Raw genomic sequence first — 71,806 nt, forward strand, 5'->3', positions numbered from 1 at the left:
AAGATGATGTCATTAAAGAAGCTTTTAATGATATGGGAAATTAATTGTATAATAATATGTAACATTAACTGGAAAACAGATGTAAAATGTTTTATGTAGGTATATCGCAACGATGTTTGTTTTCATTTTTAAAGTTTATTGATTTATTTTGAGAGAGAGACAGAGAGACAGAGTGGGTGAGGGGCAAAGAGAGAGAAAGAGAGAGAGAGAGAGAGAGAGAGAGAGAGAGAGAGAATCCCAAGCAGGCTCTGAGCTGTCAGTGCAGAGCCCCATGCGGGGCTTGAACTCACAAACTGTGAGATCATGACCCGGGCTGAAATCAAGAGTTGGACACTTACCTGACTGAGGCACCCAGGCACCCTGATCTCAACTATGCTAAAATAAAGAAGTAAAAACTATTAACACTAGTCATACACACATGCATACTAGTTACACATATATTTGCCTTTTGCTATTTTCTGTGGTTACTTTAATAATCCAGCAAAAAGTTTACAATTAAAATACAAACGAATAAGCTCTTTACTCAGATTCTCGAAATGTGACCCGAATCTGTTCTGGAATTTCCCTCACACATCTATTCTTGGTTCTCAATTCCCAACCTCCTGCCCTGCATACATGAGGGTATTTGAAACATTTGCAATCAAGGGCTTCTTAGACGACCCCTCTCCAGTTAGCCCTTGGCTGAGGCCTCCCCGCAGACCCTTGGAAGAGCCCCCCCAACTGTCTTCAGGATGTGTGAAGCCCAGGATGGCTGTTTCTCCCAGTCGTGGAAGATGATGAGACTCCAGGTCTGCAGTTATAGGGCCAAGTGGGATCTGGTTTATAAAAACGTGGGAGAAGCGAGTGGCACCAGACTTTAAAAGTGCTTTGAGATCTCCAAGAGGAAGCTTGTCTCCAGCAACCCTGGCTGGGGAGGCCATTTCTGAGGACCCTGTCCTGCAAGGGGTCTGTCAGTGGGACATGGGGCAGGGGAGGGCCAGTAGGGACAGAGGCGGCCACAGCTGGCAGGAACTTCAGGAACCACCAAGGTAAGCACCACTGCTTTACAGATAATGCCAGCCACTACTTGGTTCCAGTACCTCCTGCACGCTAGGTGTGCACGCAGTTGAGATGTAGTAGGTGCTGTGCACCTGAAATTTCATATACCTTTCACAATAGCCCGGTGAAGCAGATTTTATCATCTTCATTTTGCTAACCCTCCAACAAAGTGTGGAAGCCAGCTTAGGGGGATTAAAGTGATATTCAAGGGTAACTGATGACGGTCCAGGACTCAAAACCACCCCTCCTTTTTATTTTTAACTCCGGTGGTAATAATCAGGTAACAGTTGTGTATTAGGTCTTTCCTACGTGCCAGGCCCTGTGTGGAATGCTTTTCCTACTTTATCTCTCTCTTTTTAAAATTGTTTTATTTATATATTTTGAGAGAGAGAGAGAGAGCAAGGGAAGGGCACACAAAGAGGGAGAGAGAGAGAATCCCAAGCAGGCTCTGTGCTGAGAGCACAGAGCCCAATGTGGGGCTCCAGCTCATGAACCTTGAGATCATGACCTGAGCTGAAACCAGGAGTCAGACGCTTAACTGAGCCACCAATGCTCACAGCAGCTCAATGACATAGATCCTATCAATATTTCCATTTCATGCTGAAGAACTGAGGTTTAGAGGAACTTGCTGATGGTCACAAAGGGAGTGACAGAGACAGCCTTGGAACCCAGGTTGGTCTGAGGCCAGGTCAGAATTCTTACTATGACTTCAATGATTTCCTCTAGGTGGGGGACAGAATAGGGTATCCAGGGCAGGTCCCTGGAGCCCAGTACTCCACCCAAACACCAAGTACAGAACCAAAACCCCAGCATGACTCTGGAGTCTGGATCATTTCAGTCCTGCTAGTCAATGAATGGATCAATCAATGCATGCATGCATGCAGGCTTCCATCCCTCCCTCCCTCCCTCCATCCATCCCTGCATCCATCCATCCATCCCTGCATCCATCCATCCATCCATCCATCCATCCACCCATCCCTGCATCCATTCATCCATCCATCCATCCCTGCATCCACCCATCCCTGCATCCATCCATCCCTGCATCCATCCATCCATCCATCCAACCATCCATCCATCCCTGCATTCATCCATCCATCCCTGCATCCATCCATCCCTGCATCCATCCATCCATCCCTGCATCCATCCATCCATTCCTGCATCCATCCATCCATCCCTGCATCCATCCATCCATCCATCCATCCATCCACCCATCCCTGCATCCATTCATCCATCCATCCATCCCTGCATCCACCCATCCCTGCATCCATCCATCCCTGCATCCATCCATCCATCCAACCATCCATCCATCCCTGCATTCATCCATCCATCCCTGCATCAATCCATCCCTGCATCTATCCATTCATCCCTGCATCCATCCATCCATCCCTGCATCCATCCATCTGTCCATCCATCCATCCATCCATCCATCCCTGCATCCATCCCTGCATCCCTGCATCCCTGCACCCATCCATCCATCCCCATATCTAGTCTGGAGTGGGGAAATGGGAGACTTGGTGGTATCCAGGACCTCTCTCAGCTCAGCGATTTAAAAATTTTGCTGAGCTTTTGCCTTAAGTCCAGTTCTTTGCTAAAAACTGTGGAGCGAGGGCTGGAGGAAGCCTATGCCTTTGGCTTGCCTTCATGGAGTTTCAGGACAGAGTTAGGGGGATGTAATGTATGGCTGCCACACATAAAACATTTATACAATAATGGAGTAGACACTGTGGCACAGAGTTTAAATTCCGAAATCAGTGTGTGTGGAGCAGTTGGAAAAGGATTCTCTACGTGTGTATGTGTGATTATGTGTGAGTGAGGGAGTGTGTGCATGTGTGTGTAAGCGAATGAGTGTGTATATGTGAGTGAGCCTGGGAGCATAAGTGTGCATGTGTGAGTGTCTGGGCGTGTGTGACAGTAAGTAACTAAGCATAGGGGGTCCTGTGCTATCCTGTGCTAGAGAAGAGCATGAGGACCTCCCTGGTCTCCCCTGAAAGGAGAAGAGGAAGGACAGGAATAGAGAGAGAGGGAAAGAGAGAGAGAGAGAGAGAGAGAGAGAGAGAGAGAGAGAAAGAGAAAGAGAGAGAGAGAGAATGGCACCCAGGAAACCCCAAACTTAGAGTAGCAGAGGAGTTGAGGAACGGCTCAGACTCTGGCTGAGATACAAGGTGAGGGTGCTCACTCTGGAGGTAACAGGGAAGGAAGAGAACTGAGTGTGCACAAGTGTGGAGGGCGTTTGCCTCCATGGTTTCCTCTGACATAGTGCCCAGGGAGGCTGGTGGCCAGTTTTCAGCAGGCAACCAGACTTATGGGTCTGAGGGCTAAGCGCCTCCATCAGATGAGTCTGGGCCTAGAGGCAGATTGTATTCCACACCTTGCTCTGCAGGTGAGGTCTGAGGCCACCCTGATGGAAGCCAAGAGGCCACTGTTGGAATGGTGCCACCATGAGGCCCATTAACCTCCTGTTAGCCATTGGAGGGACCATGGTTTCTGGACCACAAACTAGGGCCCCTTCCTGTGACAGGACTTTCTGATTTACTCCACACGTGCAAATAAATTCCATATAGCTATATATTTCATTAATTGTTTTCATTAAAAAAGAATTACATTAGACACCACTGAAAGAATTTCAGTTCGTATGGTCACTGAACCAAGGGAGTATTTACTGGGATCTTTATGGTAGATCCTTTTTGCAGTCTGGGGGTCTCTGTGAAGGACCCGGGAGAGGTCTCACTAGCAGGTGCCCACCAAAAAGCCCTATTCAAGACCCTAATCCCATAGAACCTCTTGGAACAACTGAATAAAACCTCGCACCGCTAGAGAGGTGGACTGACCTCCCAGCCAAGGATTCCTTAATGTCAGGAGGCTGGTCCTGCACATTTTGGTTTGGTTGGGATGGACATAGCTACAAAGTTAACATTGTTCTTCCCTGCAGTGCACTGGGGCTCTAGTCTTCTGTCCTTGGGCCAGGAAACTGGATCTCCTGATTTCTTCACTTCCTGTCCCACCCACTCGCTGGACCTGCGTCCATAACATCTGTAATCACTTGCAAAATACAAGTTCCCAGGCCTGATGTCGGCCCTGTTTTCTTTCCTGCACACATGCAAAGACCTTTGAGTCGGCAGCTCTGTTTTATAAGGTTGCTACTTCCTGCCCTTGCTTTATTACATCTGTTCTTTGGGGCATGGTGTTATAAATTGGGTATGTGATGATGTGTAATCACTAACTGAAAAGCCAATACATTTTCACTGTACCGGCAGCAAGACAAATAAAAGGCAAAATGAAAGGCTTGTGCTCTTTTGACAAAGGAAAAAGCACACAACGCACATATTAAAGAAAAAAAAATCAGATTGCAAATTGAAAATGTTGTCATCTTAGGGGAGTTGTTTTCTTGGGGGCAATCCGGCTTGTGTTTGCCTCCTGGGAGTGGGGTGCCTAGTGGCTGGGAGGCGGGGAGGGTGGAGGATGATGTTTTATTCCTCTTGGGAACCACATTATTATGAGACTTTGTAAACCTCAGGCTATTGCCCCAGGCACTTATGAGATATGACCCGGCAGCCTTTCGTCGGGAGCAACTGGTCTGTGGTCAGAGGACAAGGGACAGAAAGAGACAGTACAGAGAGACAGAGAGACAGAGAAGCGTACATATTCCTATTACTACGGGTGTGCATAGCAGAGTGATTTCCTCTTCGTAGAGGGTCAGGAAACCGTCCTGCTCGATACTGATGTCTGTTGAACAGTATGCTCCGTACAACAAAGGCTTACTGTGTGTGTCCTGATTCGGTGCTTTCACACAGTAGGGATCGAAGACGCCGGGTTTGACAGCTTTTAGGAAAGAAGTCCTCCTGCCCATTCCTAGTCAGTAAATATGAATATTCATTCGTATTCAACTCCACGACCCTGCAGAAACACAGTCTGCAGGGCCACGGAGTTCTGTTTTGCTTCGCTTTTTTCCTCTTCAAAGCCCTGAGGAAAATACAATAGAAATAGAGCTTGGGGGATAGTTTTTTTGAAACTGATTAAAGCAAAAGATAATAGGAATAATATATATTGTCAGTCTGTGAAAGGTTTTGAAGAAAAAAAAAGAGAGAAAATCTTTAGGCTTGGTAACTAATTATGTTCATGAAGTTAAGATGAATGTGAATGGAGATAAGGGTTTCTCCTTTGTAAAGAGAAGTCAACCATACGAGCATCCTAGAAATTTGGACTTCAGTTCTTTCTGTCGTAATAACAGATCTACTAAAAATAATAGTGCCGCTCCAGTACAGTATTATGGACTGCCTGTATACATTCCTGACTAAAGGTAAGAATCCAGTGCAATGACTGGGGCCCAGTAAGCTACAGGGGCTGGGGCCTAGGTTGCATATCAGTAAAAATGCTGCCCTCTCTGGCAGCCCTCAATTTTTTTCCCCTGGGGTGAAACCAGCTGTCAGCAGGTGAATTAAAAAAAAAAAATCTCATAATTTGTCTTATTTGGTTATCTCTTTTAAAAAAATGTTTATTTTTTTATTTTGAGAGAGAGAGAGAGAGAGAGAGATTGAGAGAGTGAGCAGGGGAGGGGCAGAGAGAGAGAGAGAGAGAGGGAGAAAGAGAATCCCAAGCAGGCTCTGCACTGTCAGAGCAGAGTCTGACGCAGGGCTTGATCCCACGAACTGGGAGACCATGACCTGAGCCAAAATCAAGAGTCGGATGCTTAACCGACTGAGCCACCCGGGTGCCCCTTATTTGGTTCTCTTAAGAATTCCATTGGCGGGCTTGGAAAGGCATTCCTGTCATAGGTGCCTGGCTTATCCAGGGCCCCAGTGGCACAGCCAGGACATGACCAAGGCCTTGCGAGGCCTGCTTATGGCTTCTTCTGGCCACACTGGAAGGGGCTGTGAAAGAGATAACAATGCCAGCCATGATAGTTCATCTGTGTGTACCGATTTCAGTCTGGGAGCATATATGCTTTGACCACACTGGCACCTTAAGGAACCCAAGATGTGACAGCACGGGGTTCCTGATGGGTTGGTAAGCAATACGACTCCTGTGAGGTTGACCTGACCCAGCAGTAAAGCAAAAATAAACATCCCCTCCTGCTGTCGGTGAATTCTCTCTCATACAGGGCGAAAACAACACTTCTCTTTGGGATGCTATTTTGCATCATCCTCTGAGATGAGACGCTGGCTTCTTAAGTTATTTAATGTAGACCTTCCTTGATTTCATTAAAACGTCACAATTTATGTATCAATATGCCATTTACATTTTTATTTTAATTTTTTTAATTTTTATTTTTTTAATGTTTATTTATTTTTGAGAGAGGGGCAGCGTTAGAGGGCAAGGGGCAGAGAGAGAGGGAGATGCAGAATCCGAAGCAGGCTCCAGGCTCCGAGCTAGCAGCACAGATCCCGACGTGGGGCTTGAACTCACGAACCACAGGATCGTGACCTGAGCTGAACTCGGATGCTTAACCAACTGAGTCACTCAGGTGCCCCACATTTAATTTTTACTGTGTCTCTACTGTCTATTCCTCAGTCTGAATAGAAGATCTGTGAAGCCAGGGTTTTTTTTCCCTTCTTAATTGAAGTATAGTTGACATATTATATTAGTTTCAACACAGCATACAACACAGCGATTTGATAATTATATACATTACGATACACTTGCCACAATAAGTGTGGTTACCATCAGTCACCACACGAAGTTATTACACTATTATCAACTGTATTCCCTGTGCTGTACTTTTCATCCCCATGACTTATTTTACAACTGGAAGTTTATAACCTCTTAATCCCCTTCACTTCTTTTACCCATCCCCCCACCAGCTCCCATCTGGCAGCCACTAGTTTCTTCTCTATTTATGAGTCTGTTTGTCTTTTTGTTGTGGTTTGTTTTGCTGTCTAGATTCCACATGAAAGCAAAATCCTATGGCGTTGGTCTTTTTCTGATTTATTTCATTTAGCTTAATCCCCTCTAGGTCCATCTATGTTGTCGCAAATAGCAAGATTTCATTCGTTTTTATGGCTGAGTAATATTCCACTGTGTATATATACAGCATCTTCTTTATCCATTCATCTATGGATGGACACTTGGGTTGTTTCCACATCTTGGCTACTGTGAACTATGCTGCAATAAACGTAGGGGTGCATATATCTTTTTGAATTAGTTTTTTCTCTTGGGTCAATACCCAGAAGTGGAGTTACCAGATCACAGGGTGGTTCTAGTTTTAATTTTTTGAGGAGCCTCCATACTGGTTTCCATAGTGGCTGTACCAGTTTGCATTCCCACCAACAGTGCATGGGGTTCCCTTTTCTCCACATCCTTGGCAACACTGACTATTTCTTGTCTTTTTGATACTAGTCATTCTGACAGGTGTGAGGTGGTATCTCATTTGGTTTTGCTTTGCATTTCCCTGGTGATGAGTGATATACAGCATTTTTTCATGTGTCCGTTGGCTGTCTGTATGTCTTTGTTGGAAAAATGTTTACCCAGGTCCTCTGCCCATTCATTGTTAATCAGACTGGGTTTTTTTGTGTGTTGATTTTTTTTCATGTTTTACTATTCATTTATTTATTACTCAAGTATAGTTAACATACAATGTTATATTAATTTCAGATGTACAGTATTGTGATTCAACAATTCAATACAATACTCAGTGCTCATCGTGATCAAGTATATGAGTTCTTTATATATTTTATTTATTTATTTTTTTATTTATTATTTAAAAAAATTTTTTTTAACATTTTATTTATTTTTGAGACAGAGAGAGAGAGAGAGAGAGAGCATGAACAGGGAAGGGTCAGAGAAAGAGGGAGACACAGAATCCGAAACAGGCTCCAGGCTCTGAGCTATCAGCACAGAGCCCGACGCGGGGCTGGAACCCACCGACCGCGAGATCATGACCTGAGCCGAAGTCGGTCGCTCAACCGACTGAGCCACCCAGGCGCCCCTATATATTTTAGATGTTAACCTCGTATCAGATATATCATTTGCAAATATCTTCTCCAAGCAGGATTCTTTGGGTCTGTGCTCAAAACACAGTGCCTGACGATTCCAAGTGCTCAAAACAGTACCTGACATTTGTAAGTGCTCAGTAATTGTTTTTTGTTTGAATGACTGATTGGTAAAATAAAGAGAAAATAGCAGAGGCTAACAATTTTAAATAATATGTTCATGTCCAATGAAGGTGCAAGGATGTCCAGTTGGTAGTTCAAATAAAGAAAAGAAGTGGGAGAAATGAGGGGCGCCTGGGTGGCGCAGTCGGTTAAGCGTCCGACTTCAGCCAGGTCACGATCTTGCGGTCCGTGAGTTTGAGCCCCGCATCAGGCTCTGGGCTGATGGCTCAGAGCCTGGAGCCTGTTTCCGATTCTGTGTCTCCCTCTCTCTCTGCCCCTCCCCCGTTCATGCTCTGTCTCTCTCTGTCCCAAAAATAAATAAATGTTGAAAAAAAAAATTAAAAAAAAAAAAAAAAAAAAGAAGTGGGAGAAATGAGCTCCCACATGGCCAAGGGACTTATAGGAACACAGAACCCAAAGGTACCCACACCCACGTTGAGAAGATGTATTGTTCAGACCTTGCCTTTTTTCGTGTCAATTCTTTAGCGGTGATTGAGTAGTAAACAGGCAAGAAATATTTTCTGTTAACTTTTTTTCAAGGTTGAAATTTTGGAGTGAATTATTGAATTGCCTGGCCCATAAAAATTATAAATCAATAGTTAAGAGTGAAATTTGTTGTTAAAAGGCAAAAGGCCAAATGATGACATAATAAAGATGATGAATGAAATCAGGAGTCAGCAAACTATGGCCCTCGGGCCAAATCCTGCCTGGCACCCGTTTTCGTAAATAAAGTTTTATTGGAACACAGCCAGGCTCATCCATTACCACTGTCTATGGCTGATTTCATGCTACAGCCATAGAGTTGAGTAGCTTGTGACAGAGCCCATATGGTCCGCAAAGCTGAAAATATTTACAATTTGGCCTTTTACAGAAAATGTTTGCTGCCCTCTGGATTAAATGATGGTCCATCATGTCAAAGTCCAAAGAACTGGGCTGACAATGATGTGAAAGGTAAAACAATGATATCTTTCTGTTGGGAAGCCTAACCCCAGACACTGACCTTCTGCAAAGCATTGTTATTCATCGTAGTAAATTAATGTGTTAATTTGAATTTTATTGGTTTGGTATTTTAAATTGTATTTATTTTATAAGTTTGCTTTTCTCTTATGTTTGCATGAGAGCTGGAAGCATACGGATATATACCTAGGTTAGTGTTTGTATGTATAGCTTTACCATAAAATAACTTAGATCTACTCCATGGGGATTGTGAGATCCTCCCCCACCCCACCTTTAAATGTGTTTCAGTCCTTCACTTACTTCAGTTTGAAAATTACTGGTTTAGGGGCGCCTGGGTGGCACAGTCGGTTAAGCGTCCAACTTCAGCCAGGTCACCATCTTGCGGTCCGTGAGTTTGAGCCCTGAGTCAGGCTCTGGGCTGATGGCTCAGAGCCTGGAGCCTGTTTCCGATTCTGTGTCTCCCTCTCTCTCTGCCCCTCCCCCATTCATGCTCTGTCTCTCTCTGTCCCAAAAATAAATAAACGTTGAAAAAAAAATTAAAAAAAAAAAAAGAAAATTACTGGTTTAAAGGCATCTGGTGGGAGCTTGTATCTAGGTTTTGCTAATTTATGCTACAGTCACTGTTTTTTTTTTCAAGTTTATTTATTTATTTTGAGAGAGAGCGAGAGAGAGCATGAGCAAGCAGGGGAGGGGCAGAGAGAGAGGGAGAGAGAGAGCATAGCAGGGGAGAGGCAGAGAGAGAGGGAGAGAGAGAATCCCAGGCAGGCTCTGCATTGTCAGCATAGAGCCTGACATGGGGCTCACACCCACGAACTGTGAGATCTTGACCTGAGCAGAAACCAAGAGTCCAACACTTAACTGACTGAGCCACCCAGGCTCCCCTCTGCTACAGTTACTGTTAATTGCCCTCCTTTAAACTTGTTTGGGGTCAGGAAAGCGACATTTCTAGAAATTCTCCTCCTTTCTAGTGTGATTCATTAAGTGTTTGCCTTATAACTTGGAGAATTCGAGACAGAAAAAACTAATCAGGAGGGACATGACCTGAGCCCTGCTTTTTTTGTCCTTTTATAATTTGGGGGGGCGGTGACTGGATTCTGGTCACTGCCCCATTTTTTCTCATCTCTGAAAATGTGGGGCAGATTATGATGGTGTGGCTCCACTGGTATGTCTTCTGCCCTGAGCCAGCCTCCTGGAGCCCGGCAGGCTGGTGTTTGGGGGAGTTTTGGGGTCCAGAAGGCCTTTCCTGTTACTTGTTTTCTGGAGCTGAACTGACTGTAATTTCCCAGAGCTTGAATCTGACAAGCATTCACTGTCTGATATAAATGCATGTCACTTATAGAAACTCTGTATGCCATAGAGGCGTAATATTTTAGAGCTGATGCAAAGATTGAAGTTCAAAGGAGCCAAGCCTTATGCCCAAGGTCACAAAGCTAGCAAGAGGCAGACCTGGGACTGTACTCGCTGCATTGAGGAAGCAAAAGACAAAACACAACAAAACAAACCAGAAAAACAACCTTGACAAAAACCCCCGAGCAGCTAAAGTTATCTTAGCCCTGGAGTTAGAAGAGTAAGAACACACAGCAGTATAGAGCTAAAGATTTTGTTTATGGTGTTAACTCCGAAACATCATCTGTTTTTATTTTCAGAAACTGTGTTTGATTTTGTCCTGAGTTGATTTTTATGGCTTACTTTATAGAACATGTTCTATCTGCTCTTTGTTCTCGAAGTCTACAGCAGGCTTTGATGGTGAGCAATAGAATTCTGACCTCTGGTTTGCAGAATGCAAATATTCCTCTAAGGATACAAGGCCTGCAAGCTGGAAACACGCCCAGCCTCTGTGCTCCAAACGGTCCCTGAATCGGTGCTAGAGCGAGCTTTTAAAACACAAATCTTGGGGTGCCTGGCCGGCTCCGTCGGTTGAGCGTTCCACTCTTGGTTTCGGCTCAGGTCGTGATCTCACTGTTCGTGAGTTCAAGCCCCGAATTGTGCTCAGTGCTGTCAGCTCTGTCTCTTTCTCAAAAGAGAGAGAAAAAAAAAGAAACCAAGCCAAATCTGACCACGTCCCCTTGCTTGGTCCTCGTAATGGCTTTCCATAGCTTTTCGATGACACTCCGGTCTCTCTGGCCTCCTCTGACAACTGCTTCTCTGACCTCCTCTCCCACTCCAGCCACACTGGCTGCCTCCAGGCCCCGGTCCCCATTGTACAGTTGTCCTTTTCCCTGGATGGCAGCACCTCCTCCTTGAGCTCTTGTTCTGTTGTTACTTCCTCAGTGAAGCCTCCTCTGCTTCCCTTGATGCAGGCAGCTTTCCCTTGGGGTGGGACAGTGTCACACATGTCCCCGCGAAGCCTTGAATCACTATTGCAATTTTTCATTCGTTTGTGTCCAACACTGCACTTGATGGTGAGCTCCATGAGGCAGCAATAGTGTCTTATTCTCTACTGTATCCCCGCCCCAGGGCCTGGCACTTAATAGATGCTCAATAAATAGTGGCTGAACCCTGAATGAGTGAGTGAGTGAGTGAGTGAGGTTCTGGCCCAGGGCTGGGGGAAGGATCTTAGCAACATTAGCAGAACGTGTTGGGAAGAGAATCTAGCATTTTATTTATTTATTTATTTGTTTATTTATTTTGCGAGAAAGAGAATGCGCGTGGGCTCGGGAGGGGCAGAGAGAGGGAGAGAGAGAATCCCAAGCAGGCTCCACGGGCAGTGCAGAGCCCCACGCAGGGCTCGAACTCACCAACTGTGGGATCTTGACCTGAACCGAAACCAAGAGTCAGACACTTAACTGACTGAGTCACCCAGGTGCTCTGAGAATCCAGTTTAAAGTCACTAAGACCTTTACTCAGACCTCTGGGTAAGTCGACCTCTCTGAGGCTCAATTGACACACTGAAAAGGGGAGCAAGTAGTGACACCCAGCACGCGGGTAACTGCCAAGGTTAAGGCGACCGGTGAACACAGGGCTTTTCTCCCTTCCTCTCAGACACAGCCAGCGAGGCCTCTTTCCATTTCAGAAAGGAACGTGGTCAACTTCAGAGTGTCGGCTGCCCCTGGGCTTACCCAGCCCTTTGCAAGCTGCTGACCCACCTAGGTGGGACCCACGGGCCAGAGCCAGGCCTCAGCCCGGCTTCACGAGGCAGGCTCTGTGTCCCCGGGCTCAAAGAGCAGCTGCGGGACCCTATGAGGAGCCGAGCTAGACCTGGGAGGGCAGGGGTTAAGCAGGAGCCACTTATGATGGGCCCATGCAGGGGTCTATCCGTTCATCATGATAAGTGTCATAGTAAAATCAATTCTCTGTGTACTTTTGGGAATTACAACTATCATTTTGGCGTGATTTATTTGGTGTATAACACGAACGTGGCCATTTATTTTATCATTCTGAAAGTTCATCTAAAATTGCTTTGAGTTTCTGGTTTTCGGGAGTGACACATCCAATTGTTATGGTCTCTCCTGTGAAATATGGATCCAGGGACACACCGCTCCCTGCCTTGTTTCCTCCCTGGTTACCTGCTGGTGGTGGCAGGGGAAGTTTTATTGCTTTGATTTCCCTTCTCCTCTCCCTGCCCTGCCTTCCTGTCTCCGGAATCTGTCTTCACACCCACACAGGGTTAAAGCCTGGGGCTTTCCATCCTGCAGGCCCTTGGGAACTTCTCTCTCCTTCGAAGACGGGAAGATGACGTCTGAGGCATATTGGACTTTCCACCCCACCCTGCAGCCCTCACCGGTGGTTAATCTTCCTCCCCGCAGGCCCCAGACCTGCTCCGGGCCTTGGAGCCCATCGGGTGGGGTGGTTTGGGGTCCGAATGGAAGGGTTTGAGAGTTGTCCGCATCGCTTCACTGGTTGCGTGACTTTGCACCATTCCTTCAATCTCTGTTTTCTCACCTATCAGATCGAGGTTATGATAAGGTGAGGGTTCCATGAGCCCCCTTAGCATGTATCTGGCACAAAGCTAGGAGCAACAAACTCTACCTATGACCCTAGCGCTGCCCCTGGTTTCTGCTTGGAGCTAAGCGGTGTGACTGGGGTCTTAGTTTTCCCCAACTGGGAAGGGGCCTCGTGCGGCAAGTTGGAGGTCTGTGAGAAGATGGCAATGTCATATGCAGGGGGAGTGATAAAACTGCCCTAGCGGGAGACAAAGGGTCTATTTAAACTCTGGGTGTTGCTGCCTTCCTGTTTCTCCTTCTCGGTCTTGCTGACAGAAGCACATGTGTCTGGGCCCTTTGGGGCAGGCTTCAGGAGAATCCTGGGACACAGGGTGCAAGTGAGGTCAAAATTCTGCCAGTCTTCCCATCTGGCCGTGGCATCTGTGGGGAGGCCTGTGGTTTATTCCTGACATCTTTTTGCAATAATAACACCACCCACTACGTATCACATGCACAGACCCCTAAAAAATCAGCGTCGGGATTTTTTTTTTTTTTTTCCCTGGGACACCTGTTCCATTTTCTTGAAATGGAGCAGCTATCTTTGGATAAATTCTGCCTGACTTTTAGGTCAACGCCTGGCCCATCCAGGACGTGCAGTCATCAGGAACACTCTGTCATACCTTCCCTCTGCATAGACCTTGTGTGCTTTCTTCTTTCCGAGGGGAATGTGCTGTCCCCATTGCCTCACCTCTGAATCTTTTCATTTTTTAAGATTCAAATGCCACCCCCTCCGAGAAGCACTCCCTCGCTTTCCCCATAGGTTATGGCCTCTCCCTTCCTTTTGCTCCCACGACACTTTACTGCACCTCTGTTTCGGCATCTTTCACTTTTTCTTTTGCAGCTGGGATCCTTAAGCCTTATCCTCCCCCCCACCCCCCAACTATAGCTTAGTTCCCTTTTGGGGGGTGCTGTGTCTTTTGCCTCCCGACTAGCTCAGTGTCTGGCACAAAACAGACCCGTCGCACATTTTCCTCGACTGTTAAATGACTAGAAGGAAGGTGATCCTGGCTCGTCGTTCGTGAAGGATGTGTGGAACCTGGCATTTACAGGCACTACTGCTGTTGGGAGCTTCCTCCCACTCGCGAGTCTCAGACCCACCTTGGGTGATGATTTCTGCTGTGCGTGGAGGTGGGGGGCTCTGGTTCAAATCCCTCCTGTTTCCAAAAGCGACGAGCTACCGCCTGGTGGAGCCGCAGGATGGAGACAGGTGGGCTCTGTGTGGGTGGCAAGGGCAGGATGCAGCGCAGGTTTAAGGGCTCGAGATTGAGCGAGGAGAGCCCAGGGGGAGACGGTTTGCCTGAGCGAACGGCGAGGGGGCGGGTCGTGGGAGGCGAACAAAGAGAATGGTGAGTTTGACCTCATGCGGTGATTCTGGGCTTAGTTCACAGTTAATGGAAGGAGAACACTTCCAGGAGTTACGGTGCTGGCATCACCTCCCCTGCTTGCCCCCCCTCCCCGCCCCTGGCACAGAGAGAGCGCACCGCCCCAGCAGCAAATCAGCAGGGGCTGCTTAAGACAAATGTGTCCTCTGCTCCCTCCTCTTCCTTCTGCTCCAGGGTGAGGGGGGGGAAATCCCCTCAGTTACTCCAATTACATGGATGGCTGGGGACAGCTTTAGCACAAGTAATAGAACCACCTGCTTGGACTGAAGGGTGACTAGTCCCCCTCCCCCCTTCCCTCAGGCTGCTTAAACCAGCACCACTGACCTTCGAAAGGCACGCCACTAATGCAGGTGTTAACCTGAATGCCGCTCACTTGGGCCTGTCATTAGCACTCGGGCCTGTGACAGGTGTTTGTTGTGGCCCTGGCAGGAAGGTCAGCACCTTGGAGCTGCTGAGTTCCCCAACCTAAAGGCGACACTTGAGGGCTGGCAAATGGCCAGGCTCAAGTTGGCTGCCACGTGGCCTCAGGGGAGGGCGGGGTGGGATGGGGTCAGAGCGGTGCTGGGAGCGCTGGGAGTGGGGGGGGGGGGGGGAGGGTTTAACGCCAGCCAGCCAGCCAGCCAGCCAGCCAGCCGAGGCTCCTCTCGCGCGTCCCTGAGAGATTCTTTCCTCTCCCCACTCCCCCACCTAAGCCCTCCCCCCTGGCAGGTCACTGAGGTGACCTGGGCCTCCTGGGCCTCCTGGCCGGGGGACAGAACTCAGACGAGCCCAGGATGGGACTGGATGCTCTGGCTGCCAGCCTCAGCCTGGGTTGTTGGTCCCCTGCCCAGCAGTTCTGCTCTTTGCAGATGGACTTGGGGCAGGCGGGGAGGTCCCCAGGGGCAGGGTGGCTGTGATTTGGGCCCTGACAGGGACCATCCCCCTGTGGTGCTGCCCCAGGCCCTCGCCCTGCCTGCCTTCCCCTGGGGGTCTTGAGTGGACAAGCCACGGGAACAAGCCCAGCTAGCCCTGTGGGTCTTCAGGTTGTCTACAGGCCGGGGAAGAGCTGTTTTTTCTGTACCTCGGGGGGAGGGGGTTCTGGGAGAGGCTACTCGAGAATTAGAGATAAGAGACTCTGGGGTTCATTTGATTTACTATTTCTCAAAATTTTGCTACCTATTCCTTATCCTAAGTCATTTCTGTCATAGCAGTTGTGGCTTGAATTCTCTGAACCTTCTTTGTCCTTCACTCTCAGGATTCCTAGGAACAATAATAAAACAACGATGCCTCCACTGCCAATGGCATGTCTTATGTGTCCATCACATGCCAGGCACTTTGCACCCAGTATGTCACTTAATTATTGTTACAACAGTACTGTGAGGTCGGTGTGGGCGCCTCAGTTTACTGATGAGCAAACTCATGCCCAGAGAGGCTGTGGGACTTACTCAAGGCAGAGCCAGGGTTCGAACCCAGGTCTGGATGGCTCCCACTGGTGTGGTTCGTCACGCCCCTTCGCTACCACCGTTGAGGAGTCGTATGTCAATCCACTCTGTGTCCTGGGTCAGGAGACACTGCCGACCTCCAGCAGCTCAGAGAACTGAGGCCCAGAGACGCGAATCGGCTCACCTGAAGTCACACAGCTAGCTTGTGACTCATCTCTGCCTCGCCAACAAGTGACTCGTGTGTGTCCAGCCGTGTCCAAATAGAAGGTGTTGCATACTCCATGAACTACCATTTACTGTGTTCATAGGTAACATTTATTGGGCTTTCACTCTGTGTCAGGCAAGAGTTTTACATTTGGCTCTTGTGACTATGACATGTGTTCTGTCATTATCCCCCTTTTATAGCAAGGGGAGTGGGGCCCCGAGAGGTTAAGCAGCGTATCCAGAACCACACAGCTAGGATGGGGGAGATGTGACTCAAGCCCGTGTCTGGCTGACTACAGAGACCTTGTACTCATTCTTCAAACACAGAGAAAACAACTGGAGAACCACGGAGGCCAAGCTTTGAGGATGCAATCAACGATGGGACATCAGAGAAAAGGGAAAGATGTGTGGGCAGGGTAATGGTGGGAGGAAGGTCCTCAGAGGAGACAGCACGTGAGCTGGGCTTTGATTTCGACTGGACTGGCGAGAGTCTGGGATGGTGGCCTGGGTGGAAAGAATGTCCCAGATAAAGGCTGGGAATTAAGAAGGGTAGATTAAGAGAATGTGTGTGCCCGCTCGATGGTGGAGGGACCCTTCTTTACTTGACTCTCAGCATCCTTGTCCGTGGCTGGTCTCACCTGATGGATTGATTCCGAGCCTTCTTTTGGAAAGCCAAGAAATATCAATTTGCCGTTTAGGAAATTGGAGTGTTTATACATGCGTGGCAGAGTAGAAAAGCATACAGCTTGGAACTGAGTTTAAGTCTAACGCGGTCATTTACTAATCGTACGTGTTCGGGAGACTCTGAGCCACGCTGAGCTCGGTTTTATCGTCTGTAAGATGTGGATAATAACAATTAGCTTATCTACCTCGCGATGTAATTTTTGATAATCAAACGAGATAGGTTCAGGTGGAAGAGCACTTTGTAAGATGTGAATTGCCCTAAGTTATGATTATTAATTAAATGTGAGTGTGAGTAACCAAGTTGTGTGTGTTGATGTGGATTTAAGGGGTTATAATTAGGGTTATGTCTTTAACTTTGCATGTGAATACTGACACTTAGGCATATGGTATGTGTGTGTGTGTGTGTGCGTGTGCGTGTGTGTGTGTGTGTGTGTGTGTGTGTGTCTTTTGGTCTTAGGAATAGCACCTGGGAGGCATTTCCCAGCATCAGACCCTGGTAGAGACCACTCTTTACTGTGTGAATCCATATGTCAGGCACGGGGGCTCCCACTTAATGTCTCATGGCCTCGCTGTAACCCTGTAAGTCCATTTCCATGATCGTGGGTTTGAACTGAGGTGTGCTGACTCTGAAGCAGCCGCTGCTCTTTCCAGAAACCAGAAGGGACCCCTCCCAATGTGGTAGAGGCAGCTGGTGTTCTGGAGAAGCCCCTGCCCTGCAGATGGACACCCTCTTCCTTAGGGTTACCCCAACCCCCTATTGCATTATCACCTTCCCACTGGCCAGTTTTGCGGGGACCTCACTTTGCTTCTCCTGGGATACTGTGGGTACCTCTTGGCTCATGCCCTCAGCTGAGCCCACCTAGGCTCCTGACTCTTTGGACAGAGGTCTCCTGGCCTCTTCGAGTCTCTTGTAGGCGTTGTCCTCTGAACCCTGCCCCTGTTCTCAAGGACATGGAGTTAGAGGAGTAGCTTGTTTCTTCCCAGCCATTTTCTCTGGGACTTTCCCTCTGGCCGACACCCAGATAACCGGGAAGCTATCCTAATGCAGCCTGGCAGGGGTTTGGCGGGACACTTAGAGGCCCAGTGGGAGACCCTAAAGCCATCTATTGTAGGGGCTACAAGAGGATCCATTCCGTATTTGTCCATGGGGTGCTTGGTTCTAGGTCCTGCTTGCTGGTCTTTGGTTCTACCCTCTGCTGCAGGGAGAGACCTGGAATTCCTGGTGAAAATTCTACTTGGAAAGTCTACCCTCAGGCTCAGAATGGAACCTGGTTGACCTCAGGCTGCCGGCCACCTCTTGAGGAGCTATGAGCCCGGGAGGCTTGCAGAGGGCCGATTGTCATTTCCTAAGTGCGACGGACACCCTGAAGGCCATGCACTTCACACTGATGAATGTGTCTACAGATAATGTCTGATAGTCTATGCACACACATGCACACTCAAAGAGAGCACTGTACATGTATTGATGCAAAATTTGGAGGTCTAACTTTACTTTGATCACGGAAATAATGTACACGTATCGTAAGAAATTTTAAAAATACACACACGTGCAAAGGACAAATAAAAATAATCCAAGGGGCGCCTGGGTGGCTCAGTCGGTTAAGTGTCCTACCCTTGGTTTTGGCTGAGGTCATGATCTTGTGGTTTCATGAGTTCGAATCCCACATGGGGCTCTGTGCATAGTGAGGAGCCGGCCTGGGATTCTCTCTCTCCCTCTCTCTCTCTGCCTCTCCCTGGCTCATGCTCTCTCTCTCTCAAAGATAAATACATAAACTTAAAAAAAAAATAACTCACAGCCTTCTACTGAAAGATAGCCGTCGTTATCATTTTGTTGAATTTCCTGACATTCTCTCTCTAATATGCACATATGACATATATGTCCGTGTGTATAATATGTATGTGCACAGTTGGCCCTTGAACTACATGGGTTTGAACTGCATTTATATGCAAATGTTTTTTAATTATACCACACAGTAGGGTAAATATATTTGTTCTTCCTAATGATTTTCTTAATGGAATTTTTTTTCTCCAGTGAAGTTTATTGTCAGAAGACAATATATAATACGTATAACATACAAAATATGGGTTAATCGACTGTTTACGTGATCGCTAAGGCTTCCGGTCACCAGCAGGCTCCTATCAGTTAAGTTTGGGGAGAGGGTCAAAAGTCATACAGATTTTTGACTGCCTGGGGGTCAGCGCCACAAACCCCATGTTGTTCAAGGAACTGAATATGTATTTAACTTTCTTCTTCCCCGAATCAGAGAAGTGCACCCCAGGGGCCTAGGAATTACTCTCGACCCTTCCCTCCCACTGCCTCCCCCTCCCACCCCTTCCCCAACCCCATCACCAAGTCCTACTAAGGATGCCCCTCTCATTGCCCCACACTCTGCTCTCTAAGCTGCTTTCCTCTCCCCCGAGTCACTGCAGTGGCTCCTAACTGGTCTGCCCGAATCACACTAGCGCCTCCCTTCAGTCTTAGCCCAGGCACTAAGTCCTTTGGCATAGGCTGCCTGGCCCCGCCTCTTACTAGCTGTGCATCCTTAGGCCAGTTACTTCACGTCTCTGCGTCTCGGCTTCCCTGTCTCATCAAGTGGTTAGGATTAAATAAGGGAATACAGGTAAAGCACTTGCGGTGGCCCTTGCACTTGGCATGAATTCCCCACAGCAACAAGAGGCTCTTTTGAAAGACAGTTCTGATCGTGCCGCCGCTCCCTGTGAAATATGGCAAAGGCTTCCTTCCCGTGGCCCTTAGGGTGAGACCAGAGCTCAGTGCAGCTGCAAGATCCACACGTTGGTTTGGCCTCCCCTCTCCTCTCTGGGTCTCGTCCTCTGTCTTTCTCCCCCATCTCTCCCTCCCTCTCCCCCACCCTCAGTGGCCTTCATTCAGTCCTTGGGGCTGCTGAGCCCCTCTGGCCACAACCTCTCTGCCTAAGCTCCTTTCTTCTCCCCATTCTCTCACCTATTACCTGCTCATTACATACGTGCTTTGTTCCCACGCTCTTCTATTGTAAATAACATGACTATGTCTGTGCAGAAGTCTGATTATGTCCTCAGACGCTAAGCCTTGGAAGGAAAACCACTGGGTCAAAGATGACGGGCATTTGCAAGGCTTTTGAGTGAATATCACCAGACTACTTCCTAGAAAGCAACCACCCACTTCTTTTTTTAAAGTTTTTAAATTTTTATTTGCTTAGAGAGAGAGGCAGAGAGAGAGAGAGAGAGCAGGGCAGGGGCAGAGAGAGGGAGGCAGAGTCCCCAGCAGGCTCCAGGATGTCAGCTCAGAGCCCGATGTAGGGCTTGAACTTACAAACTGTGAGATCATGACCTGAGCCGAGAGATCAAGAGTCCAGACGCTTAACTGATTGAGCCACACAGGCGCCCCCAGCAACCACCCACTTCTTAGTCTTTTTCCCACACGTCCCTTGCCTCAGCTTTGTGGCATTTTGTTTGTACCTTTAATGTTGCGATGATCATCTCTCCTTTATATTAGCATTGTTCGTTTCCTCTCCGTCTTGTTACCTGGACTGTCAACCATTCGAGGGTGAGGGCTGTATCTCACTTCTCTTCATATCTCCCTAGGGACCTGGTCCGTGGCAGGTGCCCAGCCAACATTTGCTGAGCTGAACCAAACTGAACGGAAGAGTCGATATCAGTCCCTTTCCAAAGTGGGATGAAACTCAGGAATCCAGCTGTTGGGAAATAAATCAGCAGGTCCCAAAATGTCTGAAAAGAGGAAAAATCCAACATTTGCTGTGTACTGGCAGGGTCTCTCTCCCTCTCCCTCACTTTCTCTCTGTCCTTCCCTCCCTCCCTCTCTCTCTCTTTCTCTTTCCAGCCTGATGGTTGAGTGAGAGAAAAACCCAATTTATTTATTCTTTTATAATTTTTTTTTTGAGAAACACGCAATTTAAAAGTCGCCTTTCCTATTTCTGAGTGGAGGAAGGGGACTTCTGAAGGACCGGAGATCAGGTGGGCGCTGGGTGCGGGGTGCCCCAGCCTCTGCGCGCCCCCACCCAGCCCTGCTCTTTCCTCTGCGGGGGTGGGGGGGTTCTCCCAGGACCTTGCTTAACTTCCCCAGGGGCAACGGCTTCCCTTTGCCCCTCCTGTGTGCAAGAGGACAGAAAGCTGGTTCTCCTCACTGGTTTCACTGGGGATGTCACGCTTGTCCCAGGGGCCGTCTGCACCCCTGCTGCAGGGGTCCCACGGGGCACGTGGAAGGTAGGCTCCAGCTCCTCCGCAGGGGTGGCTTACTGGACTGCCTTGTTGTGGGTGGGACACGGAGCACCTAGAACTTTGGCTCCACATTTCTCAAAAAGCTGAGAAGCCCCTCTGTTCCCCGTTGGCCCTCTTGGCCTCTGGGACCTGTTTGCGGCCAGCCTAGGAGTCGCCTTGACCCCAGAGAGAAGCACTTAAAGCTGTAGCCTGAAATATTTGGTTTGGAAAAGCTGTGAGGCTTCATCTGGAGCGACCTTCCTATTTTGAGATGGGAATTCAGACACACGGATTATCCCCAGCTTGACCTCTTGTGGCCTATCTGGGCTCCTTGCTGGGATCTTTTGTTTGCGACACATGCTCCATCACTGTTCTAAGTGTGTTTCAAGTAGTAACTCCATTCTATCATCCCACAAATCCTAGGAGGTAGGGGTTATTATCCCCATTTTACTGACGGGGAAGCTGGAACTCAGAGACGTCACAAGCTCTTGAGGGATTGAGCCAGCAACTGAGCCACGTTCTGGTTCCAGAGTCCTGGCTCCCCGGCTTTGGGTCCCTGGCTCCTGGGTGGGCTCTGTGAGCTTATGTGTGTGCATGCAGGTGTATATGTGTGTGCGTGTGTGTGTATGTGCATGCGTGTGTGTGTGTGTGTGTGTGTGTGTGAGAGAGAGAGAGAGAGAGAGAGAGAGAGAGAGAATCTTTGTCCAGCCTGATGCGGAGGCTCTTAGTGCTCGGGTGATACAAAGGGGGCCGTGTGATCTGGTCACACAGTGGGAAGCAGAAATGGCTTAGCACTAAGTCAGACCCGAGGTGGATTTCTGGCTCTGCATCTCAGTAGTGTGTGACTTATGCACGCTGCTTGACTACTCTGAGTCTCGATTTCCTTCTTTGTGAAAGGTGGGGTTATCTACCCGCTAGTGTTGTTACAGAGATTAAATACATTCATTCAGGTCAATGGTTGAGGGCGGTGCCTCACACATGGGAGCCCCTAAAATAAGTCTTATTTATCTTCTCGTCTTCATTCCAGGTAGGCTGAGCAGTAGAGGCCCTTTCCTTCATTTTCCAAAATATTCTCTCTCCCCAGGCACCCTGTCCCATCACTTACCCTCCAGCAACGTCAGTTCTATTCGCACCAAAGTACCACAGACTTCATGTATTAACCCTCCTGTCAGTTTTTATGTGGAATAAAGGAATAGGAGACCCCCCAAAGTGCAAGACCTTGAAAAGAAGCAGGAGACTTTCTGGTGCCTCCCAGATGCCCCCACCTGTCTATTCCGCCTCTGTTACGGCAGATTCTGGAAGAGCCTGTCCGTTCCCTGTCTTTGGACATGTGTTTGGAGGATTTTCTCAGAACCCACACTCTTGACTTTGTCCCTGGGCACCATCCATTTGGCTCTGCTGAGCCTGGCTGAGCTGTCCCCTGAGCTGTCAACACGGGTGTGCGTGCTGGTATGCCGCCTGGGGGCTCCGGAGAGGAAAGATGCTGGAGGCAGGCAGGAACGCGCCAGGCTGGCTTGCACGACCTGCCAGCATGGGAATGGCTTGTGAATCAAGGTGCACAGCTGAGGGTGCCCAGAGCGGGGGAAGGGTGTGTGTGTGTGTGTGTGTGTGTGTGTGTGAGAAGGGAATGTGGGGCTGGACTGTCATGTGGAAGGGAGCAGCTTGGGTCCCAGGCTGGTGGGTGGGAGCCCCAGGCAGGCTGCTTTTAGCTCAGGGTAAAAACACAACAAAACAACAACATAAAAAACAAGTTAAAATTGTTCAAGACTTGGAGGGTCTGTTGTAAGGTAGTGACTTCCCTTTTTTTACAGTTATTCCAAAGGTTGATGTTCACCCTCGGGTGCTGTGGCCATAGGAACGAACCCTTGTATTGGGAGGGAGGTGGCTCCTTCCAGCCTTGAGATTCCTTAAGCCTGCGGCTGGATTCCTGGTCTGCGATTTAAATTTTTTTCTTTTCAATGTTTATTTATTTTTGAGAAAGAGAGAGTATGAGAGAGACAGAGAGCAAGCAGGGGAGGGGCAGAGAGAGGGAGACGCAGAATCCGAAGGAGGCTCCAGGCTCTGAGCTGTCAGCACAGAGCAGAAAGTGGGGCTCAAACTCATGAACCATGAGATCATGACCTGAGCTGAAGTCAGACGCTTAACCAGCTGAGCCACCCGGGCGCCCCCTGGTCTGTGATTTTAAAACTTGAGGGTAGAGGCATTTGCATTTGTTGGATAATAGGCATGCTGTTCTAACTGTGTGCCAGGCTCTATTCTAACTGCTTACCAATATCAACGCTTCCTTTCTCATAATGACCCTCGGAGGTAGGTACTTCCTTTTCTGTTTTGTGGACACCGAGCCTGGGACACAGAGAAGGGACTTGCCTGAGAACTCCCAGCTACTCAATCTGACTCCAGATTCTGTTCTCTTAGCTGCGCTGGTATTATGGTTCTGTCTACGGTGCTTCCAGGAGGCCTGGCTGCAGGTGTTCAGCCCGGGCATGGCCGGGGGCAGGGGGGCATCTGGCCAAGTCCAACTGCAGGCAGAGAAATCACCCTGGGAAGAGCGGGCCTTGAGAGGGGTCCTGTTGTGCAGGCACATCAAATAGCCCGAAGGATGTGGTGACAGGCAGGGTAACACCTGGGTAACAGAGTGAGGAGACAGCCCCTCCAGAAAGGCAGGAGGCTCACAATGATAGAGAATCTGGAAAACTGAACGTCCAGACAGGCGAGTGACTCCAGAGGTGTCTGTTATTCGTCATGGAACTCCAGGACCTTGGGCTAGGGGACATGGAATTTCACTGAGAAGGGGACTCAGTCCCAGGGCAAAGGAAGGCTGTGGCATCGGAAGTGGTAAGCGATGTCAGAAGCATTCAGAAAGAAGGACGTGATGTGGAGCCCCGGGTCTGGCCTGGGACGGGCTTTGGAACTCACAGGCTGGGGCGTGATCCCTAGATTTGCCGCTTTTGCTCCTTATGGGATTAGGATGACTTGGTTAACCTCTCTGACCCTCGGTTTCTTATCTTAAAAGGTGGGTGATGATAACTATCTTGCATGATGGTTTGTGGGAGATCAAATCACATAGTATTTGCTCACGTGGAGGCTTGCAAATCAGAGGGGCTCATCAGGTGTCCTGGGTGTCTTTTAGTCGCTCTTGCTTTGGGTGGTGATCGATCTTAGGGTGTGAGAGGGGAGGGTGAGTGCGTGGGGTGGGGGTGGGGGCGGGAGCAGCTAAGAGGCAGGAGGACCATAGTGGCCCAACCTCGGAAGGCCTCCTGCCCATTCTGCCGTCAGCCAGCCCCCACACTGGGTTCATCAGGTCATCACCCTGTGCGTGCTGACCCCTGGAGTGGGTAACTGGGGGCTATGGAAGGGAGGTCGTTAAGGAGCTACCAGCGATTCTAAGTTGAAAATCAAAGCCGGGGCCGGGGCGCAGGCGGGCTCTGCAAGGTCCGCAAGCTCACACTCACGGTCCTTTCCCCACTCGACCGCTTCTAGCATGTTCTCTCCTGTCTTTCTGTGAGTGCCTGCGGGCAACCTCCATCTCCTCATCTGCAAAATGAGCGGACTTGGGCGACAGGATGACTAAAGCTAATTATATACCTTCCTTGGTCTTGAAGATCAGACATTTTCTTTTTCTGTTAATCTGAAAACTTTGGAGAATCACCCACAAGTTAGAGGTCTACATGCAAGGCAGCTGGAGAAACGGAAGGGATCACGAATTGAGAGTAGTGACAGTGAGAGCAGCAACCTTAGATCTAGGGTGCTCGAGAGTGGACGATGGTGGCCTGCGTGTTACGTTTAATATTTATAACATTCTCATTTTGTGGATGAGGCCGTTGAGGGCCAGAGAGGCGTTAAATGACTTGCTTGAGGGCACGCAGCCAGTTGGTGATCAAGCCAGGCTGCTAACCAGGGTTTCCCGGGCCCAGCTCTGGTTCAGAGTAACTGTGGGAAGGCACTGCCCATTTCTAGGCCTCAGTCTCCCCATCTGTGAAGTGGGTGGATTGTGCCTCTGGCCATAAAACGTTATGATTTTATGACTTCCCTGTCCCTAGGTGGGGGACACTTCTCTTGGCGCTGGCTGGTAAAGATCTGCCTCGGTCTCGAGAGGTTTTGGAAGTCATTGTATTTCCCCCTCATTGTTCGTGTTGGCCACTCCTAGCAAAGTAAGCACTGAAAAGTAAGCCCCAAAGGGCAGTCTCGCTGATGGTTCTGGATTCTCTTTTCACCATGTAAGGGTGTGGGGGAGATTTTCAGAATCACAACGCTTTGGATCGTTTAGGGGCCCTTGAGGTCATCCCGTATCCAGAAAGGCCTTGCTTGGTGCGTGTTTCGTCCAAGCCCTTGTCTTCAGGAGGATGGACCAGATGACCTAATAAAGTCCCTAATAAAACTGCCTGGGCAGATCACCAGCCTCCTTCTTTAAAGTCTCATTGAAAAAGGAATGTCTGCAGCAGTCCCTCGGTAACACATTACAGTGTTTCACAACCCTCCTCGCCAGGAAACCGTTCTTAATGTTTAACCTTAATCCCTCCTGCTGTCATTTAAGGCCTTTTCCTCTTGTTGAGTGCAAATGGAGAACAGCTGCTCACACTCATCGTCTGACATCAGCTATTTCTCAAGATGACCCTGTGAGACAGGCCAGGGTCATTAGACCCAATTTGGTGCTCAGCAAATACGTATTTATTCCTGCATGCGTGGGCCGCAGACTGGTTTGTTGGGCACGGGGAACAGCAGCACATCTCTCAGGCTGTCTCTTTAGAGGCTCGTCTCCTGTGGTCTGTACCACACTGGGGACCCCGGAGGGCAGAGACCCTGCCTGGTTGGCTTGCTTTGTGAAGGTTCCTCTATAGTGTTCCATGGCAGAGGCTGCTTTCTGGACGGGGACCGTTTTATGCAGGTGGCTGACACTTTAAACTTGAGGCAACCAGCCTAAGGAAGTGTCCAGACGAAACTATCTTGCTTCTCTCATGACTTGGATGTAGCTGGTTCAGAGACATTGTTGTTTTTTTTTTTTAAAGTTTATTTATTTTGAGAAAGGGGAGCACACTAGTGGGGGAGGGGCAGAGAGAGAGAGAGGGACAGAGAGAATCTCAAGCAGGCTCCATGCTGTCATCACAGAGCCCGACTGGGGCCTCGAACTCGGAAGCTGTGAGATCATGACCTGAGCCAAAACCAAGAGTTGGATGCTTAACCGACTGAGCCACCCAGGCGCCCCTTGAGGATATTGTTTTGATTGGCAAAGCTGGGGATGGTCCATGAGGGCGTACGGATTCCCTGCTCTACAGAAGGGCCAGGTCTAGGGCAAGAGGAAAAGCAGGTGGGGTTGCTGAAACCACATGGAAGTTGTCCTGACCTTGTGTCCTTTCTGGAAGGAGGCAGGGATGAAATACAGTCTAGCAAGTTACCACCCCATTGTTGCTAAGAACAGCAGTGTCGGCAACAAGAACAGGAACAACAAAACCCACAGGGTCTGCTGGGCTAAACGTGTCTTTCTCAGCTCACATCTTATCTGGTTCTTTCTCTCTCCCTGGCCTATTTATGTTTGGAGGAACAGGTGAGCAAGTGTGAGGGAATTTCGGAGGCCTGGGCCAGCATCTCCACCCCTTCCTGGTTGAACCTTGGACAGGCTCTCCGAATCTCTCCGCCTAGGGTTGCTTGTGGTTTCAGGGGACCCAGATCCTGTCCAACTACATCCCTCTCCCCGTTGGGGGGGGGGAAGCGCCCTTCCTAGAGGCTGTGCTTGGTGACAGGACTTGGAGGCCCAACCTGTCCCCGGGCACCCCCTCCTGGGCTCTCCTTCTCTGGGAGGCTGCATTCCCATCGAGCCGTGCCTGATGTTTATCAGAGGCCTGGATCAAAGCTGCCCAGGTCGTAAATCTCTCTCTGTGGCTGTCAGGCTCCAGGGCAGCTGAAGAGGGTTGACAGCCCTTTGGGTCTCAAAGGAAAAAATTTGCTTTACTCCACCCACCCCCATCTCTGCCAAGAAGCTGTCCTCTCAGGAGCCACTGCTGGGCCATTCCATTCCTAGGAGCTGCTTCTGGAGGCCAAGAAGTGCTTGTTTGTGGTGGGGGAGAGAGAACCGAGCAGTGGAAAGAGAGGCAAGGGGGAGGGGGGGACAGAAGCAGCCCCCTGTGTGTGTATGTGTGTGTATGTGTGTATGTGTGTGTACGTGTATGTGTGTGCGTATGTGTGCGTATGTGTACGTGTATGTGTGTGTATGTGTATGTGTGTATGTATATGTGTGTGTATGTATATGTGTGTATGTGTGTATGTATATGTGTGTGTGTACGTGTGTGTTTGTGTGTGTATGTGTGTATGTGTATGTGTGTATGTGTATGTGTGTATGTATATGTGTGTATGTGTGTGTACGTGTATGTGTGTGTATGTATATGTGTGTATGTATATGTATGTGTATGTGTGTATGTGTATGTGTGTATGTGTGTGTATGTGTGTGTTTGCGTGTATATGTGTATGTGTGTATGCGTGTATGTATATGTATGTGCATGTGTGTATGTGTGTATGTATATGTGTGCATGTATACGTATGTGTATGTGTGTATGTATATGTGTGTATGTATATGTATGTGTATGTGCGTGTATGTATATGTGTGTATGTGTGTGTATGTGTGTGTATATGCGTGTGCATGTATGTGTGTATATGTGTACGTGTGTGTGTATGTGTGTATGTATATGTGTATGTGTGCATATGTATGTATGTGTGTATGTATATGTGTGTATGCGTGTGTGTGCGTATGTGTATGTGTGTATGTATATGTGTGTGTGCATGTATGTGTGTGTATGTGTGTATGTGTGTGTGTGTGTGTGTGTGTGTGTGTGTGTAGTGCTTTGCGCCATCACCTGTGTGGTTGTGAAATGCCTTATGGGTTCCTTTGTAAGTGGATGGATGGGGGTGGGGGAGATAGAAACTCAGAGCCAAAAGTGCGCCAAGAACTGTGAACGCACCCCCCTCCTTTTACAGAAGAAGAAACTGAAGCCCAGAAGGATGACAGGCTTGTTCCCAGTGCCACAAAGAGGGTTCACTGGGAGCCAGGCCAGAGAGGGCCCCGAAGCTCTAGGAAATCCCTCCTTGCCCCTCGCCAGCATTCGTGGAGCCCGTGCCTATGGGTTCTCGTGGACTCCTCGGGGACAATGTGAAGAAATTCAAGCCTGGCTGGAGAACACGAACGAAGCCAGAGGATCTCAGAAATAGCTGGATGGCGCGGGGCTGGGGTGCGGGGGAGGGTGGCCCTGCCTGGACAGACTTTCTCATCCCAGTGACGGCAAGCTCTCGGAATTTCTTGTGCCCATGCGTAGGAGGCTTTGAAGTGTCTCTTCCAGCTCTGGACACCCGGAGACTTTGGGGCTAATTGTTTTCGCTCTCCAGGAAAGAGGAGAAGGACCGTTTGGGCAAACTGTCACCGTTTTCTGTCATCGGGCTTCCCTGAGAATCAGAGGTGCTAGTGAAGGAAGGGGCGGTAGAAATAGCTTAATACTGCCCTTTTTTCACGCGGCACAGGCGGCCTAGAGAAAGGAAGGAACTAATAGCAGAAGGAAGAGCCATGGGCAGAGGGAGGCCCTGGTCTAGCATGGGGTTCTCGGGAGCTCAGGCCTTGAGCTGCTTCACAAAACAAATGCACACGACAAACACTGGTGTCGGTAAAACTACATCTGCGCTTATATAAAACACATAAACATATATGGCCACGATTTCAGAAAATGTCCCACGGATAAAAGTAGCTTTAAATCCCTATAAGACGTTAAAGTCCAGTGCTCAGCTCCCAGCCGCTCGGCAGGTTCTCAAAGGCGGCAGCCGCACGTCAACTGTTCAAGACCTACATGTGTAAAGAGGATGTGGAGAAGCGAGGGGGGTGAAGAATGGGATTTGGAGTCACAAAGACTTGGGGTCCAGGCCAGGCTGGGCCCTTGCTCGCTGTTGACCTTGGCCAAGTTACCTCACAGGTCTCTCGTTTGTACTTACTTCATAGGTAGTTGTGGTAATGAAACCATATCAGTTCTTACAGCAGTGCTGGGCTCATAGTATGTGCTCAATTACTGTCCACCTTTATTTTATTATTACAACTTGTTTTTGATGTTAATTTACTTTTGAGAGAAAGAGAGAGAGTGAGCATGAGTGGGGGAGGGGCAGAGAGAGGGGGACACAGAATCTGAAGCAGGCTCCAGGCTCTGAGCTGTCAGCACAGAGCCCGATGCAGGGCTCGAACCCACAAACTGTGAGATCATGACTTGAGCTGAAGTCAGATGCTCAGCCGACTAAGCCACCCAGGCTCCCCAGTGTCCAACTTTAGAGACACCTTGGGGTCTTGGTCTAAGTCACACGGAAAAGGGCCTCACTCTGGGATTCTCCCCCCTTGCATAGGATGTCAACATGCTGGGTCTGTTGAAATGTAGGGACAGATCACCTACGAGGTGAAGGAGGACACAAGAAGGCTGAGTTCAATCAGTTCAGAAGATTTATCCCAGTTTCAGATGTTGCCAGTGGATTGGTGGCTTTTAGGGTCTTTGTCCCATCTAGGGGGCCTCATCCCTATGCTGAGCTTTAGGACTCTGTTATGGGCTGGATTGTGTCCCCCACCCCCCAAATTCATGCATCCAAATCCTGACCACCAGTACCTTAGATGTGACTGTTTAGAAAGTGGGTCTTTAAAGAAGTAATTAAGTTAAAATGAGGTCATTAGGGTGGGCTCTAATCCAGATGATTGGTGTCCGTATAAGAAGAGAAAATTTGGGCGTGGACAGGCACACAGGGACCAAGTGAAGACACAGGGAGAAGGCGGTCATCTACAAGCCCTGGACAAGGCTCGAAAGAAAGAACCCTGTGAGCACTTTGATCCTGGACCTCTAGTCTCCAGAACTGTTTTCAGGTGTTCAGTCCACTCTGCCTGTGGTACCTGCTTACTCATGACCACCATGGGTTCCACCGCCTTCCTCCTGAGACCTGGGGTCATGGCCCAGGCTGCCCTTCCACTGCCCCCAGATTCCTGTCTGGCAGAGGGGAAGGGACCGTGGACCAGTGCCTCTCAGACTTTTGCGTGTTTGGAAGTCTCTTCTAGGGGAACCTGTTAAAGATGCAGGTTCCAGGGGTGCCTGAGTGGCTTGGTGGGTTGAGCGTCTGACTTCCACTTAGGTCACGATCTCACGGTTCGTGAGTTTGAGCCCCGTGTCAGGCTCTGCGCTGACAGCTTGGAGCCTGGAGCCTGCTTCAGATTCTGTGTCTCCTTCTCTCTCTCGGCCTCTCCCCTGCTTGTGCTCTCTCTCTCTCTCTCTCTCTCTCTCAAATATAAATAAACGTGAAAAAAAAAAAAGATACAGATTCCATGACTACACTCCCCACGGGGAGTCCTATCTGGTTATGTATGGGGAGGCACTCTGGGGCCATTTCCCTGGACTCTGATGACAGGGTCCACCCCTTTGAGGGGCACTGCCTCAGGCCTCGGCTCGCCCAGGCCTTTCCGCCTAGGGGTTGGGACTGAGTGGAAGCCGGTGGATGCTCTCAGTCACGGAGGAGGCTGGATGGTTGGGGCTGGAACTCCCAGATCTGCCTGGACAGGAGCCCTCTCTCTGTGCTCCACCCTCGCCACGCCCCGCCCCACCCCTCCCCCGCCAGTTCTGAGGGCATCTTGAGGCCTTTCAAACCCGTGGCGGGGTGAGTGGAGACAGGCCTGGCCCCCCGGCTATGGCGGTGCCGGAGTAAGTGGGGAGCTTCATGGCTCACTGTGGGGCTGGGCGTGGAGAAGCTGTGAACTCGCTCCTGTTGGCTTCCAGTATGACATAAGCACAGAGGTACCTTTTATCGGTGGGAAATTATAGATGTTGCCACTTCAAAGGCCTTGGCAGGCAGAGCCCTCTTTGATAGATGACAGTATTATTAATGGTGATTTATTGCTGGGGCCATTTTGACAACAGAAACAACCAGTTCCCCCACCTTCTTGGCCTTCTCCCCCCAACACCTTGCTGGTTTTTTGGTTGGCGGGGTTGCGGGGGGGGTGCCGTGGGGGCTACCTCCCCGCACGAGGAGGCTGGGGCATCTGTTTAACGCACACGGTGAGGTATCTGGCTTATTAACTTGTCATCATGTGTCATAAAGTTTAGTGAAACGTTGGCAGATTGTAATCCTAAACAGGGCAATTACCCTATTATTAAAGCAGCTTTCTTTCTTTCTCTCTCTTTATTTTTCTTTCTCCCTCTCTCTCCCCCCGCCCCGCTTCCTGGTTCGGTTTGTTCTTACCTCTGTCTTACTGGCCTGATTAGTCACGGTCAGGAGTCTCCTGCTTTGCAATTATCCCCGAGTAAACCTGGCCTTGGCGAGACACCGCTCACGGGAAAGTAGACTCTGGGAGAGAGAAACACCTTGCTGCTTGCGGCAGCCAGCTAACCTGGGCTCGGGGACAATGGGCTGTCCTAGTCAAGGTAGTTGCAGGGAGGTGGTCGCGAGAAGCAGGTGGTGGTGGGATGGTTTCTGGCTCCCAGGCCTGGGTGGCGTGAGGACAGAGAAGACAGAGCTCGTGGGGGAACATTAGCTTCCTTTGTCTTTTTTTTTTTTTTAATTTTTTTTCAAATGTTTATTTATTTTTGGGACAGAGACAGAGCATGAACGGGGGAGGGGCAGAGAGAGAGGGAGACACAGAATCGGAAACAGGCTCCAGGCTCTGAGCCATCAGCCCAGAGCCTGACGCGGGGCTCAAACTCACGGACCGCGAGATCGTGACCTGGCTGAAGTCAGACGCTTAACCGACTGCGCCACCCAGGCGCCCCTGTCTTTGCCTTTTACTAGCTCGCTTTTGAATCTGGAACCAGAGGTGGAAAATGGTAAAGGAAGGAAGCAGTGGGGGGGGTGGGCTGGGGGTGGGGGTGGGAGTGGGGGAAAGGGAAGGGGAGGAATTACATGACCTGAGTTGGAGTCCTGGCTGCCACTTATTTGCCAGACGTTGGGTTTCTTTTCTTTTCTTTTCTTTTTTTCTTTTCTTTTCTTTTCTTTTCTTTTCTTTTCTTTTCTTCTTTTCTTTTCTTTTCTTTTCTTTTTTAATTTTTTTTAATGTTTATTTTTTCTTGAGAGAAAGAGAGAGAGAGAGAGAGAGCAGGGGAGGGGCAGAGAGAGAGGGAGACAGAATCCCAAGCAGGCTCCGTGCCGTCAGCACAGAGCCTGATGTGGGGCTTGAACCCATGAACCATGAGATCATGACCTGAGCCGAAACCAAGAGTCAGATGCTTAACCAACTGAGCCACCTAGGCACCCCGACGTTGGGTTTCTAAATCTATAAAATGGGGTGATGATTCTCACCCTGTCCACTTCACACAGTTCTAGAGAGGATCAAATCAGAAAATGGATATGAAGGAAGATGGTTAATGGTAAATCGTTTTTTAGATCGGAGGGATTATTTCAAATGTGCCTTGGGAGGGTCAGATTTCATGTCTAATTGAGCCTAGACTCCGGTTATTCCAAAGGGTTGTAAGTGTATCCAGATCCGGTCTCCTGTTTCTCGTTCATTATATTTCTCAAGGTCATGATGACCTTGATTTCTAAATCTACCCGCAAGGCATTGTTCGCCTCGTGGTCGGAACAATGGGAAGTTTTAGGCATGTTCGTGCCAAATAGCTGCTACATGTACGCCTGCTACCTTAAGGATACAGAACTGAATAGGCTGGAGGCAAAAGTGAAATAATTGAATTGCAGACCTTAGAGATTGGCCAGTTTACTTATCCCATCGTATAGATTTGGCAACCGAGGCTCTAAGAGGTAGAACAACATTCCTAAAGTCACTGGGTGAACTATAGGCAGAACTAGGACTAAAATTCTTGTGTCTGATGCTAGTCTAGTGCTTTCTCCTCCGGGAAACACACCTTAACAGCTTTGACTCTGGTTGTTCCTTCTTTCCCTTTGTAAGGAGACTTCACCCCTCTCTCAGGTGCTCCCCTCATCAACTGCCTCTCAGGAAAGGATCTTCTAGCAGTCATTTACACGTTAGTATGAATTTAAGCCAATATTTAGCTTTCTTGAACGTGTTTGTTTTTGTAGTCTCATCCCTGGTCATGCAGAGCTGGGCTTTGTTCCCTGTCAATAAAGTTTCCAGCACCAAAGAGAAGAGAGGCAATGCATTCTTGAGGCAAGGACTCATGATGCTTATCCCCTGAAATTACACTGGTTGCTTACTCTGCAGGGCAGCAAGGGCTGGGCACTGCTTCCTGAACTGCGCTGCTCTGGACCAAGATCTATGTGTTCATATTTCAGAGCGTGTTTTTCAGGACCTGCCAGGGAGTAGGGTTGCATGGATGAATGGAGTCAGGCAGGTTTAAAAATGGAAAACCAGCAGACAGATTTAAAAATGGGAAGAAGCCAGACAGAGTGAAGGTGGTCTCTAAACACACACCTGTCCCTTCTGTTTGTCTTCTGCTTTCTTTCCTGTAGCTGGAGAACACTAGCAGGCCGAGCAGTACTAAGTACGTGAAGTTCCAAGTTTCTGGTGCAGGGAGGATTTCTGAGCCCTTACTTTGTGCCAGGCACTCTCCTGTGTGCAGAGTGGTGAGGGAAAGAGACCCCACTTAACTCCGTAGAGCTGAAGTTTAGAGTCAGGGCCACAGGCAAGGGACGGGGAGAGATTTTCCTTGTGGAAAATATGCCGGGCCTCCCTGCTTTTGGCCACGAGGAGAGCAACAGTGCTCTCTCCGTAGGTCACCTTGAACCTCTGGTAGAATGTGATGAGATTTAACACTGGTAAATGATTGATGAGACCTTTGCTGGTTGGGCAAAAAAGGGGCAGAGAGGATTTGGAGATGATCCGAGGTACTGAGCTTGAGGAGAGAGAATGAGAGCCAGAGAAAGTAGAGGCAAAGTCATACTTGTAGGGGAGTAGAATGACTCTGATTTCAGGCGCGCAAACCGCGGTGAGACACATCAGCCACATGCGAATGTCCTGATGGCCTTAGAGAAGGGTCCTGGGAGGAGACAGGAAGCCATGAGAAGAGAGGTTTTATCTCCGTGGGGAGGAGAGTTAAGGTGGAGCCCCGGGTGGGCAGGTACGGCCGGAACTGGGATGGTCAGTGGCACTCCTCTCTTCACTCTGTTCCTTGTTCAGTGGTCATTGGGGGGGGGGGGGGGGTTGCTGAGGTTGACCAGCTGGCCCATCGGTGCTGGAGCACGGAGAGGAGTGGAGGGTGGGGAAGGACCGTGGCGGAGACATTACTCTTCCCCTCCCCCGAGTCCATGGTGGGACCTAGGGCTTTGCTGGCTGTGTGTGGTCCTGACTCAGAAAGACTGGCTCCCACTTCCCTGGGGCCTTGCCAGGGCAAGGCCTCCCTTTGGCCCTCTGAATTCAGAGGGAGAAGACCTGTGGCAATTTCAGATGGCACGAGCTGGTGTATGTCATTAACTGATCATGTGATCTTGGACAATTCACCTCATCTCATCGTGACTCATCTAAACGATAGGGGTATTGCACTTGACCTGCTGACCTCGTTGGGGTGTTGTGAAGTAATGGCTAATGAGATAATGGATGGCAGGTGTTTTGTAGACTTTACGGTGATATGAGCAAGTTAGTTCCCATGATGACGACTCTAACTCGGTTATTGAGGCCACTCGGAAGACTGCCTCCCTTCATTGAGGAAGCTCCAGGGGCAAATGCTCCTGACCCCTGCCCGGAAGGACCGGATTCCTGGTCTCCAGGGCAGGATGGGCCCCCTTCTTCCAAGGATCAAGAGGGTGAGTGAAGGAAAAGTCCCTGCTTTTGGTTGGGGGGGGGGGTCTTCTGAGAGCCACACAGTGCTCCCCTCCAACTGAGGAGACTGATGAGTCCTTGTTCTCTGTGGAAGCACCGTGCCTGGCTCCGGGATCAGCCCCAGGGCCACACAGATGTCAAACCGGAAAGGTAGCTCTCTGGCTCTGGTTCTGACCAGCTGTGTCAGCCAGAGCCTGGAGATAAGGGAGATAGGCAGGCGGAGCTCCTTCCTCCGTGAGTTGATAATTGCTGTGCAATAGCAGCTCTGTAATTGCTAAATAAAATTTCTTGTCTCCCCCGTGATAGATTTATGACTGAAATACCTTACCTGACCCAAGCTGATTTCATCTGAGTGTACCTGGGTGTGTGTGGGATGGGGAGGGAGAAGAGGCAGTTGGGAGAAAGTTTCCAGAGGTGCTCAGCGTGTTCTCACCCCCTCCCTTCCCTGAAGTATCATCCAGAAAGCTCTTTCTAGATCTGCCAGAACTTACATATCATGGATCTTGTCCAGAACCTAGCACAGTGTAGACATCTCATGGAATATTTGCCTGCGAGGATGATAACGACGACGATGAAGGCCGTGGCCTGGACAAGTTTAAGTTAATTCCATTCAGCAAAGATGCAACCAGTGCCCATTCTTGCCAAGGGCTAGGAAAGCTATTATTGTTGTTAGGGGGTGGGGAGGAGGGAAAGGCTTCGAGAAGGTAAAGAGACATGACACAAGACCTTTGCTCTAGAAGCTTGAGGGGTCAGGACACACGCGCACGCACGCACTGGGAGGGAGGCGGGGGCGGGAGGGGGGAGGGGAAGCAGGGACAGAGCATCTAGAGTGGAGCTCCAGGTGTCAGGCATCTGCAGGATCCTTGTTCTGCCACTTACTCTCCAGGGGATCCCGGGTTAGTTTCTCGTCCTTAGGGGTCCTCACTTTCCCCACCTGTAAATGGAGACCGTGGTGTTCAGCTTCCAAGGCTGATGTCATGGTGAAATGATTGGGCGTATGAGGGTTAGCTCAGTAGACAGTATCACCCACATGGCGATGAAGATGGGGAGCAGGGATCCACAGATGGAGACAGGCTGGAGGTGACCTAGAGTCAAATGGCTGTCCCCAACGCAGGGCTCTAGGAATGTCGGCTGAACTGTTCTTTTACAATTTTTAAAAATTTAAAATTGGTTCATTTTAATAGGTGATGCACATCCAAGTGGTTTAAAAGTGAAAAGGTATAAAGAAATATGTGTAGAGAAGGAAAATTACTGCTTTCCCAGGCCCCTAAGCACTCTGTTCTTTGTCCCAGTGATACCGGTGATAAATAATATAAATAAATAAAATAATTTTAAATTAAAAAAATAAACAAAACAGTGATGATGATAAAAATAGCTAATCCTCATTTGGGCTCGCCTTGTGCCCAGCCTTGTTGTATTTATATTAATTCATTTAATTCATATACATATAGATTAACTCTGATTCACATATTCCTATTCATATACATAACATGTTAATTTATTTAATCCTCGAAACAATGCCTTCTAGAGTAAGTACATTATTATCACTACTTCTCAGAACATGTGACATATGATGAAACACTTTTACTCTTTATTTTCCATTTGAAACGTTTATTTACATCTTCCCAACATATAAGGAAAGGCGCCTAAGACGACAATGATAATCAGGGAGAGTAGGGGGCCACGGTGATTTGGGGAGACCTCACTAAAAGGGCCGGGAAGGATGGGGAAGGGTGATAAAGAATATAGCTTGTACTGTCCAGCATCTACAGAATACTTCACAAAAGAGTCCCCCCCCCCACAACCCAGCAGCATGAGGTAGGGATTATTACCTTAATTTTTATTATTTTTTAAAAATTTTATTCGTTTTATTAATTTTTTTTGAGAGAGATTCAAGTAAGCGAGGGGCAGAGAGAGAGAGACAGAGAGACAGAGAGAGGGAGAGGGAGAGAGGGAAAAGTGGGGCTCACCCGATATGGGACTCGAGCTCACCCGATGAGGGGCTCAAACTCACGAACTGTGAGATCATGATCTGAGCTGAAGTCGGATGCTTAACCAACTGAGCCATCCAGGTGCCCCATTACCTTCATTTTTTATAGAGGAGGATAGCAGAACTATTAAGAGCTAAGTGCGATTCGCTCCAAATCTCACAAGTCCCAAGCTGGCTCTTAACCCCGTCAAGGGCTGCTGACCCTTAGCCTAGCACTTTTGCCGTTGCAAAATGATGGGATAGGGGACAAGCATGAGCAAATGTGAATGATGGAGGCAGTGTGGAGACCAGAGTGCTGATCAGAAATTCAGGGGAAGGGAGAGTGGGAGAGAGACAGGTGGGGCAGGTGGGCCCCGTGGGGCTTCTCTTTAGCTTTAACTTTCTAGAAAGAGAAGGTCAGAGTAGAGATGTTCTGGTCTTTTGTCCTTGGGGGGGTAGGGATTCTCCAAATCACAGCCCAATAGGGACCCTAGCAGAAGTACAAGTAGAACTTCTATATACTCTTCTCAGATGGGCCTTGAAAGACTTTGGACTCCTTTTGCAGGGACAGAGAAATGGTTTTCCTTTGTAAAGGATACAGTTGCAGGGACATACTGGGTTAGCACTGGATAGCAGCGTGGTTAGATCTAATGACCCAATCCCAGGGACAATTGGGGTGGCCCAAGATGCATGCACAGTGATTTCACATCAAAGTCTTCATTTCTGTAGATGGTTATTAAAATCTGTGACCTGTCCTTCCCTTCTTTGGGAAAAAAAAAGACAACAACAACATTTCCTGAGACTTGGAGATACAACAGGGAGTAATTCAGATCATACAATTGAAGAGATCTTATCAGAAAGTGCCATAATGAGGGGAGCCTGTGTGGCTCAGTCGGTGGAGCATCTGACTTCGGTTCAGGTCATGATCTCATCGCTTGTGAGTTCGAGCCCCACGTCGGGCTCTGTGCTGACAGCTCGGAGCCTGGAGACTCCTTCCGATTCTGTGTCTCCCTCTCTCTCTCCCCCTAACCCACTCACATTCTGTCTCTGTCTCTCTCAAAAATAAATAAACATTAAAAAAAAAAGTGCCGTAATGAGGGATGGACAGGTGCTGTGTGTGCACATGGGCAGAGCCACCTGATCTAGTCTAGGGGGTCAACAGAGGCTGCTCAGAGGAAGCCATGTTTAAACTGAGACCTGCAGAGGGAATTAGAGAGAGGGCGTTGGTCAGGGGAAGTAGATGAAAGAATCATCTAAGATCTTAGACATCATCTAAGATGATGTCTAAGAATCATCTCTTGGGTGAGATCTGGAAGAAATTCATCATGGCTGGAGATGCAGGGTACATGCTCAGTAATTGTCTCTTGAATGGATTAATGAGATGTGGCTGGAAAGGCGGGGGGCAACTTGTGCAAGGTCTCAAAGGCCATGGTAAAGTTTTAGCTTTTGTCTGAAGGGCGATAGGGGAAGCCAATCTATACCCCTGTACCGTAGGTGACGCCACTGCAGCCACGGTGGGGCCGGACACTTGAGTTCTTTGGCTTGGGGTTTGGCCGGATGTATATGATACAAGGTCATTGGATAAAGTCAAGACATGCCAGCTAAGCATGTTGGCAAGAGAGGGTGAAGTGATGGCCATGGGATCTGGGCTAGAAAGAGAAGAAAGTGAAGACAGAAGAAGGCTAATGGGAGAAAGTAGAGTGGATGTGGATTATGATGATGACCTTTGTGGGGTCAAAAAGCCAGAGGCTTTGGGAGGGATCTGGGAGAGGGTGGTCAGGAGGATGGCCTGTGAATTAATGACTCCAGGGATGTTGAGCTGGGAAGGAGTGGCTACAGAGGAGTGGGCGTAAAGGTCACTGCAGTGGAGTCAGGGAACAGAGGGACAGATTGGGGAATGGGTCATCCAACCAGAGATGGAAGTCACTATGGATGGGTGGAGAGACACTGGCACTGGGGCCCGAGACTTCATGGGAGGGAGCATAGGATGTGAAGGACTGCAGGACAGTGGTTGACAAGGACAAAGAGGCAAGGAGATACAGGTGCTGGCCCTGGTGGGAGGAGCAGAGATGCATCAGGTCCAGTTCTTATGCCCAGGGGCAATGCCGCCTAGTCAGGGGTCACCTGTCTGCCTCATCGGGGGTCACCTGGATAGTCACGGCAGGTTCCAGCCAGACAAGCAGTTTGCAGGTTAAAGAGCACTGCTACATCCATTATGGCAGCAACAGCCACCAGTCAGTGAAGGCTTGCTCTGTGCCAGATGCTTTAAATGCCTGTCTGTAATCCATGCAACAGTCTTGCTGTGTAAATGAAGGTAAGGGGCAGGGGTCTGGGAGTCCTACCGAGCTGGGTTTGAAGTCTCCATGTTGCCGCTCACAGGCTGTGTGACCTTGGGCAAGTCTCTTCACCCCTCATCCGTAAAATGGGGCCAACACCCTCATCAGAGTTGGGATGAGGATTGAGTGGGCTTATTTATGCAAAGCCCTGGGCCCAGATCCGTGTGACTAGGTGCTAGCTGTCATGAATACTGTATAACTGAGGCAGCTGAAGCTCAGAGAGGGTCAGCGATTTGCCCAACGTCACAGATCTAAGAAGTGGCAGCATTGAATCAAACCCAAACTCCAAAAAATACTTTGAGGATGAAGGCACCCTATCGTCAACTTCTCAGAAAGACGTACCACATTTACCCGGAGTGAGACTCTGGGTTTGAACCCTGGGGGTCTGCTTCCCTCCTCACCACCCAGCTCCCGCAGGAGGTCTTTAGTTTGACACTAAGACTCTCAGAAACACACTGCCTGTCACACGATCCCTGGTGAAACCGAAGCTCAGAGGAGGTCACTGACTTGTCCTGGGTCACCTGCTAGTAAGTGGTGGCATTGGAGCCTGGGTCTGAACGATGTTCACTCCACTGTCATATCTTTCCTGGCTTCTAAGGGAAAAGGGTGGGGGGTGGACCCTGAAATGGTTCCAAGGTGCCTTTGCAAACAAGTGCAGGGGACTCACTTATTCAAAGCTTTGGGCTGATTATTAGTTTTAACTTCACAGGGCCCGAGAGTTCAGAGCAGGGCCCCTTAGAGGAGTGGGAAGGGCACCTGGGCCCCGGCAGCTGTGGGCTCCGGCACCAGCTCTGCTCCCTATGAGTTGTATGGTCCTGCACCAGTCACATCTCTTGATTTCCAAATCTGTAAAATGGGAATGATAATCGCCTCGAGTATCTCATAGGATTGTAGTGAGGCTCAAATTAGATGACGTAAGGAAAAGCGCTTTGAAGATGAAAGCACCCTGTTATCAAGTTCTCAGGAAGATGTACCACATCTACCTGGAGCGAGACTCCGGGTTCGATCCCAGGGGTCTGTCCATCTCCCTCCTCATCACGCCGCGCACCCGGCTCAGGCGGGCAGTGGTGGCGGCTGAGCTCCCTTTCCTAGCTGTCCAGCTGGGCACCACCTCCCCCTCCAGCCCCTTGGTCCCCAGCTATGAGGTTGTGTGTCGGGGGCTCAGCCAGGTGGGGGCACAGAAGCTCTGACTTACTGGGCCAGTGGTGAGCGAGCGGCCTTCCCCCCCACCCCCCAACCCGCATGCCCCTCAGCACTGGGAAGGCTTCTGCAGAAGTATGAGAGGTGCCCACGTGCTCCTCTGAGGAGACTAGTCCGCTCGTGAACCTGGAGATGAGACCGGCTGTGTCACGATCACCTTTGGGACCTGCCCCGCCTCTCTCCACCCCAGCCCTGGGTTGCTGAGTGTCAGACTCAGAGCTTTGTCAGACTCTGCCCAGAGACCGGAGCCCTCTCGCTGGAGCTGGTGGAGCAAAGGGAAGTGCTTGCTGGGTCCTTGGGGGCAGGAACACATGTACTTTCCTGTCCCCTTCACAAGAGTCTGGCCCCGGTTCTCGGGGAGTTGACAGGCATCTCATCTTGCTTCCATTGAGGTGTGTCTTTTCTGGTATACACTGTTCCCCCTGCTCTTTCCTCTGTCTTCTGTTGAGGAGCTGGACACCGACGACAGCCATGGAAATGGAAGGGGGCAGGTGGAGGAAGGAAGCTGAACTCCTTTGAGCACCTACTATGTGCCGGTTCCAGACAAAATTTCACCAGTTCCAGCAAAATCGTGAGGGGGAATCATTGTCTTGGAATCTGAAAATGTTCAAGGGAATGGAAAGGGAGGGGAAACCAGAAACCATCTAGTCTATTCTCCTCTTACTGATAAGGAAGGACTTGCCCAAGGTCCCCGAGCTTTGTAACGTTTCTTCTTTCTAGGAAGGCAGCGGTCCTATAACGATCCTCCTTTGTAGACGAAAGTGTTTGATGATTCACCTGCCTCACTTGGGATGACTGTGTCCTTCCTCACTGGGAAGGTTGGGGAACCTTCCAGTGAAGGGGGGACTTTACCTGGTCTTACGGGATAAATTGTGTCCCCCACAGATTCATATGTGGAAATCCTAACCCTTGGTACCTCAGCATGTGACTGTATTTGGAGATAGGGCCTTTAATGAGGTCATTAAAATGAGGTCATTAGGGCGGGCCCCAATCCAATATGATGGGTGTCCTTTTTTTTAAATTTAAATTTTATTTTTAAAATTTACATCCAGATTAGTGAGCATATAGTGCAACAATGATTTCAGGAGTAGATTCCTTACTGCCCCTTACCCATTTAGCCCATCCCCCCTCCCACAACCCCTCCAGTAACCCTCTGTTTGTTCTCCATATTGAAGAGTCTCATGTTTTGTCCCCCTCCTTGTTTTTATATTATTTTTGCTTCCCTTCCCTTGTGTTCATCTGTTCTGTGTCTTAAAGTCCTCATGTGAGTGAGGTCATATGATTTTTGTCTTTCTCTGACTAATTTCACTTAGCATAATACCTTCCAGTTCCATCCACGTAGTTGCAAATGGCAAGATTTCATTCTTTTTGATTGCCGAGTAATACTCCCTTGTATATATCTACCACATCTTCTTTATCCATTCATCCATTGATGGACATTTGGGCTCTTTCCATTCTTTGGCTATCGTTGATAGTGCTGCTATAAACATGGGGGTGCATGTGTCCCTTCAAAACAGCACACCTGTATCCCGTGGATAAATACCTAGTAGTGCAATGCTGGGTTGTAGGGTAGTTCTATTTTTAGTTTTTTGAGGAACCTCCAGACTGTTTTCCAGAGTGGCTGCACCAGTTTGCATTTGATGCATGTCCTTCTAAGAAGAGGAAATTTGGTCACAGATGGGCACACAGGGACCATGTGAAGACACAGAGAGAAGACACCATCTACAAGCCGAGGATAGAGGCCTTGCAAGAAAAAACTGTGCCAACACTTTGGTCCTGAACTTGTAGCCTCCAGACCTCTGAGACAACACCTTCTCATTGTGAGAGCCCCCCAGACTATGGTGCATTGTTATGGCGGCCCTGGCCAACAGATACCCCCCGGGGTCTTCTACAGTCAGCGGGCTCAGGAGTGGCTCCAGTCAGGAAGACCTACCTGAGGTCAGGTAGGGGGTGAAAAACTCCCAGGCAGGCCCCGAGGGAGTAGTTTTCAGGTAACAGAAGGGCCAGCATGGCTTCTCAAATCCCTGCCATAAGAGCCATCCATGGGCCATCCAATGTGTCAATGGGACCTGGAATGAGTGAGACAGACTTAGTACCAAGAAACCTGGGCTCTATAGATGCTCAGTCCTTCCCGTTGTGGGATCTTATGTGAATTCCTTCACTTCTCTGAGTCTTAGTTTCCTCATCTGTGGCATGGAGAGAATAATTACTTCACAGGCTGTGGTGCTGATCACACGAGAAAACGTGTAGCGCTTTGCCCGAGTTAGTGATGCTGATGAAGGTGATGTTACTTTCTCTCCCCTCGGGGGCTGTTGGTGCTCCTCAGTGAGGAGACATCTCCAGCCCAGTCGCGTCTCAGGCGGACAGGAAAGCACCTGCGCATCTGTGTCCATTTCTCCGAGTCTTAATCTTTCTAAATGATAAATGCGATAATGCATTTTGTAGAAAAATTAGAAAGTGCTTTTGTTTTCTACCATTTCCACCATTGTCAACGCTGAATGTGTATACCCTCCCAGCTTCCTTGTGTGTTTGCTTTTTTTCACAAAAATGAAATCCTAGGTGGCTGGGTGGCTCAGTCGGTGAAGCGTCCGGCTTTAGCTCAGGTTATGATCTCACGGGTTGTGGGTTTGAGCTCCGCGTTGCGCTCTGTGCTGACAGCCTGCTTCGGATTCTGTGTCTCCCTCTCTTTCTGCCCCTCCTCTGCTTGTGCTCTCTCTCTTTCTCTCTCTCTCTCAAAAATAAATAAACATTAAAAAATTTTTTAAAAATGAAGTCCTGTTGTGCATAATGTCTTATAACCTATTTTGAAAATAACATTTCACAAGCATCTTTCCGTATTGACTCGGATTCATCTCCGTCATCACGGTTTAGTCAGGACTGCTATCCAACAGGCAGCTCTCGCACCCCTAAACGTGTACAAGGGGAGCTGTTCCTTGGGAAATGACTTCTCTCTGCCCAGGGTATGTTTTCAGGTGTGTGGACCCCTGGGTCTCCATAGAGGCAGGTGAGGTTTGGAGAGCACAGACCTTGGAGTCCATAGGGCAGGAGATCAGCCGCAGCTCTGCCCTGTACAAGCTGTAAACAGGGAAGGAAAGGGCCCTGGGCCAGCCGCTCCCCATTTCCGGCCTCCATAAAGGATTAATGGCATGGTGTAAATGAAAGAGCTTTGTAAACTGGCAGTGATTATTAATACAAACTCACGGATGAACAAAGGCTATTTTGTTGCTTTTGCAGGAGAAAATCCAATGTCTCGAGAGTCATAAAACACCATGAAAGAATGAGTCTGGCCTGTAGGAAGGAAGAGAGCTTGAGCAGGAAAGATCATCTTTTAGTTTTGAGAAATGATTTGGACTTTGAGAACAGACTTCTTGGTAAATGAAGAGGTGGGGAAGCTCGATTTGGAAGTAGAGAAAAAAATGATCCATTTGAAGGAAGTCAGAAACAAGGGTTCCCAACAAACAGTTGATAGTGATGGTGATGAGGATGATGAGGGCTGACACACAGAGCATATATTGTGTGTCAGACACTGCTGAGATCCTCTGAACACCCCTAGGAAGTAAATACTACTGTCATTCCCGTTTTATAGATGAGGACACAGAGGCACAGAAAGATTAAGTTACTCGCCTGAGGTCACACAGCTGGTGAAGGGGGGCGGAGCCAGCATCTGAGCCCAAGGCCAAGGCCACGTGTTTCTTTAGACTGAACCCACCTGGGACCAGGTAGGCAGGGATGCAGAGCGAGAACACTCTAGACAGATGGAATTGAAGGCGTGAACGTTGAATCTATTTGTCGTTGTCTATTTGGAAGACAACTTGCCGTGAGTCGTTTCGTGAGTGTTCGAGGAGACCAGCTGGAAGGCATTTTGGTCTGTGACAGCCTGAGAAGTGGAGGGTAAGGAAATAAGGGAGGTGCCTGTCTTCATTATTTCTTCCAGGGCCCCAGGGAGGTGACCAGTGGGAGGGAGTTGTCCGCTGGGTTGCTGAGCCATGACATTCTTGACCACCGGCCTCCACCATGAGAAACTAGGATTGGTGAGAGCTTCCCTGTGGTTTAAGATGGCTCCTAGGTCGGGGACCTCCTGTGGGTGTACCTTTGGTTGGTGTCTCTAGGGTGCCCTAGGAGTTATAGACTTTTCTTTCTCCTGCTCTCCTGCCTATACTGTTTCCCTCTCAAGCATGAGCTGGTGAGGCAGCCCGGAAGATGTGGGTGGAAGGGATTTAGAGTCACCTCTCCGTGGGGATGATGGAGGACCCCCAGGAGTTGCCCTGAGACCCTGGAGAAGTTTGGAGAAAATCCTGCATTCCTTCCTTTGCAGTATCAACAGGGAACGGAGCAGCCATTGTTGGGGGGCTGGTCATTCTGTTCCTGCTGCTGTTGGAGGCCACCCTCAGAGGCTGACAAGAGACGGGCACACTCCTGCTGGTAGCAGTCAGGCAAGACTGGCCAGAGTGTGCCTGCTTATCTGAATCAGCTGGGTAGGCTAGGCAAAAGCAGGGTCCCGAAACCCTCCCTGCAGTCTCTGAGCACCTTTATAATGCTCCTATAATGGCGCTGATGCCCTGGGGTCACCGTGCCTCGCCTGGGAGGTCAGCAGCAGGATAGAATGTGCTGGAAGCTGGGGGGAGGCCCCAGCATTGGGAAACCAGCAGAGTGCCTGAGTGGTTGTGAGGAGTGAATTTGTAGACTTAGTCCATAATGTGCCATGTGATGTGACGGGTGCCAGGGACCGAGTTCACCACCCCACGCTCCATGCTGGCACTCAGAGCGCTCAACGTGCCGTTCGGGAGTTGACGAGGAGGCGGATAGGTTACCATCCCGAGTGCTAAGTGACTGCTGGAGACCAAGGAGGGTACTGGGTGCATCCTTACAGACAGTGAATCCCTGTGCAGAAAGCTGTACCCCTTTCCACTGGGATCTCCTTTCAGGGAACTGTCCCTTCCCTGTGTGTTTGACAACCTAGTTTTTAAACCAACAAGTGTATCACGAACATCTGTCCACATTGATCCAAATGCACCTCCATTGCCATTTTTTTTAGTTAAGACTCCATCATGACGGGCAGTTCTCAAGACCCCTAAATGTGTGAGAAAGGAAGGGTTCACTAGGGAATGATTCTTGTGTCTCTGTGCGCCTGTGTGTGTGCACGTGCGGGCACGCCCACGCGTGCACACGCACACTTCTAAAACTTATGTACTCTATGGCGCCACGTGTATTGTTTAAAAGGATTTAGTTTGGAAAATTTCAAACATACACACCATTAGAGAGGAAAGCAGGGTAAATCCCTCTGCCGTACTCATCTCCCAGCATCTACGACCAACAACATTTTGCCAAATTTTGTTTCCTCCTTCTCCCCCAGGTGTTGTCAAAAACCTGTCGCGATTCCCTGCGCGTCGTCAGTGCTTTAGAGAGCATTGTCTCACCCCGTCCTTACAAAGCAGTCCTGCTGAGTTAAGCAGAAGGGTTATCAGTATCTTCATTTCAGGGAGAGAAAAGCAAGGCTCAGAGAAGTTAAAGAAGTTTTCCAAGGTCCCACGGCTCGTGAGTGGCTAGACAGCCAGACAACCCAGGCCTCCTGATGCTTGTTCCCTCTTACCCGATCATTCCAAGTGCATTTTAGGATGCAGACAGGGAAGGGTGGGGTAGCTCAATTGCAGGGGGATCCCTGGGACTCTTAGCCTACAAGGTTGCCTGTCTAAGGCCTCCTTTTTAACCTTGTCTCACTCTGCTGGTTTGAGGGGCTGGGGCGGGAGGGGGGCAAATTTAGCTCTCTCAGGTTTTTCATCGGTGGCTTCCTTGGATCATGGCTGCAGGATGTTTATAAAACTCTGAATCAATTTGAGGCGCAGAGATTTTCAATCAGGGAGGCAGATTGTGCTGATAGGGTCAAAAGGCCTGTCGCCAGCGAGGATCATAGCATCTGACGTATTAATTTGAGCTGTCAGAACCAATATGTGTGACAGAGGCTTGGAGGCCCAGGTCCTGTTTCTGAAAAAAGAGTGGGAAAAGGGGAAAAAAAAACGGGGGAGAAATACCGCACCCCTCCCCCCACGTCCAACTAACATTTCACAGGTTCCTGTTGAATCAGCCCCACCAGCACGTGACCAGTGTGCCCTCCATTCCTGGGGGGGGGGGGCAGAGAAAGCGGGAGGACCGGAGCCTTCTCTGCAGGGGATGCCGGATGCGCCCCAGCGACTAGGGCCCTGTTGCCCGTGGGTAAACTTTACACAAACACCCACTCTCTGCCTCTTGCTTTGCCCCTCCATACCATTTGAGTCCCAAAGCTCCCTTGCTGGCAGAGGAGGCCTCCCTGGGCCTTGGCAGGAAGTATGTTTGTTACTGAGAACCTTTGATATCTGGCATGGGAACCGTCTAGGGCTGGAGCGGGGCTTCTGGCGGGAAATCACCACGGATCCTGCCTGTCCCGAGGGTCACACACAGCACACCTCCTGCCCGGTACCCTTCCCACCTCTTTCCAGTTCTCCTCGTCCCCCTCAAACCTCACGCTCCTGACCCTCAATTCCTTTCAGGCTGCTTTGGACAACCCCACCGTTCCCTCAAGACCCTATACCTTCCCTTACTGGGATCTGGTTGCTGATGCTCTTAAGTCAACCTGCATGAACGCATGGTCTATGAGGGTCATGGGCACGGTGGGCACACACCAGGTTCCCAGGGACTCCATCTTGTCAGCTTCCACGTGTCAGGCAGGGGGGACCTGGAAAAGCCCAGTACTGTCCATGCTTCTTACGCCAAGTAATCATGAAGGTATGGGAACATATAATATTGCGCCCCAGACATAGAAGCTTCGTTTCTGGGAGCCCCTGGGTGCTGCTGGGTTGTGACTGGGTTGGTGATCTATGTGACGGAAAGGAAGAGCTATTTTTCATCCAACGGAAACAATTCATACTTATAAAATTAGGCACAGCAGAGATCCAGCACTCTCGAGAGGTGGACAATATCCTTATAGTAACACATGAGCAAACGTGCACAGGGGTCAGAGTAACTTGCAGGTTGCTGAAGTCCCCCTGGGGCCCTGGGAAGAGGCAAGAGGGAGATTCAGATTTTTGTGCGGTTCCAAGGCTCATGCTTCCCTGGGACCCGTCTCTGTACTGCGGGCTAGGGGATAGAAGGTGATGGAAGGTGAAAAGAAGGGATGGGAGAAGAAGGGGATTTCCTGGGCAGTGGTGGATGGCTTCCTCTGGGACACAGAAGCTGACCCTATCGCTCCTTCCTAGCCTGGCCGCCCCTCTCATAGTCCACTTGTTGGATGGCCATGTCTTTCCTCCAGCCGCTCTCTGCCCCATCCCCAAACCAGTGGAGAACCTGGTTTAACAAAAATCTTTTAGATATTTATTTATTTTTGAGAGAGAGACACTGGGTGCGAGCAGGGGAGGGTCAGAGAGAGAGGGAGACACAGAATCTGAAGCAGGCTCCAGGCTCTGAGCTGTCAGCACAGAGCCCGACACGGGGCTCGAACTCACCGCGAGATCATGACCTGAGCTGAAGTCGGACGCTCAACCGACTGAGCCACCCAGGTGCCCCGAGAACCTGGTTTTAAATACTCAAGGTTTTGGGACGCCTGGGTGGCTCAGCCGGTTAAGCATCTGGTCCTTGGTTTGAGCTCAGGTCATGATTTCACAGTTCCTGCGATCGAGCCCCTCATCGGGCTCTGGGCTGACAGTGTGGAACTTCCTTGGGATACTCTCTCTCCCTCTCTCTCTCTCTCTCTGCCCCTCCCCTGCTTGCCCTGTCTCCATTTCTCTCAAAATAAATAAACACACATTTTTAATAAAAAAAAAAAATACAACATTTTCTTCCTCACAACATTTTGTGCTGTGCAAAGGATACAGAACTTTGAGGAAAAAAAGCCCCTAAGAAGTCTTGCTTGAGTTGTGTGCAAGAACTATGGAAGGCCTTGCTCTGATGGGGGCTGAAGGTTTGAAGGGAAGGAGAGTGGGGAGCAGGGCTTGGCAGCCCCCCACTCCTCCCCATCCCCTCCCCGAGGCAAGGTCTGTCTGCTTGGCTGGAAGGTCTAGCAGAGATGGGGCATAGTTTCTTTGTCTTCTTATCTTCTCTGGATCAAGATTTTTCTCCACCCACAATGTTCAAATCAAAACAAATCATGGAGGGGGGGGTGAGGACAGAGGGGGAGGCAGGGAGGGTTTGGAGTTTTAGCCAACGGAAACGAGGTTACTCATTGAGATGATGAAAATCGTCTAAAATAGACCATTGGGTGGTCGCACAGATCTGTGAAGATGCTAAAAACCATCGAATTTTGTATTATAGGTGGGTGAAATGTATGGCACATGAATTACACCTCAATACAGGTGTTAAAATGAGGGGAAAAACAGAATACTCTCTTCCGGGGCCTGGCCTTGGAGGGGCGTGATGGGGTCCCAGCAGTGGGACCGCCCACAGAAGCCACAAGGCAGTGAAGAGGCTGGAAAGGCCTTGGCATCTCTAAACCCAGCCCCGCTCACGTCCAGGGCCTGCGGTGAAGTTAGATGTCTGTGGCGTTCTGGTTCGCAGGATATGACCGCTGGAAGATGCTAGAGGTCAGATGCAGAAACTGAGGCCCAGGAAGGGGGCTGGCCTGTCCACAGAGCACAGTAGTTAGAGTCAAATCTGGGAGCAGAGCCCTGTCTCCTGATGCTCCTTCTAGTATCCTTCCACTGAAGAAACACTGAACTGTGTGCTGGGCCTCACTTGTAAACAGTCAGTCCTTACAGAGTATACAGCGTGGTGGGGTGGGGGAGGGGTGGTCAATAAGCCATTACATTGAGCTTTGAGGCTTTATGATAGAGGAGGCTCTCACTGGACCGAAGGAGGGTTAATACACATGGAAGGGTGTGTGTGTGTGTGTGTGTGTGTGTCCAATCAAGGATGGGTGGTCAGATCTGAGGGCTGCATGATGAATATGCGTCAGGTGCACGGGAGGAGGGCAGGCTTCCAGCAGAGAGTCCAAAGGAGAGGGCCACGTTGGAACATTCGTGGCATTAAGAAGACGTTCAGCACAATCACCGAAGACTGTTTGGGGAGCGAGCGGAGAATGTGGAGAAATAAAACCACACACCTGGACTAGATTCGGTAGGACCTTCTAAAACTCCCGAAGGTGTTTGGGCTTTATTTTAAGACGAATGGGGAGCCATTGATGAGTTTTCTGCAATTTATTCTGGCATCCAAATGGTGCCAAGGAAACTCTCCTGGGGTCCAACAGTCCCGAAGCCCTTCGGTTAGCTTCATGACCGCTCTCTTACTGAGCATGTACTGCAGGGCTGGCTCTGGGCTAAAGTGAGTATTTGACACCAAGGAACTCACTTGATCTCCAGAACAATCCAATAAAATATTAACCATTCACACTCACACAATAGCTGACACTTTAAGTGAGCACCAACTATGTGCCGGCCATGTTCCAAGGACGTTACATCTACCCACCAACTTAGTCCTCATGCCCGTTCCAGTATCCTTAGATAGATACTAGATACCAGATACTAGAACCCTAGATCAGGCATCACCTGCTCCATTTCTCTGAGCCCCATAATAAGAAAACTAAAAGAAAGATGTAAAATTTAAAGAACAATAAAACATTTCCCCCTGACTGTTAAATTCCTTTCCCTCTCCCTCCCTCCAAACAAACAATCCTCCCAAGCCCAAGGCGGGCACCTCCTGGTCCAGGAAGGAGGGGAAGAGGCCAGAACATCACACAAGAGGTGCAGGTGACACTTCTGGTGGGAGGGTGCGCTAGGCAGAATTCCGAAATGGCCCCTATGACCTTTGCCCCCTGGTGCTACTGTCTTGACTTTGTTACCGGTCACGGCAAATGAGATTTTGCGGATGTGGTTGAGGTTCCTAATCAGATGACCTTAAAATTGGGAGACTCTCCAGTGTTGGGCTTTAACGGTAGAGAATTTTCTCCAAGTGGTGGTCAAAGAAGAACAGTCAGTTCTTCTGATTGAGGGATTGAGGCGTGAGAGGAAGCTGAGGCCAGAGGGGACCTCTGTTGATGAGTTTTTTAATCTTGTTATTCATTCTGCATTTTTGCTTGTCATTCTTCTAGAAAGGAGTGCTTTCCTTCAACACTATTCGGTTAGCTTCACGTAGAGTTTATACAGGAAAGGCGGTGTAAATGTTTGATTCTTTCCCCTTATTTATCAAGTTTCAAGGAAATTTTATACACCATGGTACCAATCAAAGTGCCGAAGTCCTGGGAATGGATAGATCACAGAAGGCTAGAGTCAAACTTTGAACCCTAACTTCTGATGGTCTGGCTGGTGGGCTTAACTACGACATCTGATTGCCTCCCAGAAAAGAAGGACAATGGTCTTGGGATAACCTTAAGTGAATCAGGCAAAACATAGGGGCTCCCGGGTGGCTCAGTTGGTTAGGCGTCTGACTTCGGCTCAGGTCATGATCTCACAGTTCATGAGGTTGAGCCCCGCATTGGGCTCTCTGCTGTCAGCACGGATTCTGCTTCAGATCTTCTGTCCACCCCTCTCTCTGCCCCTCCCCCTCTCTTAAGAATAAACAAACGTTAGGGGCACCTGGGTGGCGCAGTCGGTTAAGCGTCCGACTTCAGCCAGGTCACGATCTCGCGGTCCGTGGGTTCGAGCCCTGCGTCAGGCTCTGGGCTGATGGCTCAGAGCCTGGAGCCTGTTTCCGATTCTGTGTCTCCCTCTCTCTCTGCCCCTCCCCCGTTCATGCTCTGTCTCTCTCTGTCCCAAAAATAAATAAACGTTGAAAAAAAATTTTTTTTAAAAATAAAAAAGAATAAACAAACGTTAAAAAAATCAGGCAAAATATAAAAACATATCTCTATGAATCCATTTGTAAAGGCATAGAGAAAGGTGGAGGAAAACATGCCACGATATTTACAGCAGTTGCCCCTGAAAAGATTAAAAACAAGAAACATCCGGAATACCTGGATTCTTCTGTTTCTGGTCCTTCCTTACAGGCTGCTAAGAACCTATAGGAGATACTGCATTTCTCTTGTGTGACCAAGCAGCACACGTTTCCTGTTTGTAGAAGTCCTTGCTGCCTTTGTCCCTGAATGCTGGCAAGGGTCATGTGGGGGAGCTTGGAAGCATCTTTCTCTAAGGAGTGAGGGGACGTAGCACCATCCTTCCCTTCAAGGTTTCCTTTACACTGTCTGTGGTGAATCCTACGATGTGGTTTGGGGGAAGGGTGCCTGCTGTGGAGTCAGATTATTTAGGCTCATGTCTGTCCTTAGTCACTTCCTAGCTGTGTGATCGTGGACAAGTTGCTTAACCTCTTTGTGCCTCAGTGCGTTCCTCTCTGAAGCGGGCAGAGTCGAAGTACTGACCTCACAGGGTTTCAGAGGATTAAATGAGCTAATGCAAGGAGGACGCTGGGCTTTATAAATACTCACCACATTCTCATTATTCTTGTGCAGGCGGGCTGGAAGAATCACTGGCTCTGGATGCTTGTGCAGTTACGAGAATGTAAGGGGGGGACCTCTTCCCCAGGTGCTTGCGGAGATTATAGCCAAGCCCAGGCACTGCCTCCTTGACACACATTTTTTCCTTCATCCAATTTACCTTGGCACAAAAGGATAATTCATCGGTATGTCCACATCCTGGTCCTCGGCATAAATCTTCCCCACTTGCACATGTGGTGACAGCTCCCCAGGTCTCCTGGACTTTCTTCCCTGAGTTTCCCATTAATGTCGTCTACACGAAGAAAGGCCTGGTGTGCCTGCCTTTCCCGAAGCCATCCTTCTTTGCACAAGAGCGCGTGAGGGTGAGGGGTGGGGGCCTGAAGAAGAGGGAGGTGGGAGAAAGACCATCCTGGACAGGACGTGACCTTGAGGTCCAGGGTTGGGGGCTTTAACAGCAGCCTGGCCTAGAAACGCCCAGGCTGGCCATCTCCCAGCAAGGCTCGCTCCGGACCGGCTGCTCTGCCAGGCAATCGGGGGAAGGCAGGTGGAACAGGAAACCGGTTTGGGCTCTGGCGGGTGGGAGGGGTTGGGGAGGAGGGGAATGGTTATTTGTGAGGCGGGGTCTTGGTTTGATTTTCTCCTCAAGTACCACGTTTTCTTTCCCTTCTGCCAAACAAGCGCATGCCGCTTGGTGATCGTCAGCTATTCCGGGCTCTAGCGATGCATCTGATGGCCTTGCGTAAACAACTCGCTCCTTTGGGTCCTGCTGAAGCCCAGATCCTTAGCAGGGATCCCCAGGAGTGAGGACAACCATTCTATTTCTTTCCCAAATGTGTGGACTTTGGGTCAGAAGCCTCTGTAGAAAGGACCAGAAGAGAACAGAGTTCTTCATTTTGGGGCACTGCTCAAGGTGTATCAGGAATGTAAATGAAGTTTTCTTGTTCACTCCATTCGTTCATTGGAAGCATATTTATTGATTCTTTTATATAGTGCTTTTCACCCTTTTTTTTTTTTTTAAACAGCAGAACCCCTGCCTCTTTAATAAAATCTTTGTGAAACCCAATATATAAGGGTCTGAACTGCAATTCAGAGAGATTCAGTGATTTGCCTGAGGGATCTGAGCTAGTTAATGGGGAGGCTGGGTGGTATCCAGACATTCTCATTTCTAACCCTTGGGTCAAATATGCCCTGGTTATTTGTGGCATTTATGGAGAAGTACAGGCAGTCTTGAACTTACAAATGAGTTCTGTTCCAAAAGTTCATCTGCAAGTCAGTTGTCTGGTACTTGGAATGCATTTTCCTATAGAAACAGAGGTACGGGTGGTGGCTAGGTTCCCAGACCAGCCCACAAAAGCCCATTTAATCCACAGTGTGTTGGAATTCTAGAACTAATGGTTCTCTATCAGGAGCTTTGTGCTCCTAACAGTACTCCTTGAGTACTTACTGCCGATGGGACAGTGAGACCTCGCCTATGGGGAATGTGGCCGTCTATCGGTCCCATCCGTGGCGAACGCAGTAGAGAACTAGAAGGGGACAAAAATGGCCTGTGCATATTTAGAATAAACACAGTCAATTTTCCTTGCCCCAAGAGAACATGCTCTGGTTTATTTTGTTTTCTGCCATCTCCCCAGCCATATAGTGGCCCCTAGTAATTGCTGGAGAAATCACTGTTAAATGAATAAATGCACTAAAGTTTCATAGGTTTCTCAAAAAACAGACCCTTAGTGGGGCGCCTGGGTGGCTCAGTCGGTTAAGCGGCCGACTTCGGCTCAGGTCACGATCTCGCGGTCCGTGAGTTCGAGCCCCGCGTCCGGCTCTGGGCTGATGGCTCAGAGCCTGGAGCCTGCTTCCGATTCTGTGTCTCCCTCTCTCTCTGCCCCTCCCCTGTTCATGCTCTGTCTCTCTCTGTCTCAAAAATAAATAAAACGTTTAAAAAAAAAAAAACAACAGACCCTTAGTCCCTCACTTGGAATCTAGTCAGCATTATTTAACACACAGTTCCAGCAAGCCTGGTTATGTTGTTTCCCAGGCCACTGTATTCAGAAACAGCAAGGTAAAGACTGATCTAGAAGCATCTCACCAACAGCAGTAGGAGGTGACCACCGCCAAGGGTGGAGGAGAAAAGCTATCAAAAGCTGATACATGAACTCCAAAAGCATAACAATCTGGGTCATTTAGCTCAGGAACCCTGGGAGTCATTACTGTATGATAAACCTTAATGAATGCTCTATAATTTATCATCCCTATTTAAGGATGTAGGATAGTATGTGTGCAAACTATAGAAAGCTGAATAGAAAAGTTATGTTTCTTAAAGCAATAGACTCCTCTGTTATCTGGAAAACCATTCTAGATTATAGAGTGAGGATACTTTCAGTTCTGAGTGCTTGCATGTTCTAGTTTATAAGATTAGAAAATGTTGGATATTGTGCTTCAGTTACTGTAGTGGCTATTTGGGGCTTTAGTGGCTCTCTTGGTCTTTTCTTACTGCACATATAAGCGTATAACAAATGAGGAAATTTCGCCTTCAAAGCAAAAAAAGAAACTACAAGTGACACGTTAGCCACTGTGGACAGCAGCACATCACACGTGGCCCAGTGGGGCCTTTTGGGAGCCAGACAGGGAAGAAAATGCAGGCAGTGATGGTTACCTCCGCGGAGTGGACACCTTTGGAGGGGTTTGGCATGAAGACAGAGCGTGGGCTTCAGAGTAAGACAGACCTGCCCTCAACCGTGGGCTGCTCACTCACCAGCAGTGTTAGCTTGGACAGGTCATTAACCACTCTGAGCCCTAGTTTTCTCTGCCTCCGAAAGGTAAGGCCTTCTTTACAGAGTTGTGAGGTTCAACTTAAAGTGTATTTAAAGCCCCTAGTGTGGTGTTGTTATATAAAAGATATTCAACAGGGGCGCCTGGGTGGCTCAGTTGGTTAAGCATCTGACTTTGGCTCAGGTCATGATCCCACTGTTCGTGAGTTCGAGCCCCATGTTGGGCTCTGGGCTGACAGCTCAGAGCCTGGAGCTGCTTTGGATTCTGTGTCTCCCTCTTTCTCTGTCCCTCCCTGCTTTCACTCTGTCTCTCTGTCTCTCTCTCTCTCAAAAATTAAAAAAAAAAAGATATTCAACAAGTATAATTGCCTTTCTATTTCCAGGGGATGCCCTCTTCTCCCTTCTGTTGTTGGCTTTGAGTGTTGAATGGTGTGTGTGTGTGTGTGTGTGTGTGTGAATGTACGGAAGTGTGTGTAAATGGGTGAATGTGTGTGTGTAAAAAGTGTGTGTGAATGTGTGTGTGTGCATCTATGTGTCTATGAGTGTGCCTTGCTCACTCAACGACTCTTCTTTCCACCATTTTTCCTCATTTCCTGCCCTGCCCCATGTCCGGGTGGACCACTGGGCAGATGGGTTTCATCTAAGAGTGCTTTGCAAATTTTTGATAAATATTTGGCTACTTGGTTTAGGTTGTAATTTGAGGCTGAGGACGAGTAATATATAGCATCATTTCCAAGGAGAAACATGCTTAGCAGGGAAAGATGAAAGAGAAACACACCCTCTGTTCTCCCCACCCTCTTTCCAGTGACCATTATATCCATGGGGACAATGGCTGCAGGAGTGGAGATGGTCAGTGACCAGACCTCTCCTTGTCCAGCTGTCATACACTGTTGCTTTGGGAGTACAGGGCAAACTTTTTTTTTTTTTTGAGAAAGAGAGAGAGAGAATCTTTTTTTTTTTTTTTTTTTTTTTTTTTAGTTTGTTTTGAGAGAGAGAGAGAGAGAGAGAGAGAATCCCAAGCAGGCTCTGCACTGTCAGCGCAAAGCCTGACATGGGGCTTGAACCCATGAACCATGAGATCATGACCTGAGCTGAAATCAAGAGTCGGATGCTTAGCTGACTGAACCCCAGGCCAAATTGTTATATAGCGTTTTCATAAAAGCTCATAGTCATGCTAGCATGGTAGCTATGGTGAAATGTTACTGTGAAGTGCCCAGATCCCCCCTGGGGACAAAAGCATTGATTTCCCCAGCTGCTGGAAGGGTTGCTGCTGACCGTACTTGGGTTTGTCCCTCTCCACGCACTGCCCTGAAATGAAGGGAGTGGCCTCCTCCTGAGGCTGTGTCCCCTCTGCATGGCCAGCCCACACCTGATGACTGGGCCACGTGGTAGATAATGATCTGGTTCTCTTGTCTCAAGGCGGGAAGTCTCTGAAGGCCATCCCAGCTCCAGAGCTCTTTGCGGGATGGGCTAAGGCCTCTGATGCTGTATTGCAACTGAAGTTCAACGTCTGTGCCATCTTGCTTCCTTCACACCCTCTCAAGGACACTTCAGTAAATCACCTGCAGGCAAATCTCTACCTCAAAGTCTGGTTCCGGAGGAGACAGACCTACAGACTCACCATACTTGGTATGGGCAGAGGTGCAGGGAGGCACATGTTAAAATGGGATCTGGAAGTTGGATCATCCGCCGGCCGGCTGGCAACAAGGACCCCCTCTCTGGTGATAGGGGATGTGCTGAGTGAACTGGCACATCGTAGTGGTTCAATTGTTAAGCCTGTCACTGGTGGTGAGATGAGATGGGATACTGATGGAAAGGAAGGTTCTGGCAGGTGTAGTATCTCAGGTGTTTGAGAGGTTTGGGGGTAGCAGTGATTATAAGGACTAGGGAAATAGTTCCTGGGCGCTGTTGATGCATTGGAGAAAGACAATGAAGGCTGAGGATAATTAATCACCGACTTAACACCACCGACCTCCTTGGAAGCATAAGAAGAGACTCTTCTCACCTGAAGCTAGAGGGGAGAAAATGTGGATTAGGGCTAGGACTCTAGATAAGGACAGCAGAGCTCCAGAGAAGGCTGGATTCTCACACCCAGCAAGTCTGTCATGGCCAAACCAGGATCCTGAGATTTGGGTTAGGAACATCGGAGTTGACACACTAAAAAAATATTGAATCCTCAGATTCCCCTGACCCCTCCGGGCCTGCGGGAGCAGCCCACTCTTTCCTGTTCAAGGCTAACACTTCTCCCCAGCTCGAAGACAGTGCAGAGGCCTTGGCCTTGCGACACCTCACGTGCCGCTCAGGATTCAGCCATCCCTCCCTTCCTGGCCACCAGCCTAACAACCCAGGGTAAGTCGCAACATCATCTGGTCAGAAAAGCGCTGGGCCTGCGAAGGGAGGAAACGGCCTAGACGCCAAAGGAGCTAACCTAACCAGCGGGTACTTTCAGGGGTTGGGCGAGTGTGTCTGGAGCCGCCTTCTGAGGTGTTGGATCAAGAGTGGCATGAGGGAATGAAAGAGTTTTGCTGGTGTTTGGTGTCTGTTTTTGTTTTTTGCTATGGGGGCACACTCCTCTTGTTCAGGATTTTACCATATGACAAGGACCTTGGAAGACAGTGCCAGCATGCTTCTAGGAAGACCCCTGGAAGCTTGGAGAAAGTGAAGGCTCACACTCAGCGAAGCAGAAATTCCAGAACAGCCATGGTAGACAGTGGACAGATGGATGGAAAGCCTTAAAGAAGTGAGCCTGCTGGAGTAGATTTACTGTGTGAGGCTAGAAAACCCACCACTGACTGTTCTCTAAGAAGGTCAGAGGACTCTCCCCAAGCCAACCCTCATTTATGAAGGTGATATAGACTATATCCTCATCATCAATGTTGTTGAGAAACGCAGGGGTGGCTGTCCTCTGTAGGCTAGGGGTGACCATGGGAGATCCTGTTACAGAATTTCACTCCCTTGTAGCAAAGGGGACGGTAGGATTCCCAACTAAGAAAGCCAACTGGCATCACTTAATCATCAGAAGCAAGGTAGGCACAATTATTATGAGTAGTGAGGACAGAGTGGTAGCCAGAGGGGCCTGGCTTGCAGAGAATGATGAACATAGTTGATAGAACATAGTCTCCAGGGGCAACATAGATGGGCAGCTAACATGGATATTGCTGGATCCATACAACCAAAAGAAATTAAGGATGAAAGCTCAGGAAGCTGAGGGCAGTTACCCCTAATGAAAAGTATTCTTTGCCTAGTTTCTGGACCTGAGTCAGTATGTAGACCGGGGACCCATCAACTGAAGGGGAGGTCAGGTCTCCAGAAGAAAGGGCCCTGTATTGTCACAGCAAATACATAATGGCAATAACTTCTTCAGTCTTTCCCCAAAGGTACATATGACCATTTACCTGGGTACTCATTCACTGGGGAGAAGGGAATATCCAGGCTTATCAAGGACTTTTGGACACAGGATCTGTGTTAAAATTGACACCCAGGAAGCTGAAGCATCAGTATGGTCCCTTTGGCTATGGGTAGTTCACAGTGGGTCCACTGGGGCCTCAGATTCACCCAATGGTCATTTTCTTGATTCCTGAAGGTGTCACTGGAATAGACTCAGTAGTTAGCAGAACCACAACACTGGTTCCTTAACATGTGGGGTAAGAGATACTGGAATAAGAATGACCAAGTGGCCCTGAATCTTCCCTCACCTCCTGGCCAAATAGTACATAAAAACCAATAATGCGTCCTGAAAGGAAGAAATGTCATAAATTAGTGTCATTCTTAAAGACCTAGAGACTGCACGGGTGGTTGTTTCCATCATATCCTCATTTAACCCACCAGTTTGGCCTCTACAAAACCCAGGTGGGTCCTAGTGGGTGATAGTGAACTCCTGCAAACCCAAGCAAGACAGAGTTCCAATTGCAATTATTTTGCCAGAAGTGGTATTTGTGCAAGACAGATTAGAATGGCCTTGGGTACAGGGTATGTAGCCATTGATTCGATGAATGCATTTTTTCCATACCTATCAGGGAAGACAAAAGCAGTTTACATTCACACAAGATGGACAACAGTATACGTTTATGTCTTGGCTCAGGGCTACGTGAACTCTTCTGCCCTCTGTCATAATCAAGTCTAAAGGGACTTGTGCCATCTGAACATTCCCTAGTTATATTAACACTCACTATTTTGATAATCTTACTGGGGATTAACAAGAAGTGGCAAGTATATTGGAAGCATTGGTAAGACACATACACTATAGCCAGTGGGAGATAAATCCTGCAAATATTTAAGAGCCCACCATATGTGAGAAACTCTTAGGGGTCCAGTGGTCTGGCGCATGCTAGGATGTTCTCTTTAAAATAATGGACGGATTAGGGGCACCTGGGTGGCTCAGTCAGTCAAGCGTCCGACTTCAGCTCAGGTCATGATCTCACAGTTTGTGAGTTCAAGCCCCGCATCAGGCTCTGTGCTTATAGCTTGGAGCCTGGAGCCTGCTTTGGATTCTGTGTCTCCCTGTCTCTCTGCCTCTCCCCAGCTCACACTCTGTCTCTCTGTCCCTCAAGAATAAATAAAACATTAAAAAATAAAATAAAATAAAATAAAATAAAATAAAATAAAATAAAATAAAATAATGGGTTATTGCATATCTCATTCTCTACCCTTGAGACCTAGTAAGCATCTCTGGGTTTTAGAGGCAGTATGTTTCCTACTTGGGAATATAGCTCTGATCCATTTACCTAATGACCTAGAAGGCTTTCAGCTTTCAGTAGAGCCCAGACATGAGATGACTCTGCATAAGGTCCAAGGTGGAAAGATCCCTGTTTTCTGGGCTGTATGACCTGATAGACTTTATGATGTTAGAGGTATTTATGAAGGGAACAGTTGTCATTCTCTTCATAGGAGAGTCACAATACAGACCTCTAGGGTTCTAGGGCAAGACCATGCCATCTTTACCATTTAAAAAACAGCTTTTGGCATGCTACTGGTAGAGACAGAGCCTGGCCATCAGGAGTTGGGTTCTGGCAGACCCTCCAAGGCAAAGGTCGGAGAGGCCAACAGCAATCCAAAATGACATGGCAGTAGGACGTCAGCATGTGGGCATGGGCAGTGCTGAAGGACGCAAGCAAGCTGCTTGAGCAGGTGGCTCAAACTCTCATGTCTGCTATCATTGTACTGGTGACCTTCCCTCTGCTCGCACTTGTGGCCACAAGGAAGCAGAGGGTTCCCTTATGACCAATTGACAGGGGAGGAAAAAACTGAGCTTGGCTCATGGATGGGTTAACCTGGTAGGTGTGTGGAAGCCAAACCTGGATGGCAAGTGAATTACAGTGCCACTCAGGACAAGACCTGAAAGACGGCAGCCAAGAGCAACCCTCCCAGTGAGCCGGCCTCTGGGCAGACCACCCGGTGACTCACTCTGTGTGGAAAGAGGAGTGGCCTGAAGCAAGAATAGGTAATGACTCTTGGGACGTGGAGAATGGCTTGGCTAGTTGGTCACGCACCTGGAAGGAGACATATTGGAGACGAGGGACAAGCAGGTCTGGGGGAGACCTGTGGGGGCAGACCTACGGAAGCAGGCATGAAGCATGATCTTTGTATCACCTATTAAAGCCCGTTAGCGAGTGTCCATCATGGTTAAGCGCTTAACCAGGTTGACAGAATCACTCAGCCAGTTGGTCTTTTCTTATCGGCTCCCTCTCTTGACCTCATTTTCCATGCTAGCATGACGGGGGCATAAACCGAGTAGCCACAGTGGCAGAGACGGAGGCCATGTGTGGCCCAACAGCATGGATTGCCACTCACTAAGGCTGAACCTCCTACTTCTGCTGCTGAATGTCTACACTGACAGCAAAGGAGTCCGACAGAGAGTCCCTGTCCCTCCCCTTGGTGGCAAGTTGATTATAATGGATTTCTTCTACCTGAAAGGGGCAGTGATTCAACCTAACAGGCATTGACATATATTCTGGGCATGAGTTTGATCTTTTTGCCCATGTGATGTCACCTAATATGAGTATCTGAGGCCTTGCAGAGTCTGGTTCGCTAATATGGTATCCTGTGCAATATGGCATTGGGCCTAGGGACCCGCTTACAGTAAGAGAGGGGTGGCAGTGGCCATGTGACCATGATACCAACTGGTCCTCTTATATGTCCTACAATCCAGAAATTGTTGGTCTGATAAAGAAATGGAAAAAGCCTTCTGAGGGCATAGCTGAGGTGCCAGTGGAGACGATACCTTATGGAGACAAGGTACATTCTCTAGGATGCAGTATGTACCCTAAATTAATGAGATTATGTGGTGCATGTCTCCAACAGGTAGAATATATTGGGCCAGAAACTGAGGTGACACAGAAGGCACCCTGTTTTAGGAAATCTTAGTGACCCGTTTGGGGAACCTGTTTCCCATCCTCACAACTTTAGGCTATGTGGGGATCAAGGTGGTGCTCTTTGGAGAAGGCTTCAACCAAGAAACAAAGCAAAAGTCTCACTGAGCCCCACTGATGGCTACTGCCTGGTCATTTCCTACTCCTTGTATCAAGAGGCAAGAAGGCCAGGATGGAAGTCGCTACCCTGTCAGGTGCAGGGGACCCTGATCACCAGCAGGGGCAGGGTTGCTGATACACCAGGAGGGCAGGGCAGGACGCGACTGTCACTTGATACATCTCATGGCCTTTCCCTGTCCAGTTTTGATGGTAATGGACAAGTATAGCAGTCATGTCCTGAGAAGGGCATGCTGGCCAGGGGCTTAGATTTCTCCTTCAAAGATGAAGGTTGGGTTGCCCTGATAAATAAGCTCCCAAACCATTAGAGTACCAGTGGGGGTGGGGTGGTGTGAGCGATTCTGTGAATGGGTTGCAGCAGAGGGAGATGATGAATATCAGTTGCAGCCCAAGACCACATGAAGTGGTAGGAGCTCCAGTTTAGTCTCCCTGGGAAAGGAGACCAATCAGAACCCTGGAGACATGAACTTGTACCAAGCAATTGAAACCTGGTGGCACAATGAGCGGACTGTGGTGGATGCTATGGTATGCCTTCTGGCTGAGGAATGCTCTCCCTTCACTGCCGATGGCTCACAACTGTTGTCTCAGTCTCCAGAGATTGCCGTGTGCGGCAGCTTTCGCCCAAGGTCACACCCTTTCCTCATTGGTAGCTTGCATCCAATGACTGCTTGAGGCAGGGTTACAAAGTGTGGACTTCTGACTTCAAGGCAGGACATCGCTAAGGGCCATCCCAGCTTCGGAGCTCCTGTGGCTTTGGCTCAGGCCTCTGCTGTGACTGCATTATAGTTCAAGTCTTCCCTCTGCCCCCATGCTGTGTCCCTCGCTCCATCATGGGTGTCCGTCTCGAGAGCACTCCTCAGTAAACCTTGCACACGGTTCTCAGTCTCAGACATTTCCTGGAGAACCCGGTCTATGGCAGGGATATCTATAAACTGATTTTTCACTGGGAACGGGTCTAGCTGTGTTAAGACCAACAGCAGACCAACTGCTGTAGCAAACAGTGTCAGAATCTTGGTGGCTCACCACAAATGAAAATCCTGATGAGTGTCTTTGTCACTAGTGACAATTCTGATGAGATTGCTTCTGGTTATTTGGCTCACCTGAGTCCTTGAAATGGTTGGCACCAGCTTCACTGCCTGGCGTCTGTCTACTGTCTCTGTGGAGGGGTCTCTGCCCAGGGAGCGCGTGGGAGCCTTAACCACACGGGACACACTGGACACGATGCAGCCCCTTTGCTCACGTTCCATTGGTGAGTCCCATGAACTGACCTGGGAAGGAGTAGGTGCGGGAATTGAAAACTGGAAGGAAGGCCCCTCCCCAGAAACAATGCCACACGGTGTCAGAGGGAGCACGAACGTTCAGTCGTTGTCTCCACCACACCATCCTAAGCAAAGTTGTGACATACGGGAGGTCTGTCTTGACTTCACTCAGCCTCCCAGTTCTGTGACCCTCCCCTTCCAGACACTGGCCTCTGACTGCTCTTTGAAGACGTGCTCTCCAAGAGCAGTGAAATTGACCACCTAAATCATTAGCTGATAAGCAGATAATCGGCTTATACCCAGCCCTTCCCTGGAGTTTCAATTCTCTCCCTTCCTACTTCAGCAGGCTCTTCCACAACCCTACCCCTTTGCTCATGCAGTGACCCCTGCCTGGAGCATTGCCATCCCTAGCTGTGAATGGGTGGGTCTTCTCTTTCTTTAAGAGCCAGAGCAGAAGTCACCTTCTCAGTGTTCTGGACCCCTTGGGCATATCTGGATTACCATTCATCACACTGTAACGTGCTGTTTGCCTATGAGTCTTCTTCTCTGGGGCCAACGTGATGTTTATTCGTGAGCGTGTAAATGCCGCGAGAATACCCCTCCCATGGGGTCAGGGATTCTTCTCCACTGCTCTGTCCCCTCCCGGGGCCTAGGACAGTGCCCACGCCACGGTCAACATTTGGTGAATGAAGGATCCTTTGTAACCTTTCTGCCCTGGCACATCGCCCGGCATGTAGCAGGCACTCTGTTGTTGAAGGACAGTGCTTATGAGGTCAGAAGCATCGGCAATCTTAAGCAATCCTTGCTCGCCGTGCAGTTTCAGGCAGTGTATTGGAGGGATAGTTGTGAATCTGAGAAGTCCTTCTAGGTCTTGCTCAAATTATTCTACCTGGACACGCACAAGCATGTGCGCATGCACTCCTTTATTCCCGGCCCTCCCTCCGGATCCTTTTGGAGGACGGTGGCCCAAGAAAACTAGTTCTTGTAAAACTGGTTCTTGTCAAACCATTTCCTTATTTTTCTACCCAAAGAGGATAAAACCCTGGGGAGTGGAGCGGTAGGAATCCCTGCCTCCACCTCGCCCACCCCCCACCCCAGCCGCGGGCGGTGGGTTGGGGGGGGCACCTCCAGGGCTGGCTCATCATCAGACGCAATTGTTCCCACAAAGGCACAGAACTTGAGACTTAAATTGGATTTGCCTGTGGCTTTGTGCTCTTCGAGTCCTCCCTCCTTTGTTTTTGATTTATCGTTTTAATCAGTGGTAGTCAATCATTCCCTCTCCGTCTTGCTCACCATAAACACAACCCCTTGCCAAAAAAATTATGAGTGTATTAAATGATTTTATTACAGTAAACTGCAGATTGTACAGTGTAAACACAGGTGCTGCTCAAACTCTACACCCTCCAGTTCTGTCCAGACCAGCATGGGTGCCACGGAAAGACGAAGCTCCCTAAGAGTCAGAGGACAGGAGGCCATTTGGTTCAACCTTTCACCACTGAGATAAAGAAATGGGGGTCTGTGAGGGGAAGCCTTGGTCTCAGGTCATACTGATGGCCCACTGGCGGAGCTGGGATCAGACCTGGAGTCCTCTGATGTCTAAAATCCCTTCCACGACACCTCGGCTCTCTCCTCTCTTCTCCCACGTTCATTGTAGGCACACGTCAAGAGGGTACAAATGCTGGTGGAGGAAACGGAGAATTTGAATGTTGTCATTTGTCCCGGGCTGTGTATACACCAGGGATCTTTCTCTCCTGCGGTTGGTTGGGGTAAATGGGGACACGGGACAAAAGACAGGTAGGTCTCCCTGCATCCCATCTTGGCATGGGAGTGGTGGGGACTTCCTATTCCCTAAGGCTGGCTGCCTCGGGCATTGTTCTGGGGACAGTAAGCAGACACAACAAAAGGAGGCTTTTCCTGGGACAAGGCCTTGGGAGGGCTGCCCCGCCCAGTGGCTGCTGCTTGGTGAGGAGGAGAACGTTTTCCTGTAATGGCCTGACCACCTTGGAAGGTTTCCAAAGTGCCTCACCCAAGAACCTACGGAGCCTTGGAGTGGGATTTCTTTTGGTTCAGGGATAGAGTAAGAAGAATAAGAAACGCTTTGGGCCTAATTTCACCAAGGGAGTTACCCCAAATATCTTTCATCACTGACCATGAAACAGGCATTGTCCAAACAGGTGATTTATCAGGTGGATGGGACACTCTTAGGGGAGTAGATCCTGAAGATAGACTACTTGGAACAATCCATTGACAATGACACTTCCCACGGGGACATTTCTTAGCCTTTGAGAATCACCACGGATATACCCACACGCACACATAGCAACGTACGTATGACACATATTCATATACGGTTTAGTCTGCACATTGGCCGTTTTCCCGCCTTCCTGTTTGTTTGCGGGTTTTGGCACATCTGGGCCTCTGTAGTAAACAGACCCAATATTTACCAAGCAGCTCCAAAGGTTACGTTTGCTTCTAAAAGTTTTTATTCCTGGTTCGTTTGGGTAAGTTTCAGCTCGCAAGAGAAGCTGTTTTCGCTGAGCCTGGGCTGCTGGAGAGAGGCAGGAACACAGGCCCATCTGTTGGAGATTGGAACAGAAATAGCCCCCTTTAAAAATAAATCTCCGCTTTTAACTCCGTAGATAAAAATATCTGAATAAAGGACAATTCTTAATCTCCACCTTCTCCCCTGCTTGACTCAAGCGTTTCTAAGTGGAGTTTTGTTTTTTTTTTTTTCCCTCTCCTTCTCCTTTTACAGGTTTCATTTTGGCTTTGATTCTAGCGAGTTTACTGACAGATTACTTCATTTTAACTATATGGCTTTTCTGTCTAGTGGGAGGCATATTTCTAAGTATCATATTTATCAAAAGAGCTCTGCAAAACAAGGGCCAGAATTACTCTTTTGATGGTTCCCCCTCTAACTACAACCACAATAAATTTTGTGAGAAAGAATGCTCAACTGGGGACCTTTTATGTTAAAGCCGAGAACCGGGGTTCAGACATTGTCACTTTCAAACCTCCACCAGTTGGGCCGATTCCCCGCCCCCCCTTCCTCCGCCCTCCCCGGGCAAAAAATCTCACATCTGGTCTCACTTGCAAGGCTGGTCCTGGGCTCCCAGGGGCTCCATATTTTCCCCCCTATAACTTTAAATCAGAGGAGCATTTCAGTAAATCACAGGGAACACTTATTTATTGGACATAGTTTTGGGTCTCTTAAAGCATGGAAAATAAATTTAATGGAGCGTTCGGAGCATTTCTCCAATCTTTTGAGGGATTACTTGGGGAATTTGTCAACTGCGCCAAGCCCAGCAGCCTGATCCAGAGAGATGGGGAGGAAATGATGGGAGAATCTTCTCAGAGGGCCCAGGTGGATCCTAAATCAGCCCCAGAAAGATTAATCTAAGGGGCCCGGTTACCAGCAAGGTTGATTGGCAGCACTGCCGTTTATTTAATAAACTATCATTTCAGCTGGAGGGTGACTTTAATCTGAATTACATTTTGTTTTTGTCATCCACTCTTGCCAAGTAATTTATGGAATACCATAGCGTGCTTCCTTGCCTCAAATGGCAGAGCGGGTCTGGGAGACCTGTGGCAACCGTGATGGGCACAGAGAACAGTCCAGAGTGGGAAGGTGGAGAGAGGTAAGGACACCCGGCTCGCCTGCCGCATGCCCTGGGGTGTGGTGGGTGTCATTTGGGGCTGTGGGGATCCTGTTTGGAAACGGCCTGGCCTGAGGACAACGTAAAGGTGTTGATTGCTCATAATCAAGGGATGTGGAATTTGAATTTCCTAGGACAGATCAGAGCTGATGGGTGGGTCTCCATGGGCAAGGCGGTCCGTCTGCTGGGCTGGGTGGGCAAGTTTTGTTCCTGGTGCCCTTGAGTAGGAAATGAGGGTAGTTGGGGCTGGCCCTTCTTCTCTGAGGGAAGCCTGTCAGGAAAAGGTTTCTTAGGCTTTAGAAACCTGGGGCACTGATGTTCAGAGTAGTGTCAGGGATTCTTTAGGACAGGAAGATGGAAGGCTGGTTGCTGATGTAACCTTCAGGAAGATGTGCTTCCCCTTCAGATGGAAGCTGCTGGAAGAACAAAGGTCTGTTCATGAGGGCAGACAGGCTTTGTGTTCGGAGGCAGAGTAACAATGACATTATTGTGGTCATTATTAGTATTACTGCAACAGTACCCACGCCCTCCCCCGGAAGTGTTTTGGTTCTTACCTTCTGACTTGTCTTTATCTCAGGCTCCGTTAAGAAGGAAGAGGGCTGATTTTCTTGTTTTTTTTTTTTTAGGCGAACACGGGTAAACTGAGGAACAGGCTTGGAATGCAAAAAGGAACAAAGGTTGGTGGAGATGCTCCAGCAACAGGGGTGCAGGAGGGAGACAGGGACACAGGAGAAGTCCCTTTCCAACTTTCACAACGCCCCCAGGATCCCCAGGGGCTGGAGAAAATTCTGCGCCAGTTGTCGATTTTCTCGGAGTTTCTCTGATATCCTGGAGAGGGTTTTGCTCTAATTTCCCATCATCAGATATGAGCTCTTAGTATTCTGAGATAGTCTCCCTCTTCTTTGCTTCTTTATTCTTTGCTTTTTTAGCCTATGCCCAGGACCTCCTGAATAGCCATGGGCCAGGCGCTGGGAGCTGGGGAGCTCCCAGGGACCACGGAGGTGGTGGCTTTAGGAATGAAGAGGGTCGCTGGGGAGGAAGGATGACCTGCCTCCCACCCATGGCAGAGTAGGGTGGGTCCCTACTCTCTCCAGACTCAAAGTATAGCACAAATTGGATCTCTGTCCGTTGGGTTAATTCAGCTGGGTTGTTAGGTGTGGGTATGAAGGTTAGAAAATTACATGAGTAGGGCTTCGCTGCTCAGCAAGAGCCCTTAGGCTTACCCTGACTTTCATGAGACCTCTCACCAGTGTCATGTGCACGGTCTTCCTGACTGCCTAAGGTCTCTCACGGGCTGGTGTCAGCCAGGTTTGCAGGCTTGATTCCTACCTATCCTTCCCCTCCTGCCCCTTTACTCCAGCTCCATCTCTAAACTCTGGCCCCCGTATGGTCCCAGGAACACACGGGACTCAGATTCCCCTTCTCCCTTTTGCTTTGGTGGCCCTTCTCTCCCTGTCCATCCGTTCAGTTCTACGTACACTCCGGGGACGAGATCAAGTTTTGTTTTCTCCTAGAACATGTCCCTGGCCACTTTGCTTCCTCTGACTGGCTTCCCCCACTGTTGTCTGTAGCATCAACTTAAATACTGTTCGGAATTGTCCTTATTGACTCGCTGTTTCTCTGGACTGTCCCATCTCCTCGCTGGTAAACGAGGGACTTGGATGGGTGACCGCTAAGGTCCTTTGCGGTTCTGACATCCTGGGATACTATGTGTGTCTCATCTCATCATCTGGACTGTAAACTTCTCAGAAGCAGGGATAATATCTTTTCTTTGCATTGACCAGTCCACTGCTGGGCTCTGAGTGGGTATTCCATAAGAACTTTTGTTGACCTGACCTTTTTGTGAACTTTCTCTGACTGGAAATGGAAGGTACGAGGAGGGGCTTAGATGCCCTGGAAGCCTGGTCTTGCAGTCTGGCCTGAAGTTAAATTGTTCTGTGGTCTGTGGATGTGGTGAAAATTGACATGGACATCTCAACTCTCAATGTACTCTGCGACAGGGAGTTGACATAGGGGAGCTTTGCCCATTTTTTTTTAATGTTTATTTTTGAGAGAGAGAGAGAGAGATACAGTGCGAGTAGGGGAGGGGCAGAGAGAGAGAGAGGGAGACACAAAATCCCAAGCAGGCTCCAGGCTCTGAGCCGTCAGCACAGAGCCCGACGCAGGGCTCGAACCCACAAACTGTGAGATCATGACCTCAACGTATACAGTTGATGGTAAAGTAGAAAATAGTGCTCAGCCCGGCTCACACTTTGGTTTGGCCGCTTCACTACCCTTGGGACTCTGGCAAGTCACATGGCCTCTGTCACTTGCGTTGGTTTACCTCAGAAATGACAATTGTGATACCTGCCCTGTCTCTCGGAGGATTGTTATGGGAATAAGAAGATGAGTCATGTGAAGATGAACTGTCAAACATGAGGCTAATAGAGGGAGGTGTGAAGTGTGGTTATGTAACATCTCCACATCAAAAGTCACAAAAAGTGAAACATGAAAAGAGAGTATCAAAAGGCTCTCTCTTTCCCTCGTTTGCTGTTGGACAAAGAACCACTTCTCTTCTCTGGATAATCCTCTGTAGAGACCCCCCCCCCCCAACCTCGCCAAATACAATAAAATGAAATAAAATAAGATAAAAAGGAATAGGGTACAAGAAAAGAAAGTCCAGGAGTAAGAGGGAACATCCTGGTATATTCTGAAAGTTGACTCTGGGAAGAGAGGAAAACATGAGCAAACAAAGCTGTCACTCACTGGCAAGCTGCTTCCTCTGGGGAATAATCTCTGTGAAGAAACACTGAAGATCTGAATGTTGCCTGGGAGCAGGAGCAGAGACCGTCGCTGTGGCTGGTAAACCAGGAGCCTCCGGGATGGAGCCCTTCCTGTCCATTCTTGGGGTATCCGCAGCTCTGAGGGGGTCATGCTGTTGGGTAAGAGTCTGCCTGACCATTTCCTCAGCGTCCCAGCAGCCCTTGTGAACGGCCACGGTTGGGTATGCGCGGTGGTGCGGGGCCTCGCGTGGCAGACATTGACTCGAATATACCCACCCGCCCTTGGGCTCTCTCTCACACTCAAGGCTCACTTCCCACTTCCCCTTTTTCCTGTCCCAGCTTCCCTTCTTTTGACATCCATCTGCCTTGCCTGTCAATTGTCACCCCATGAATCAAAGTCAGAGGACTTCCCAAAGCTGGCCACTGGGCCTCTAGCCTTCTAGAAAACTGTGTGCGAGCAGACAAAGGACCACCCGCCCCCCCCCCCCCCCCCAACGCACCATCACGACTCTCCAAGACGATGATTGAGTTTTTCCCCTGTTCTGCTTGATACTTCTGCCAAAGCAAGAAAAATCCTCATTGAAGTCTAGCAGGAAATCCAATAAAAATTCTTCAAAAGATGGGCTTGACATTGAAAAACAGCAAAATTATAAAATAGGCCTTAGAAAAGAGAGAGGAGAGTTATTATATCTGGCACCAAGCAAAAGCCCCGAGACCCCGTCCAAATGAGCCATCACAGATTGAAAGTGTTTAGCTTCCCGTTGATTAAATATGGAGAAGGACCCAGGGCCTGCCAAGCCTCGGGGATCCAAAGTTTGTTTTCAGTCAGAATGTGTTTTCAGTCAATGGAAAAAATGGTCGGCCTGCGCTGGGCTATGTAACCGAGAAGCCCCAGGTTTGGGGTGAGTAATGGCTGTGAAGCAGAAAACCATGAGGGTTGTTAATCATCCCTCCCAGGCCCCTGTAATTTAACTCAGCGACTCATTCGACTTGGAAGGCTCCCCCCACTCCCTTTCTTCCTTCTCCCTCAGTTGATTTTGCTCAAGGGGGAATAGATGAGTCCTTCTGATGCTTGTCTCTGCATTTCAGTTGTTAAAACTCCTCACCCGCAAGACCTCCCTCTCCCCAGACGGGCCCCCATCTCCCGCTGCTCTGAACACCCCGGGGATGCAGGAACCGAGAGAGGAGCCGCAGTCACATCCGTGGGGTTCTTTCAGGGAAATCTCTTTGTCCCACGAGCTTCCTGGAATGGAGGCCTGGAAAAATCTCTTCCTTCGCCATTGCCTTTCCAAGGGAGGCTGTTTCTCAGAGGTGTTTACTGACATTCTTTAAACAGGGTTATCTTGTTCCAGACTTGCAGGCGGGCTCTCCTCTGGCCCGCTGCATTCCCATACAATTAAGGGTGTAGGGAGTCTGTTTTCGAATATCATTCAAGGCCCTAAGTGTGGGGCTCTGGGAGAGAATGAAAGGGAGAGAGACAGAGAGAGAGAGAGAGAGAGAGAGAGAGAGGGCCCGTAGAGCCCTATAGCGCGTAGAGCTAGAACTCTGAGGTAAAGTCAAACCTTTCCTGTCAAATGCAAACGCCTATTCTATGTTTCCACTTGAAGTTTTACACCCTGTGAGTAGCCTCTGCAGTGAGGGGATGCTGGCACATTTCAGATTCTCTTTCCTCTGCTCCCCCCCTCCACCTCACAGGAGCCAGGGCTTTCACTGGCACCAGGGGTTCATCCTCTTCACCTCCCCAGACGCCTGTGATTCATGGGTCCCACGGCGCTGAAATCTGGTTACAGTTGCAGGGGGTAGGCCCTGCCCAGCATTCTTGTGGTCTGTGCTTGTTTCAAAATGGCGGTCGGCCCCAGCCACAGCCTTATCAAAGTACAGGTGGCTTGATACCTTTCGGCTGGGCACCCACATTTGGTTACAGGAAGTCACGCCGACCAAATATTTTTGTGGACTGGGCAAATAAACTAAAGAAGATGAGTAAACAAGAGGCTTTCTAATGACGACATGTGAAACGCTCAGGGGTTTAGTGGAAACGGATTCTTTTGTAAGGAGAGCAGGTCTCAGGCAGCTTGGCTGCAGAGGACATGTGTCCGGGCCGCAGATGCCCCGAACGATGAGTGAGGAAGGGACAAGGAGGAGACGGCTCCATGGGGCTAGGTTGTCCCAAATAGCAGCTAGAGGCGTTCCGGGCAGGGAGAATGAAATGCTGTGGGCAGGATGTAGGTGCGTGTGCACGCGTGCGTGTGCGTGCATGTCTGTGTGCTTCCTCCTTTCAAGAGGAAGGAGAAGAACTGAGTCAAAGTTAGTCCTCATGGACAACCCTCTGCCTTCACATTATTATAATCCTCCTCCTCCTCCCCCTCCTCACCATGACGGTTATTTATTGAGTCATGACAACGTGCCAGCATGGTGCTGGCAGCTTCGTGTGTCATCTGAGGCAGTCCTTCCAACGACTCCTTGGGACATGCCTCATTTTCCTTCTTCACGGTAGGAACCTGAGATTCAGAGTCCAGAAGAACACAAAGCTTAAAAGTGGCACAGTCGGGATTTGAACCCAGGTCTGTCTAGCTTCAGCCCTGAACCCGCAAAGGCAGTCTGGTGGGCAGGCTATGGCAGGCAGTGATTCCAGGGCCCAGACGTTTGGAGAGAGCCCAGGAGGGTCCAGATCAAACATGCCACTTCACAGGGGGAAGAAAACCAGAAGCCTCATCTGGTGGGGAGTCTGCATTTCAAAAGTTGTGGAGGCTGCTGGGGGCCTCATGGACAAGAGCAAGCGCAGATTGGAGGTCACTGTCACCATCAATCACCACCAGCCTTTTGTTGGTAGGGTTGAACGGGAAGGGGCTGGTTTAGGCACCAAGCAGAGAGGGTGAACCAACAGCATTGAGGGGACTCTGCTGGTGGCAGGAGATGGGAAAGAGCATTTACAATTTTAAGATGAATCTCCATGGTTTGGGGAATACTCTGATAGAAGACAAGGTGCTGTTTCTAGGTCCCAGAGGTGTGACGATGAACAGCATTCCCATAATGAGCTAGCTCATCCCGATGTTGAGTCACCCCTTAAAAAGACTAGATACTTTAGGGCGCCAGGGTGGCTCAGTCGGTTAAGCGCCAGACTTCGGACTTTGGCTAAGGTCACGATCTCATGGTTTGTGGGTTCGAGCCCCACATCGGGCTCTGTGCAGACAGCTCGGAGCCTGGAGTCTGCTTCGGATTCTGTGTCTCCCTCTCTCTCTCTGCCCCTTCCCCCATTCACTCTCTCTCTCAAAAATAAACATTAAGAAAAAAAAAAGAGACTAGATGTTTTATGTATTTATCAGTCCAGTTTTGAACGCTTCCTTGATCCACATCACCCA

This window comes from Prionailurus viverrinus, chromosome B1 (genome assembly GCF_022837055.1).
Source record: "Prionailurus viverrinus isolate Anna chromosome B1, UM_Priviv_1.0, whole genome shotgun sequence".
Taxonomy (NCBI): Eukaryota; Metazoa; Chordata; class Mammalia; order Carnivora; family Felidae; genus Prionailurus; species Prionailurus viverrinus.